The following is a 72,089-nucleotide window of genomic DNA, read 5'->3' as shown; positions in this document are numbered from 1 at the left end:
AATTATCTTCATGCCGGCCAACTTGACCTATCGAGGCTAAATTTTGGAGAGATTGTTTTGTTGCCCAAGACAAAGGAGGCTGTACGGATCCAACAATACAGACCGATATGCCTCCTTAATGTCAGCTTCAAAATATTCACCAAAGTAGTGACTAATAGGCTCAATGTGGTTGCTGACCATGTTTTTTGGCCATCCCAAACGGAGTAGTGCAAGGAGGAAATATACTCGACGGAGTAGTTATCCTTCACGAGACCGTTCACGAGATGCACCGGAAGAACATGAGTGGGGTAGTATTGAAAATTGACTTTGAAAAGGCATATGATAAAGTCAAATGGTCATTTCTACAGCAGACCCTGAGAATGAAAGGTTTCTTCGATAAATGGTGTGAGTGGATCCAAAATTTCGTTACTGGAGGCAGTGTGGCTATCAAAGTCAATGATGACGTAGGCCATTACTTCCAGACGAAAAAAGGATTACGTCAATGTGACTCACTGTCTCCAATATTATTTAACATTGTCGCTGACATGCTAGCTACTTTGATTGAACGCGCCAAACAGGATGGTCAAATTGCAGGAGTAGTGCCACATCTTGTTGATGGAGGACTCTCTATCTTGCAATATGCTGATGATACGATTCTTTTTATGGAATATGACCTTGATAAGGCGAGAAATCTGAAACTTCTACTTTCAGGTTTTGAGCAAATGTCAGGCTTGAAAATCAACTTCCATAAAAGTGAATTGTTCTGTTTTGGAGAAGCCAAGGAGACGGCTGCACAATATGCTGACTTGTTTGGATGTGCACAAGGCCAATTCCCAATTAAATATTTGGGAAACCGATTCATTATCGGTGTCTCACTAATGCGGAGTGGAAACATGTTGAAGAACGATTGGAGAAACGGTTGAGCAGTTGGAAAGGAAAATTGCTCTCCGTTGGAGGACGACTAGTTTTGATCAATTCTGTTCTCACCAACATGGTTCTCTACATGATCTCATTTTTCCAACTACCCAAAGGGGTTCTGCAAAGACTGGATTACTTCAGATCCCGATTTTTTTGGCAAGGAGACTGTGAAAAGAAAAAGTATAGACTAACAAAATGGAGCATCATTTGCCGACCGAAAGACCAAGGAGGCTTAGGTGTTCAGGACCTCCAGGTCAAGAATGATGCCTTACTCAGTAAATGGTTGTTCAAGCTTCTTACTGAGGATGGTGTTTGGCAAACTATGCTACGCAACAAGTATTTAGGCCAAAAGGCGTTATCCCAGGCTTATTGGAAGCCCGGGGACTCGCATTTTTGGGCTGGTCTGATGGCAGTAAAGAAACATCTTTTCCGTTTCGGATCCTTCGCGATAAAGGACGGCTCGGAGATACGCTTCTGGGAGGACAAGTGGCTAGGAAATACCACTCTCCGAGAACAGTACCCAGCCTTGTACCGCATTGTACGCGATAAGAACGATACTCTTGCGCATGTGATGACCACTTCTCCGCCAGATATATCATTTCAGAGGGATTTGGTTGGGACCCGTCTTGTGTCATGGCAACATCTTCTATCCCATTTGGATTCGATTAACTTGACACAAGGCCGGGATGTCTTTCGCTGGAATCTTACTACATCTGGGTCCTTCACAGTTGACTCTATGTATCGTGTACTATCACACACAGAGATTCCAGTGGCCAATAATAAACAAATCTGGAAATCGAAGATGCCACTAAAAGTTAAGATTTTCATGTGGTATCTTCGGAGAGGAGTTGTGCTAACTAAAGACAACCTCGCTCGACGCAACTGGAAAGGAAGCAAAAAATGTAGTTTTTGTACTCATGACGAGACAATCAAACATCTCTTCTTTCAATGCAAGTTATTTGCGCGTTCTACATGGTCAGTTATCCAAATAGCGTCAAATTTGTATCCACCAACAAGTGTTACCAATATATATGGTCACTGGCTTGATGGAATACCAAATACTTTTAGTACGCTAATATGGATGAGAGCGTCTGCCTTACTATGGTCGCTTTGGCTATGTAGAAATGATTGTGTTTTTAATGACAAAATCTCTTCTCCTATGCAGGTTATTTACCGTTGTACACACTGGCTTCATATGTGGTCTACTCTGCACCGAACGGAGTACCAATTGCTGTTCAAGGCGGTGTGTATGCGGTTGGAGCGGGTGGCCAGGGAGGTTTTTACCCAACATGGGTGGCAGCATAATTTCCTAATCGATCCACCTTCTCCGTCGATATAGGCATAGTTTCGGCCCCATATGGCTTTACTGTTGCCACTTTGTCGTTTTTTTTTGTCAGACTGTTTGTTTCATGGCTGTGTGCATCTTAGCTATGCAGAGGCCGGGTGTCGCTTTTTATGTTTTGTATCCGCTCGATGCTACATTTTGAGTTAATAAAAGCGCCCTTTATCGAAAAAACTTGATGTCTTCATTTGTCGAATCCTAATACAAATAGGTGAATATGATATATTTCTTATTAACGGTTTTCCCTTTGATGTTATATTGTATTGTATTATAATATGATATTAGAATCTCCTCCCAACCTTAATTGCCACTTCCAGCTCGTCAAGCGCATCGTGCGCTACCTACGCGGCTCCACGCGACTCGGGCTGCAGATTCACTGCTCTGTTGCGTCGAAGCTCATCGCCTACTCTGACAGTGACTAGGCTGATGCCCTGACACACGCCAGTCAATGTTTGGGTACTGCATCTTCCTCACACCCCAACCTTCTCACATGGTCCTCGAAGTGGTAGAAAACCGTGTCTCGATCGAGCACCGAACCTGAGTACCGTGTGGTGGCCAACGTCGTCAGCTCGAGGCTGGATCAGTGGAGTAGATGGGTGGAAATCGGTGGATCACTGGATGCTACTAGGTATTTTGACGGGATGGTGGGTTTCGGGTTCAGGTACCGCTGAAACAGTGTCGGACCCGCGAAACATGTCGGGTTTTATAATTTTCCCAGTAGCAGCCCCGCTGGGTTAGAAACACGCCCATCCACACCCCCTAATATGCTTTTAAAACATGAGGACGAGGGTTTCGGGGCCCCATTGCCATCTTGAGCTGTCACCGAGTCCGCGGTTCTGACACCTCGTCGACGAGCTTCACCAACTTCCTACGTGTGCTACGGTGATCTACTGCGACAATGTTAGCGCCATGTACATGTCCAGCAATCCGGTGCCCCAACAGCGGACGAAAGACGAGGAGATCGATATCTTCACTTCATCCTGGAGCGCGCTGCTCTTGGCAAAGTCAATGTCCAACGCATCCCCACCACCTCCCAGTTTGCTGACATCTTAACGAAGGCCTTCCAACATCTGTGTTTGGCGTGTTCCGATGCAGCGCCAACGTTTGGGAACCCCACGTTTTGGGTGGGGGAGTGGGTGTTGGAACACGTCATCACTACCGGCTCCCGGTAGCTAACAGCCACAGCCGATTCCGCGGACGCCCTCAACAGCGTGTGCACATCATGTGCCCTTCACGAATGCACGACATGCTCATTGTAGCTAACCACCTCTCCACTCCCTTGCATCTCCCTCCGTCATGTAATTGTATAAATACCCAAAGAGGAAATCAATACAAGTTGTGTGCATGAATTGTGCTGCTTAACTAGTACCCGACGACATACTTCGTTGCCGCAGCTTCGCCTTCTGATGCCTCCTTCCTAAAAATATTGTAGATCTTTTCGCTTCCGCAAAGCCTCACAATCAACTTTTCCAAAATCACTATTGAACTCCACTCCCCGCAACACATCACATATGCCATAGCAAATATTTTGGGTTGTGCAATGTCGTTCTTCCCCCAACCTTATCTTGGTCCCCCGCTCACACCTCTCCGACCACCACCTAATACCTTTCTACCCATCTTAGAGCGCTGCAAAAAATACCTCTCTAGTTGGCGGGCTAGATTAATAACTCAAGGGGATCGTTTAGTTCTCATTACAGCGGTCATAGATTCAATCCTAACCTACTACATTTCGGTCTTCCTCATCCCCAAAAAAGTTCTCAAAATAATAGATGCAATTAGACGTGCCTTCTTTTCCTCGGTAGAAGACACCTGTTCTGGTGCACAATGCCGCATCACTTGGAACAACATTTGTACACCCAAAAAATAAGGTGGCTTAGGCATTTAAAACTTGCATGTTCAGAACTCTTGCTTACTTATGAAGTTCGTTGTCAAATCACCTCTCCCTAAATATGCTCCCTGGCTAGAATGGTTAAGCTTGCAGCACCCCAACGCTTTTCTTAACCTTGCCTCCAATACATCCTACCTATGCAAAACAATAAACCACCATATGCCTAAATTACAATGTATAGCCTTTGTGCTTACCAGCAATGGAACCTCAACCTACTTTTGATATGATACTTGGCTCACCCCAAAACCACTAGCTACAACATTCCCCAACCTCTTCTCCCACTCAGAGGTGCCCATAATTAGGGTTGCAAATATTGGGCATTTTGGTTTGGAGGCTAACCCGCGAAATTGTTTAACCTTTTACGCTTCGCAGGAGTTGGTTTTGCTTTTGGCTGTGCTGCAGGATTCTTTGCCGTCTTAGATAAGGGTCAGCGCTTTCTCATTGGGGCCTTGCGTTCTCCACTAGGAGTGCCTATGATGTACTCATCCGGACAACCGACGACGACTGGAATGCACCACTTATTTGGCACTCCAAGGTACCTAACAAGATCAAGATCTTTGCTTGGCCGCACCGCGACAGGCTCCACACATGCGCCAACCTCGTCCACAAGCACATCATCTCCGGCGCTGCCTGCCCGCGGTGTCTGGCGCCCTTCGAACACGCCCCCCACCTCTTCATCGTCTGTCCCATCGCCGCCTGCATTTGGCAATGTGTGGGCATCAGACCAATTTCGGACTCCATCGACGATCTCTGGGATGCCTTGCCTCATCCACATGCGCCTGCCGGCGCCTAGTCTTTCGTATTTCTCACAATCTTATGGAAAAGTTGGGAAGCTCGTAACGATAAAGCCTTTAGGGCCATAGATAGGCACTCCACTATCTCCTCTACACTAATCATCTCCAATCTAGACCTGTGGTCAGATAGGCTCTCCAGGACATGTGACAAGGAAGCCATCTCCTCGTGACAGTTCTTCCTCTCTGCACGTTGTAATGTAGTCCTGTAATTCTGTAACACAACTTGTTGTGACACGTTTGAGTAATATATTCAGGAGCCCCTTTGCATGTAGCAAGGAGACTATCAAATGCAGTATCAGTAGTCGACATTTACGTACTTATGCATATATGGGTAGTGCATCCCTGGAACAAGAAGAACTCAAAATAAGTCATATATCCTGAGGAAAAATCCGTAGATAAAATCACCAGTATGTCAAAAAGGAAAGGCAATAGCTTTGTTCGCCTCTGCCTCCGAATGCACGAACGGGTGATTCCATCTCCACCTGTTCCCGAACAACCACATGGCAATGCAAGAACCAAGTACAGGTGTGGTACTAATGGGAGCAATAATTAATAGTGCTAGAGTATACAGTAAATTTTCGCTGAGACATCGCGTGTGAATCATGATGCCATTCTTTCACACAGTAGAAAACTAGAAATGCCTTTTGGCCAGGGGAAGCAGGGCAAAAAACTCCTGACATCTGCTGTATTGGAATGTCCAAGGAAGTACAATTTAGACAAGGCCACTATTTTTCTTGGATTCTCTGGCTAGCTGGCTTTTACACGTCATTTGAGTATCCCTAAAGGAGGTTGTAGGCACCAAGTTGGTCATGTAACATTAAGATGACGCGGAAGAGTAATTTCCTATGCCTTCCAAGCCTATCTAGCTAACAAAGATCTGGTGCAGTCCTGACTCCGTCATTGTTGCATGAATGTCCACCGTCTCTAGAGAAATCAGAACTAAGCGGGTTTGACATCACGGATTGCATGTATAGTTGGTTTTAAATAGCGGATTGGGGTCCGCATAGCGGAATGCGGATAGCGGGTGATATTGCGGGCACTATGTCCGTGTAGCGGCATATTTCTAGATCATTAACAAAATGTAATGACATTTAGTTTGAGCAATAGCGGATGCTATCTTCGCTATTTGAAACTAACCTCATCTCTACGCAATAGCGAACTAATAGTTGGACGTTGTAAGTGTGAAGGCACCTCGTCTCTTGCCATTTTATCAGCCAGTGTGTACATGGTTATTCAATAGTGCTCTTGGTTGTTCATTCTTTGTCGTTTTATGCATTACTCTAAACTATCTTTCACGTGTAGTAGTTGGAATAATTATTACGATAATACCAGAATTTGGTGGGGTGTTTCTGGTGGTTGCCATTATTTATTTGAGCTATAACATATCGGATGTGTACCTTTTACCAATATTTTAAAAATTAGAGAGAAAAAATGATAAACAACGTACTCAATGAATGCGCAAAGGAAGAGTTCGAGGGTGCTTGAATACATTTTAGTCCCATGACTAAAAGTAGTGGAACTAAAACTTGCTAGCCTCATCCATGCTTGGATCCAAATACTAAAAAGACTAAAATCAAGTTATTGAGCATTTATTATCCTCCAAACCCTCCAATACAGAACTCGCATGTGTTAAAGGAGAGGAATTAAATGAGGAGAGAGAAGGCTAATACATATTTTAGTAGGTTTCCTATGACTAAAAAATTTTAGCCTCAAGACTAGTCCTAGCCTTTCTTTAGTCAGGGGTGCTTGGAACTTTAGCCTCTAAAAGAGACTATTTTTAGTCAGACTAAAAATAGTCCCTTGGATCCAAGCACCCTCTTCCTCAACAAGTAGCTAAGAGCATCTCCACTCGCCCCCAACAACCCTCCTCCCCCGGGCCCTTTTTTATCGCCGACGCTAAAAATACAGCCCAATCGGCCCCAGAAGCCCATTTCTCGTCGGTTAGACCTGAATTTGGCGCCAGCGGCCCCTGGGCGAACCCGGCGCGCTGTGGGGCCGCCGAATCAGCGATCGGTCTCGTCTCGTCTTCCTCATTGCCTCGGTTTCCCGTAGGGAATCAATGCCATGGCTACCGCCGGTCAGCTTTACATTGATTCCTCACGGGCGGCGCAGTGCGTCGACGCGCCTCCTCCCGCCACGTATACACACGCTTGCCGCCCCCCGGCCACTATAAAATCCGCCCCCTTCCTCGCCGGTGGACGCACTCGCCCGCATCCTCTCTCTCACCGCCGACGCCCCCCATCGCATCTCCCTCTCTCACCGCGTGTAGGCCCTGCCGATAGGAGAGTAGTTCCCAAGCGACGGAGCGGCGACCAACGGCTTCGGCCGACGCCACCTGCACGAGTGGGAAGCCCATCTCCTCCACCAGGCGAACTATCCAGCGCCACTTGACATGCGCGTGTCGGGGCGGTGGAGGTGTCCCCATACCCCTGCAGACGATCGAGGCCGGCCCCTTCCACGCCGAGATCGAGCGTGTTTGGGCCTCTCTGACGGAGGAGGAGCGGGACATCTCAGAGTACGCCGCCGATGCCCACGCGCATTGTGCAGCGTACTTTCAGCGCCGCCACGAGGAGCAGCTCACCTCCACCAACCACGTGCCGGTGATAAGGGGCCACAACAAGAGCGACGGCCGCCACCTGTGGTGGGGCGCCCCCGGCCGCACGCTCCACGCCATCCTTGAGTACCTCGAGGGCGGCAACTATCTGCCGCTTGAGTACCCGGCAGCCCCGGCCCCCCGCCAGAGTGGCGGCCCGTGGCTGCCGAGGCGCATGGCGGGAGGGTCCTCCTCCTCCTCCTCGTCCTCCTGTTCCTCCGGGTCGACGACGCTCGTCAGCGTCAAGGCTGAGCCCGTGGAGACGCCGCTCTGCCGGCGCACTCGCGGCGCCGCCCTCGTCATCAACGAGGGCGGGCATGCCTCCTCTGCTCGTACCTCCCGCCTCGTGAAGCCGAAGACGGAGCCGGGGCTCACTGCCGTGAAGAGCAAGCACGATGACATGGCCGCCGCCGACGAGGCCGCTATCAAGTGGACGCGTGAAGACTAGGCCCGGTTGGAGATGGAGCGCCAACGCTGCTTCCTAGAGGAGATCGCCGGTCGGCACCGTGGCCGCGACGAGGGAGGCGTCATCATCCTCGAGGACAGCGACAACGAGGCGTCGCCGGCAGCCAAACCAGTCCGCTAGGGCGACCCTGGGCAGGGGTCTAGTAGGGACGGCCGCGATGTGAAGAAGGAGAAGGAGGATGACGACGATGGCGACTACGGCGCCTTCAGCAAGCTCTTCGGCCTGTGGGCGCGCGCGGGCGGCGGTGGCTTGGCAACAATACTTTTTCTTCTTCTTTTTTTTCCTTTTAGGTTATGTTTTCAATATGTAAAAAGACGATGGAATGCCTAAATATAGCCGAATCTGTGTCATGTTTGCCCGAAATTTGCCTGACTATGTTTTTAAAAACCTTTAGAAAATGTCACCTGGGGGCGGCGGCTGGAAACCCGATCGCCCCACAGTCAAATTATCGCCGGTTCGCCCCCAGGGCGGTGCTATTTCCAGCCCCTGGGAAGCCGAACGGCTAGAGATGCTCTAAAGGCGACCGACTGTCAAGTTCATTTTCACATGTTTCCAGAACAAGAAGAATTTCAAGTAAAAGGATGATCCTGAGGAGAATTCCGTAGACGGAATCATCGCCACCCGCTGCCTTTGTGTGTTGAGAAATAAAACATGTGATCAATTGTGGGAGGGATGCCTCCCAGAAGGTGTTTGTTGGGGGAAGAGGTGTCTCCCCAACACACCCCTTCACCATGTATATAAGTGGATCTCCCATGTTGTAATGAAACTAGTGGATCATTTGGACTCTTTGTTTGTCTCTTTAATTTTGCTCTACAATACGTTATCAGCACTTATCTCTGCCAAAAGCAATTAGACCACGGAACGAGAAATAGATAGGCAGTCCCAAGAAGGAGGGCTGCGTGCAAGGCATCGCCGGCATGGAACGAAAACATGGAAGGAAGAGGAGATGCCTCTCGACGGCGGCCTCCACAACGAATGCTCCGACCATGCCATCCGGCTGCGCAGCGACATGTAGTCCCACGGCGGCTGTACACGACTGCGGGTTGCACCTGGTCCTGATGCCGCGTCAGCAACGCGGGCTGCAGCATGCATGATTGACGCGGTTTTCCAGAGAACAAGCAAACCAGGCCAGAAGAATTGCCCCTGCATCGGCACTTGGGACACGGCATGCACATCTCGTCCATGCCCGGGAAGGAAAATCAATTGACATAGATCAATTGGCATGCACATGCATGCACTCATTCAATTTTTAGTGCATTGTATTGATTACTAGAGATTGGGTTTAGATTGATGAACTAACCGTTGCACTTTGATGCCTGTTCTAATCATAATTCCAGAACTGCCAGCGATGGCGTTCCTCACGCAAAGACGAAGCAGACAGGCGTCCACGAACTGAAGCCTCAACGGCACTAACGGAGGCCATCAGCGGTGGCAGCCACGACCGGAACTTCGCGGACCTTCAACCGGTGGAAGCCGTGGCGGCAAAAGCGTGCGGTGCCACTGCTGTGGCGACGGCCAACTCGGCACGGGTGCTCGTGCCCGACGGCCGCCATGGACGTGCGCGGCAATCGGGGCAGCGGCAGCCAAGAATGGTGGCTCAAGGCAAGGCCTACGGCCGGAGCCAAGCCCGGCGGCTCCGTACAGCGGCGCGGCCTCTTCTTCAAGAGGCGGGCGGCGAGGCAACGGAGCACGGAAGCAGGCGGCCATCCCGTGCGGCGACGCACAACCATCAAGGCTTGGTGGTGGGGCGCCCTAGGCTAGCGACGGCGGTCGAACATGACCTCCCCCCAGGCGTGGCGGCCTCCTAAAGGCCGGCGGCACGGCTAGCCTATCCCGACGGGAGAAGGATGGAAATCCTATCATTTGGTGATTTTGCAAATCAGCCAAGGATTCTTTGATAATCCTGAAAAGTCTTTTTTTTAGCATCAGTACAGACACAAGCGCTCATATACACGCGCATACACTCATCCCTATAAACGCACACACGCACACTCTACCCCTATGAGCACCTCAATGCGAGCACCAGGATTTGAACCATGTTGGGTTGGGGATACCACTGTCCACCTAACCATCTCAACCACAGGTTGGTTCGCAATCCTGAAAAGTCCTTGTTCTGGTTAGCCCTTGGGGCTTACGGAAACTTACAATAGAGCAATATGATGCTCGTTGGACTTTGCAGTTTAGCCATGGGCTGACTGTTTTCGGCACTTTAACCATAGGGTTATTGTTGCTTGCGTTTTATGCCCTAGGCTTCAGAGCAAATATACGTGCCAGACCAACAGGTCTAGTTGAATTGCATAATATAATTGATTATGCATCATTTTACATCATGTAAAATGATCATATGAGGCCCCAAGTCCTTATATATGTTGCACAAGTATGTCTATACTTCTGCATTTATTACATGAGTAATATTGTTGCAAAGCAATATGTTGATTCCATTATTGGAATAGAATATGGAACTTGCTTGCACATTTGGGAAACATAAGGTAGTAAAGTGTATGACGCTGCCTGACTATGTCAAATTTACATTTGTAACGAGGAATCGACAAATGGTATCTCCTGCTTAATTGCAGATTATCCATGTTATTGTGAGGTCTATATTATATCGTTCCGACATAATGACTATCTTCAATTTTTCACACAACTTATGGATTGCATTATGACAACGATTAGTTTCGTTCACAACTGTGAGGTCTACATCACTATGTGATGATTACCTTCAATGTGTTTTTAATTAACACAAGGTTGTGAGAAGCTCCATAAGAGTGAGGTCTACACTACTTAGTAGTGATTATCTCCATGTGTTCAAAGCAAAAAAAATGAAGGCACAAAACTTATGACATAGCCATTATAAGGCCTACACCAGTAGTGCCTATCTTCAAGATGTTTTTCCAAATACTTGTCAATTTCATAGCATTTGTCATTGGTTGTGACTATGGTGTCACATACTCCATCAGGAGATAAATCCAAGGCAATGGTAACTATGCTGCATGTTATGCTATGAAGAGAATTATGCCAAATACTTGCATATTTTGGTGATTACCTTCCATGCATACACAACTTATGAGACGCCATCATAGATATGAATTAAGTTTCATGCACAGCTGAGAGGTTCACGTCATTTTATGGTGATTACCTTCATATGTTATAAATAACATAAGGTTGTGGAGGCTATGATTAATGGGAATTGTCCATAAGACTGAGGCACCACTAGGTGGTCGACTACCTCTATGTGTTTTAAGGAAATTAAAGGTTTGTCCCTTTTGAGGTGACTACCTTTACTTGGAAGATCCAAACCACACTACGGTGTTCTTCTGGAAGGCTTGCCCTATGGGTCACTTAAAATCACCATCACCATGATTATGCTTAGCCATAGCATTTTCATCCTACTTAATTTACTAAAGGTAAATTAATGCATGAGAATTTCATGCAACATATGGCTGACCTTTTTATAAAGGAAATGTGATGAGATGACATTTGGTGGCAGTAACTATTTAACATGGGTCATGGACATTAAAGATTTTGTCGACCTGGAGCCTTGTTTCCACATAAACTCCACCTGCATAAAATGTCATGGCTATTTATAAATAGCTAAGAATATGCATATTTGCATTTATGTGTCATCGCAATGGCTCGGTTCTCAAACTGAGCATGTAATGGATGATGAATATCCATTTTCCCTTTGAGCCTTCATTGGGGCGAGATATATTGTTATAAGCATCACATGAATGATTATTCATTCGTTGTCAGGACTTCGAGTCCATTGAGCCTTATAATTCTGTTGTCTATAAATCAACACTACGTTGAGATTATGTGATAAGGCGGCTTCAGATACATATCTGACTATAAGTTCTTACTGCACTTTACGTTCTCCTAGGATGGTAAACAGAAATATCATCTTTGTTTCAGGTTGCAATTCCTGAAACTCATGCTAGTACTCTTAGTACTAAGCAATAGTGGTTAGAGAACCATGAGGAGTTGAATGTAAAGTGAAGAAAAAAATGACAAGGAGAAATTGAGTGTATATCTCAAAAGGCAATGGGTCATTTAATTTAAATGATCATAAAGAAAACTTTCAAGTTTGTCAGAATGGTGGTTTTACGAAATGTCGTACTAATGATTACCAATTGGTCAAGTATTGGGTTGAATCATACCACCGTCTCACTGGAGGCAAATGTATTTAATGGGATAAGTTTGAAGTTCCACTTCAAAAGGAAACAACCAGAAAATATTCTGGCATGGTAAAGGAGAATGAACTCCTCTATATTGATGATATGCTTGTGGAATGATATTCCAAAGATAATTTGGAGATCTCGTGTAGTCTCCTAGTTATCCCTAAATATCATTAGCCTATAATTTTACTACTACATGTAATATAAATTGTAACGTCTTGTCCCTAGAACATGATAATTGAGGAAATTGAGTGTATGAGTCAGTTCATACTCAATCTTGTTGCATACATAATAATGTTTCCTCCTTTATCATCATGGTATTGGACGATTAGAGACATTATTGACAATTCTGTTGGCCACAACTTGACAAGTTGCAATATTCCCAACAATCATCAGATTATTTTGTGCACTACATGTGACATTGGGGAATTAATTTTAAGGCACTTTCACCTTAAAATTTGAAATGAGCCAGCCAATACTCTTGATTGCATTCAAGAATATGTTTGGATTATTCAACCATTATCTGGGTTATGTTGGTACTTTATGAAGGAAATATGCCTAGAGGCAATAATAAAGTTATTATTTATTTCCTTATATCATGATAAAAGTTTATTATTCATGCTAGAATTGTATTAACCGGAAACATAATACATGTGTGAATACATAGACAAACAGAGTGTCACTAGTATGCCTCTACTTGACTAGCTCGTTAATCAAAGATGGTTATGTTTCCTAACCATGGACAAAGAGTTGTTATTTGATTAACGGGATCACATCGTTAGTTGAATGATCTGATTGACATGACCCATTCCATTAGCTTAGCACCCGATCGTTTAGTATGTTGCTATTGCTTTCTTCATGACTTATACATGTTCCTATGACTATGAGATTATGCAACTCCCGTTTGCCAGAGGAACACTTTGTGTGCTACCAAACGTCACAACGTAACTGGGTGATTATAAAGGAGCTCTACAGGTGTCTCCAAAGGTACATGTTGAGTTGGCGTATTTCGAGATTAGGATTTGTCACTCCGATTGTCGGAGAGGTATCTCTGGGCCCTCTCGGTAATGCACATCACTTAAGCCTTGCAAGCATTGCAACTAATGAGTTAGTTGCGGGATGATGTATTACATAACGAGTAAAGAGACTTGCCGGTAACGAGATTAAACTAGGTATAGGATACCGACGATCGAATCTCGGGCAAGTAACATACCGATGACAAAGGGAACAACGTATGTTGTTATGCGGTCTGACCGATAAAAGATCTTCGTAGAATATGTAGGAGCCAATATGAGCATCCAGGTTCCGCTATTGGTTATTGACCGGAGACGTGTCTCGGTCATGCCTACATTGTTCTCGAACCCGTAGGGTACGCACGCTTAAGGTTACGATGACAGTTATATTATGAGTTTATGCATTTTGATGTACCGAAGGTTGTTCGGAGTCCCGGATGTGATCACGGACATGACGAGGAGTCTTGAAATGGTCGAGACATAAAGATTGATATATTGGACGGCTATATTCGGACACCGGAAGTGTTCTGGGTGATTTCGGAGAAAACGGAGAGCCGGAGGGTTACCGGAACCCCCCCCCCCCCGGGAGAAGTAATGGGCCATATGGGCCTTAGTGGAGAGAGAGAGGGGCAGCCAAAGGTGGGCTGCGCGCCTCCTCCCCCCTGGTCCGAATTGGACTAGGAGGGGGGGGGCGGCGCCCCCCTTTCCTTCTCCCTCCCCACTTCTTTCCCCTCCTAGTAGGAGTCCTACTCCTACTAGGAGGAGGACTCCTCCTTGGCGCGCCATAGGGGCCGGCCGGCCTTCTCCCACTTGCTCCTTTATATACGGGGGCAGGGGGCACCCCTAGACACAAGCTGATCCACGTGATCATATTCTTAGCCGTGTGCGGTGCCCCCTTCCACCATAGTCCTCTATAATATTGTAGCGATGCTTAGGCGAAGCCCTGCAACAGTAGTACATCAAGATCGTCACCACACCGTCGTGCTGACGGAACTCTTCCCCGACACTTTGCTGGATCGGGGTCCGGGGATCGTCATCGAGCTGAACGTGTGCTAGAACTCGGAGGTGCCGTAGTTTCGGTGCTTGATCGGTCGGGCCGTGAAGACGTACGACTACATCAACCAAGTTAACACTTCCGTTGTCGATCTACAAGGGTACGTAGATCACACTCTCCCCCTCTCGTTGCTATGCATCACCATGATCTTGCGTGTGCGTAGGAAATTTTTTGAAATTACTACGAAACCCAACAGTGGCATCCGAGCCTAGGTTTTATATGTTGATGTTATATGCACGAGTAGAACACAAGTGAGTTGTGGGCGATATAAGTCATACTGCTTACCAGCATGTCATACTTTGGTTCGACGGTATTGTTGGACGAAGCGGCCCGGACCGACATTACGCGTACGCTTACGCAAGACCGGTTTCCCCGACGTGCTTTGCACATAGGTGGCTTGCGGGTGACAGTTTCTCCAACTTTAGTTGAACCGAGTGTGGCTACGCCCGGTCCTTGCGAAGGTTAAAACAACACCAACTTGACAAACTATCATTGTGGTTTTGATGCGTAGGTAAGATTGGTTCTTGCTTAAGCCCGTAGCAGCCACGTAAAACATGCAACAACAAAGTAGAGGACGCCTAACTTGTTTTTGCAGGGCATGTTGTGATGTGATATGGTCAAGACATGATGCTAAATTTTATTGTATGAGATGATCATGTTTTGTAACCGAGTTATCGGCAACTGGCAGGAGCCATATGGTTGTCGCTTTATTGTATGCAATGCAATCGCGCTGTAATGCTTTACTTCATCACTAAGCGGTAGCGATAGTCGTGGAAGCATAAGATTGGCGAGATGACAACGATGCTACGATGGAGATCAAGGTGTCGCGCCGGTGATGATGGTGATCATGACGGTGCTTCGGAGATGGAGATCACAAGCACAAGATGATGATGGCCATATCATATCACTTATATTGATTGCATGTGATGTTTATCTTTTATGCATCTTATCTTGCTTTGATTGACGGTAGCATTATAAGATGATCTCTCACTAATTATCAAGAAGTGTTCTCCCTGAGTATGCACCATTGCGAAAGTTCTTCGTGCTGAGACACCATGTGATGATCGGGTGTGATAGGCTCTACGTTCAAATACAACGGGTGCAAAATAGTTGCACACGCGGAAAACTTAGGTTATACTTGACGAGCCAAGCATATACAGATATGTCCTCGGAACACGGAGACCGAAAGGTCGAGCGTGAATCATATAGTAGATATGATCAACATAGTGATGTTCACCAATGAAACTACTCCATCTCACATGATGATCGGACATGGTTTACTTGATTTGGATCACGTAATCACTTAGAGGATTAGAGGGATGTCTATCTAAGTGTGAGTTCTTTAAGTAATATGATTAATTGAACCTAAATTTATCATGAACTTAGTACCTGATAGTATCTTGCTTGTTTTATGTATGATTGTAGATAAATGGCCCATGCTGTTGTTCCGTTGAATTTTAATGCGTTCCTTGAGAAAGCAAAGTTGAAAGATGATGGTAGCAATTACACGGACTGGGTGCGTAACTTGAGGATTATCCTGATTGCCGCATAGAAGAATTACGTCCTGAAAGCACCGCTGGGTGTCAGGCCTGCTGCTGGAGCAACACCAGATGTTGTGAACGTCTGGCAGAGCAAAGCTGATGACTACTCGATAGTTCAGTGTGCCATGCTTTATGGCTTAGAACCGGGACTTCAACGACGTTTTGAACATCATGGAGTATATGAGATGTTCCAGGAGTTGAAGTTAATATTTCAAGCAAATGCCCGGATTGAGAGATATGAAGTCTCCAATAAGTTCTATAGCTGCAAGATGGAGGAGGACAGTTCTGTCAGTGAGCATATACTCAAAATGTCTGGGTATAATAATCACTTGATTCAAATGGGAGTTAATCTTCCAGATGATTGCGTCATTGACAGAATTCTTCAATCACTGCCACCAAGCTACAAGTGCTTCGTGATGAACTATAATATGCAAGGGATGAATAAGACTATTCCCGAGCTCTTCGCAATGCTGAAAGCTGCGGAGGTAGAAATCAAAAAGGAGCATCAAGTGTTGATGGTCAACAAGACCACTAGTTTCAAGAAAAAAGGGCAAAGGAAAGAAGAAGGGGAACTTTAAGAAGAACAGCAAGCAAGTTGCTGCTCAAGAGAAGAAACCCAAGTCTGGATCTAAGCCTGAAACTGAGTGCTTCTACTGCAAGCAGACTGGTCACTGGAAGCGGAACTGCCCCAAGTATTTGGCGGATAAGAAGGATGGCAAGGTGAACAAAGGTATATGTGATATACATGTTATTGATGTGTACCTTACTAATGCTCGCAGTAGCACCTGGGTATTTGATACTGGTTCTGTTGCTAATATTTGCAACTCGAAACAGGGACTACGGATTAAGCGAAGATTGGCTAAGGACGAGGTGACGATGCGCGTGGGAAACGGTTCCAAAGTCGATGTGATCGCGGTCGGCACGCTACCTCTACATCTACCTTTGGGATTAACATTAGACCTAAATAATTGTTATTTGGTGCCAGCGTTAAGCATGAACATTATATCTGGATCTTGTTTGATGCGAGACGGTTATTCATTTAAATCAGAGAATAATGGTTGTTCTATTTATATGAGTAATATCTTTTATGGTCATGCACCCTTGAAGAGTGGTCTATTCTTATTGAATCTCGATAGTAGTAACACACATATTCATAATGTTGAAGCCAAAAGATGCAGAGTTGATAATGATAGTGCAACTTATTTGTGGCACTGCCGTTTAGGTCATATCGGTGTAAAGCGCATGAAGAAACTCCATACTGATGGACTTTTGGAACCACTTGATTATGAATCACTTGGTACTTGCGAACCGTGCCTCATGGGCAAGATGACTAAAACGCCGTTCTCCGGTACTATGGAGAGAGCAACAGATTTGTTGGAAATCATACATACAGATGTATGTGGTCCGATGAATATTGAGGCTCGTGGCGGATATCGTTATTTTCTCACCTTCACAGATGACTTAAGCAGATATGGGTATATCTACTTAATGAAACATAAGTCTGAAACGTTTGAAAAGTTCAAAGAATTTCAGAGTGAAGTTGAAAATCATCATAACAAGAAAATAAAGTTTCTACGGAGGAGAACATTTGAGTTACGAGTTTGGTGTACATTTGAAACAATGCGGAATAGTTTCGCAACTCACGCCACCCGGAACACCACAGCGTAATGGTGTGTCCGAACGTTGTAATCGTACTTTACTAGATATGGTGCGATCTATGATGTCTCTTACTGATTTACCGCTATCATTTTGGGGTTATGCTTTGGAGACGGCCGCATTCACGTTAAATAGGGCACCATCAAAATCCGTTGAGACGACGCCTTATGAACTATGGTTTGGCAAGAAACCAAAGTTGTCGTTTCTGAAAATTTGGGGTTGCGATGCTTATGTGAAAAAGCTTCAACCTGATAAGCTCGAACCCAAATCAGAGAAATGTGTCTTCATAGGATATCCAAAGGAGACTATTGGATACAGCTTCTATCACAGATCCGAAGGCAAGACTTTTGTTGCTAAGTTCGGAAACTTTCTGGAGAAGGAGTTTCTCTCGAAAGAAGTGAGTGGGAGGAAAGTAGAACTTGACAAGGTAACTGTACCTGCTCCCTTATTGGAAGGTAGTGCATCACAGAAAACTGTTTCTGTGACACCTACACCAATTAGTGAGGAAGCTAATGATAATGATCATGAAACTTCAGAACAAGATACTACTGAACCTCGTAGATCAACCAGAGTGAGATCCGCGCCAGAGTGGTACGGTAATCCAGTTCTGGAAGTCATGCTACTAGATCATGATGAACCTATGAACTATGAAGAAGCGATGGTGAGCCCAGATTCCGCAAAATGGCTTGAAGCCATGAAATCTGAGAAGGGATCCATGTATGAGAACAAAGTATGGACTTTGGTTGACTTGCCCAATGATCGGCAAGCAATTGAGAATAAATGGATCTTCAAGAAGAAGACTGACACCGACGGTAATATTACTGTCTACAAAGCTCGACTTGTCGCAAAAGGGTTTCGGCAAGTTCAAGGGGTTGACTACGATGAGACCTTCTCACCCGTAGCGATGCTTAAGTCTGTCCGAATCATGTTAGCAATTGCCGCATTTTATGATTATGAAATTTGGCAGATGGATGTCAAAACTGCATTCCTGAATGGATTTCTGGAGGAAGAGTTGTATATGATGCAACCGGAAGGTTTTGTCGATCCAAAGGGAGTTAACAAAGTGTGCAAGCTCCAGCGATCCATTTATGGACTGGTGCAAGCCTCTCGGAGTTGGAATAAACGCTTTGATAGTGTGATCAAAGCATTTGGTTTTATACAGACTTTTGGAGAAGCCTGTATTTACAAGAAAGTGAGTGGGAGCTCTGTAGCATTTCTGATATTATATGTGGATGACATATTACTGATTGGAAATGATATAGAATTTCTGGATAGCATAAAGGGATACTTGAATAAGAGTTTTTCAATGAAAGACCTCGGTGAAGCTGCTTACATATTAGGCATAAAGATCTATAGAGATAGATCAAGACGTTTAATTGGACTTTCACAAAGCACATACCTTGACAAGATTTTGAAGAAGTTCAAAATGGATCAAGCAAAGAAAGGGTTCTTGCCTGTGTTACAAGGTGTGAAGTTGAGTCAGACTCAATGCCCGACCACTGCAGAAGATAGAGAGAAAATGAAAGATGTTCCCTATGCTTCAGCCATAGGCTCTATCATGTATGCAATGCTGTGTACCAGACCTGATGTGTGCCTTGCTATAAGTCTAGCAGGGAGGTACCAAAGTAATCCAGGAGTGGATCACTGGACAGCGGTCAAGAACATCCTGAAGTACCTGAAAAGGACTAAGGATATGTTTCTCGTATATGGAGGTGACAAAGAGCTCATCGTAAACGGTTACGTTGATGCAAGCTTTGACACTGATCCGGACGATTCTAAATCGCAAACCGGATACGTGTTTACATTAAACGGTGGAGCTGTCAGTTGGTGCAGTTCTAAACAGAGCGTCGTGGCGGGATCTACGTGTGAAGCGGAATACATAGCTGCTTCGGAAGCAGCGAATGAAGGAGTCTGGATGAAGGAGTTCATATCCGATCTAGGTGTCATACCTAGTGCATCGGGTCCAATGAAAATCTTTTGTGACAATACTGGTGCAATTGCCTTGGCGAAGGAATCCAGATTTCACAAGAGAACCAAGCACATCAAGAGACGCTTCAATTCCATCCGGGATCTAGTCCAGGTGGGAGACATAGAGATTTGCAAGATACATACGGATCTGAATGTTGCAGACCCGTTGACTAAGCCTCTTCCACGAGCAAAACATGATCAGCACCAAGGCTCCATGGGTGTTAGAATCATTACTGTGTAATCTAGATTATTGACTCTAGTGCAAGTGGGAGACTGAAGGAAATATGCCCTAGAGGCAATAATAAAGTTATTATTTATTTCCTTATATCATGATAAAAGTTTATTATTCATGCTAGAATTGTATTAACCGGAAACATAATACATGTGTGAATACATAGACAAACAGAGTGTCACTAGTATGCCTCTACTTGACTAGCTCGTTAATCAAAGATGGTTATGTTTCCTAACCATGGACAAAGAGTTGTTATTTGATTAATGGGATCACATCATTAGTTGAATGATCTGATTGACATGACCCATTCCATTAGCTTAGCACCCGATCGTTTAGTATGTTGCTATTGCTTTCTTCATGACTTATACATGTTCCTATGACTATGAGATTATGCAACTCCCGTTTGCCAGAGGAACACTTTATGTGCTACCAAATGTCACAACGTAACTGGGTGATTATAAAGGAGCTCTACAGGTGTCTCCAAAGGTACATGTTGAGTTGGCGTATTTCGAGATTAGGATTTGTTACTCCGATTGTCGGAGAGGTATCACTGGGCCCTCTCGGTAATGCACATCACTTAAGCCTTGCAAGCATTGCAACTAATGAGTTAGTTGCGGGATGATGTATTACAGAACGAGTAAAGAGACTTGCCGGTAACGAGATTGAACTAGGTATAGGATACCGACGATCGAATCTCGGGCAAGTAACATACCGATGACAAAGGGAACAACGTATGTTGTTATGCGGTCTGACCGATAAAAGATCTTCGTAGAATATGTAGGAGACAATATGAGCATCTAGGTTCCTCTATTGGTTATTGACCGGAGACGTGTCTCGGTCATGTCTACATTGTTCTCGAACCCGTAGGGTCCGCACGCTTAAGGTTACGATGACAATTATATTATGAGTTTATGCATTTGATGTACCGAAGGTTGTTCGGAGTCCCGGATGTGATCACGGACATGACGAGGAGTCTCGAAATGGTCGAGACATAAAGATTTATATATTGGACGGCTATATTCGGACACTGGAAGTGTTCCGGGTGATTTCGGAGAAAACCGGAGAGCCGGAGGGTTACCGGAACCCCCCGGGAGAAGTAATGGGCCATATGGGCCTTAGTGGAGAGAGAGAGGGGCAGCCAAAGGTGGGCCGCGCGCCTCCTCCCCCCTGGTCCGAATTGGACTAGGAGAGGGGGGGGGCCCTTTCCTTCTTCCTCCCCACTTCTTTCCCCCTCCTAGTAGGAGTCCTACTCCTACTAGGAGGAGGACTCCTCCTTGGCGCGCCATAGGGGCCGGCCGGCCTCCTCCCCCTTGCTCCTTTATATACGGGGGCAGGGGGCACCCCTAGACACAAGTTGATCCACGTGATCATATTCTTAGCCGTGTGCGGTGCCCCCTTCCACCATAGTCCTCGATAATATTGTAGCGGTGCTTAGGCGAAGCCCTGCGACAGTAGTACATCAAGATCGTCACCACGCCGTCGTGCTGACGGAACTCTTCCCCGACACTTTGCTGGATCGGAGTCCCGGGATCGTCGTCGAGTTGAACATGTGCTAGAACTCGGAGGTGCCGTAGTTTCGGTGCTTGATCGGTCGGGCCGTGAAGACGTATGACTACATCAACCAAGTTAACGCTTCCGTTGTCGATCTACAAGGGTACGTAGATCACACTCTCCCCCTCTCGTTGCTATGCATCACCATGATCTTGCGTGTGCGTAGGAATTTTTTTGAAATTACTACGAAACCCAACACTTTATGGTGTTCATAGACGCATCTAGAAGATTGTCTTAGATGTGTATTCACACAAAACCATGTGTTTACTGAATGAATTGCTCAAATTGACGAACTTAGAGCAAATTATCCTAACGTGGGATAATTCCATTGGAATGTAAATACCGTTGAAGTTCATTCACGAGCATTCAATGGTTATATTCAGTATATAGTACATAACCAGAATGGTTTGGCTTGATCTCTTATGAAAGAGATTCATTGTTGCATAATTGTGATTTACCAACATTTTTTTGATGGTAACATGCGGTCTCACACTCCGCAACTTTGGTCTAAATAAGATCAAATCATATTGCACCCCCTTGCAGTTTGTACGTGTAAATAAGTGAAGTATTTCCCATCTGCGGTAATTCGGTTGCATACCGGTGTCACCACCCCAGCGTATATCATGGGCCTTCACATATGGTTGGGATCTATGTGAGGAATAATTATGGTTTGATCGTTAATCCGTCGAATACCTTAACCCTATGAAGGGAGTTATTTGCAGCCCATACGCTGATTGCTTTTGCAATAAGAATATTTTCTGGCATTAAGGAGAGATATGTACCACAAAGAATGCCAGGAAATGGATAATAAATGTAATAGAAATTTTGTCCACGTACTTAAGAATCTGAACTTGAGGTTCAGGTTATGTGAAATTTGCAGCATATTGCAAATAATCTGCCAAGTATATTTACTGATGACAAAAGTGTCATTATGGTCAATTACCAGAATGAGTGGAGGTACCTAATGAACCACTCATATCCCTAGATGAGAGCAAGAGGGGGAGAATTCTGGTTTCATGAGATTAAGTTCTCATATGTTTCAGTGGAAACATAGGAGATTGACCCCTCGATCAGTAAATATGATTCAACCTTGGGTTGAATGACACCTGAGGGATGCGCGACATCCAAAGTCCATCACATATGTGCACACATTTTTATGTGTTGGGACATCAAAATACCTTGACTCTGTTGTTGTGGAAAATCACAAGGATTTAAGAGGCATAACAAGAATTCCACAATGATATTGATTCATGAGAATCGTATATGCGAAAGTCTACATATGTCAACATAAAAATTTTCTCGATAATTGATAGAATTCTTTTGGGCCCTGAACCAAATCCATGGAGAGTGTTGTTGCACTTATATTGGTTCAAATGAAAGGAAGCAATTAAGGAAGAGTAGCACTCGCTCATCAAAAGAGAGGTATTTACCATTGTAAAACTCGCTACTCATAAGTATCTTCTAGAGGGAAGAGAAGTGAATTTTTGTTTGGAAACGGAAATAAATGAGGTGGTGATAAAGCGAGGCTTGTAGCACAAGGGTTTTTCGCAGAGACCCAACATCGGTTACGATGTAGCATACCTTCTTGGTATGAGTGGAATTATGTTTCGATACTGAATGTTAATGGCAGTACAGATCCATATGGTTCACGCATTTAATGTCTACATACTCCCATGGTCAGTTAGTTTGGATGTATATATTGAAGTCATTGAATGACTTAATACTCTGAATCCAAAGGTAAATCGCAACATGCATGTGTGGAACTTCTGAGGTCATTCTATGACTTGAACTAGTCGGAGAATTGTGTGGTGCAACCGACTAAGTGAGTTATTACTTGACAAGGATTACTCTCATACTAATATTTGTTGACGTGTATTCATGGAGAAATCCTGGATTGGATTTTACATCACCTTAATTTGTGGCATCGATGATCTTATCGTCAAAGTCTATATAAGACATGAAATACACACAATCATGATTAAGACGGATTATTGGGTTAAACCAAATTATGCTAAGTTTGTGACTTGAGCATATCCCCCTAAGATATCAGTCTTCATATATCCAAAAGTATTAGAGAAGTTCAATATGGATATATTATATCAAAGACACGTATGGTCATATTATACCTAATATGGGATACAAAATCCTTGAGACATAGGGGAGATGGTGAAGTGATAGTGGGGCATGAATTGCCATATCTAAATACCATCGACACACTCACATATCTTGCAAAATATGTCAGGCCTGACACTATAGTTTTTGACAATTTATTGGGAGTGCAATCCCCCGAAAGGTATAAGGTTTGTGTAAGGAATATCCTCAGATATATCTAGGGCACAAAGGATCTTGATCAATTTCATCCGGAAAATCAAGATGGGACCTGATAACCCACAAGTATAGGAGATCGCAACAGCTTTCGAGGGTAGAGTATTCAACCCAAATTTATTGATTCGACACAAGGGGAGCCAAAGAATATTCTGAAGTATTAGCAGATGAGTTGTCAATTCAACCACACCTGGAAACTTAGTATCTGCAGCAAAGTGTTTAGTAGCAAAGTAATATGATAGTAGTGGTAGCAGCAACAAAAGTAAAGACAGCAAAAGTAATGTTTTTGGTATTTTGTAGTGATTGTAACAGTAGCAGCGGGAAAGTAAATAAGCGTAAACCAGTATATGGAAAACTCGTAGGCACCGGATCAGTGATGGATAATTATGCCGGATGCGGTTCATCATGTAACAGTCATAACATAGGGTGACACAGAACTAGCTCCAATTCATCAATGTAATGTAGGCATGTATTCCGTATATAGTCATACGTGCTTATGGAAAAGAACTTGCATGACATCTTTTGTCCTACCCTCCCGTGGCAGCGGGGTCCTATTGGAAACTAAGGGATATTAAGGCCTCCTTTTAATAGAGAACCAGAACAAAGCATTAGCACATAGTGAATACATGAACTCCTCAAACTATGGTCATCACCGGGAGTGGTCCCGATTATTGTCACTTCGGGGTTGCCGGATCATAACACATAGTAGGTGACTATAGACTTGCAAGATAGGATCAAGAACTCACATATATTCATGAAAACATAATAGGTTCGGATCTGAAATCATGGCACTCGGGCCCTAATGACAAGCATTAAGCATAGCAAAGTCATAGCAACATCAATCTCAGAACATAATGGATACTAGGGATCAAACCCTAACAAAACTAACTCGATTACATGATAAATCTCATCCAACCCATCACCGTCCAGCAAGCCTATGATGGAATTACTCACGCACGGCGGTGAGCATCATGGAATTGGTGATGGAGGATGGTTGATGATGATGACGGCGATGAATCCCCCTCTTCGGAGCCCCGAACGGACTCCAAATCAGCCATCCCGAGAGGTTTTAGGGCTTGGCGGCGGTCCGTATCGTAAAACGTGATGATTTCTTCTCTTTGATTTTTTTCTCATCGAAACTCAATATATGGGGGTGGAGTTGGAGTCGGAGAGGCAACAGGGGGCCCACGAGGTAGGGGGGTCGCCCTAGGGGGGCGCCCCCCACCCTCATGAGAAGGGTGTGGCCCCCCTGGTCTTCATCTTTGGCGAGGATTTTTATTGTTTTTTCTAAGATGTTCCGTGGAGTTTCAGGTCATTCCGAGAATATTTGTTTTCTGCACATAAAACAACACCATGGTAATTCTGCTGAAAACAACGTCAGTCCGGATTAGTTCCATTCAAATCATACAAGTTAGAGTCCAAAACAAGGGCAAAAGTGTTTGGAAAAGTAGATACGACGGAGACGTATCAGGACCATGGTTTGATATATTGATAGTGGCTAATTATCTGATCCCACAATGCCATATCAAAGACTAGGTTTGCTGGAAGAGTATTTTGAAGCAAGTCTTCAGAATAGACTCTAAACGAGTCCTTTCAGTAATCATTATGTTTTATTTGAAGCATCACAAAATATGGATGACTTCATAGAATGATTGACCACATGTGAAATCATGTGGGGATTATCATTATCTACCAAGATAATGTCACTTGTATTGCTTATGTGTTATATTTATCCTTGTGAATTATAGAAATGTAAGAGGATAATATGAAAACAGATTATTGTGATGTTCACAATGTCTGTATCAATGTTTATATTCCAGAACTAGATTCATGGAATTGGTATGAGATATTCTTGAGGTTTGCAAAGTTCAGGGGGAGTAAAATCCCAAGTTATAACCCGTTTGGTGATCCTCAAATCACTCATATTATACTCTTTTTCCCTTTATGAGTTTTCCATGATGGTTTCTCATATAAGGTTTTTAACGAGACAATATAAATACAAGTGTGGATATATGCCATATTGGTTTCTCCTTATATTTTTCCCACTGGGTTTTAAAGGAGTTTTCGATGGCATATTATTATAAGGTTTCTCCTCATTTTTCCCCACAGGGTTTTAGGAGAAGTTTTCAGTTTGCAATATACAACTGACAAATTGATCAAGGGGGAGTGTTGAGAAATAAAATATGTGATCAATTGTGGGAGGGATGCCTCCCAGGAGGTGTCTGTTGGGGGAAGAGGTGTCTCCCCAACCAGGGCCGGTCCTGAGATTTCGGGGGCCCGGGGCGAAACTACAATCCCAGGCCCTTCGGGGCCCTTAATATAAATGTCTAATTGATAATCATCATACGTGGGTATAATTTGTATCAAAGAGAATAATTAAGTGTGTCCTAAATGATTGTGCATATCACATAATGTATTACATATTACCTTCAAAATTTTCTCCTAGCATTATGAGATGCAAAATCGCTAATAATAGTATCAATATCAATTTCGTCAAGCAATTTTTTTCTCAATGCATAAAGTTGTATGGCCATTTAACATCTCTTGCGACATTGTAGATCTCCGGTAGTTCTTCAACAATCTCAACTTTGAATAAATTTCTTTCAGCTGATGCCACAGTAACAAGCAGAGTAAAGAAAATCCGATATGCAATACAAAATAAATATGGGCTCATGATCACTCACAGTGCTATCATCCATGTTGACGTCAGCATTGCCTTTTATAGGAGTATGACCATCATCTTCCTAATTGCCATTAGTTTGGTCACCCGCAAGAACTATCGTCAACTCGTCTGGATTTCTTGGAGTACTTGTATCGCTCTTATAGTATTTAAAAAGAGATCCTCTCAATTCTTCTATCTCCTCATCTGCGTCCTTCTTCCTTTCTTTATACCCGAACTCGACATGACCCCTGCTGAAACTAGAAGGAACAAATTAAGCTAATTAAAATATTAGATTTAGTATAGAAGATCATCCAATGTATTGACAATCTGCTAGTACCTTCTCCCTGTAATTCAATCTGACTACATGCGCGCAATGCTTCGAGCGCCCTAACAACAATTCCCTGTTAACCTGATTGATCGATTGACAAGTTGGGAATCAGGATTAGAAAGAAAATAAACAGGAAGAAGAACATGCGAGGGAAGAGGGTGCGATGAGATGTACCTGCCGCAGTCGCCGCGTCGTTCCTGAGGAAGCAGAGTCGAAGAGGATTAGACGAACAGAAACAGTGAAACAGCCAAAAGGGCAGGGAACAACCGATCCGAAGTTACAGGAAATAGTGATTAGTGAATCCGAAGTTACAGGAAATAGTGATTAGTGAATCGAAGATTCCTTTTCCTCTCCAGTCTCCACGTACATGCAAACATGGGCCAGGCCCACCATATACTTTTTAGTTTCCTAGACTAGCGTACCAGAGGCTGAGCGAGGCGCTGAGATTGGCTTCAATTGTGTTTTTCCCTCGAAGACTTGTATGCATGTACGTACTAGCGTACATATACCTGAGATGGGGCCCCTGACTTTCGGGGGCCCGGGGCGGCCGCCCCGTTCACCCTGCCCCAGGACCGGCCCTGTCCCCAACACACCCCTTCATCATGTATATAAGTGGATCTCCTGCGTTGTAATGAAACTAGTGGATCATTTGAACTCTTTGTTTGTCTCTTTAATTTTGCTCTACAATAGTGTGGAACCGCTACATCTTACAATCTCTAGATCTAGAACCGTTTCACTTTTGTGGATCTTTTGATGTTCTTTTACAGCCTAAAACTGGTTAATCACGTGCTGCCACGTGCTATTTATTTGGGATATGAAGGGGTACGAGATCTGGGGATACATCTGGCGCTAACCGCCTCCTAATTGTGGACATGGCCGTTCATTGATAGGTTTTATTTTTTATTTTTAAAACGTGATCTCTTGGATCTTTCCTGATATGGTGCATGCCATTGGGATTTCTATGTGTTGGCCTGTGACGGGCACGTCGCCGATTTTTTTTACAGAGATTGCCAGGTACGTGGATGTAGAATTTTATGGTGGCGCCGCTGTCTTCGTGAATTCTGGACGCCGCTCTTACAGATCGTTCTGGTCGTCTCCCGCTGTTTCTTTCCACGCCTCTGGTCCTTATAAATACGAGATTCTCCCCATTGTTTTCCTTCGTGCTTCAGGCTGTGGTCTTCACCCAGTACCGGTTCTTGGATTAATGGCTCGCGGGAGTTCTGGCCGAAGCGGCCTTCGCCGTCCGGGGCGTCCTCCTGGAATCCGTGGGGCTGTTGTTGGTCGTAGACGAGATGGTGGCGCACCCATGGCGGATGGTGCTATTGGTAGCTAGCTACCCGATGATCAGTTAGAGCAACTCTAACTGGCCGACCCAAACGAATGGCGATTTTGTCTGCTTTTTGTCCGTTTGGGTCGGCCGCCTACCCGGCATCTGCCCTGTTACTGATATGGGTCGGCAACGCGTTCAACGCGCCGACCCATATGTGCAGGTGTGGCCTGCTGGCAATCCAATTTTACATTGATTTGCATTCAAACATATTGTGAAATGAAAATGTTAAAACAAATCAAATAGTCTAGCCGTCCAAATAAATACTATAGTTTTACAAACCAAATACAAATAAAAATGTTTCACGTAGTTTTGCAAACGAATAAAAGAAGATACAATCTATTGGTTGCCAACATGAGTCCACATATGCTCAACCAAATCATTTTGCAGTTGCACGTGAGTTTCCCAATCACGCGTGTCTTCATGAAACTGAGTGAACTGCTCAAATGTTGCCGCTACTCCATGCTCAGGCACAACATTCTCACCCTGAAACTGAAAGCCTTGATCGTGCAGACATTCCGGGCGCTCGTCTTCTACGATCATATTGTGCATGATCACACAAGCAGTCATCACCTCCCATAGTTTCTGCGTGCTTCAAGTATTAGCAGGATACCGAACGATGCCCCATCAAGATTGCAAAACACCAAAGGCACGCTCGACATCCTTCCTAGCACTCTCTTGCTCTTGGGCAAATCTTTTTCTTTTCGCTCCGACAGGGTTGGGTATTGTTTTGACAATAGTGGTCCACTGAGGATAGATATCGCCACCCAAATAGTACCATTTATCGTAGTTGTGGCCGTTGACAGTAAAGTTCACCGGTGGGTTGTTGCCTTCGGCAAGCCTAGCAAACACCGGCGAGCGCTGAAGCACGTTGATATCATTGTGTGATCCAGCCATGCTAATGAAAGAGTGCCAGATCCAGAGATCTTGAGACGCCACAGCCTCTAGTATGACAGTGCAACCCCTGACATGTCCCTTATACTACCCTTACCAAGCAGAAGGGCAGTTCTTCCACACCCAGTGCATGAAGTCTATGCTGCCAAGTGATATGACCGTGTGTAATTTATTTATGATGGTCGCTGCTAACAAAACAAAGTCTACACCTATGGTCGAATATGCTACTGGTATTGTTCAAGATAAAGCTCTAATTGTTGTTGATCATGAAACTACACGTGGGCTGACTAGGGGAGCAAGCATGGAGTTGATACGATGGACTAGTATGAAGCAAAGTGATGCATGCGTTCTTGCATGGAAGGTCTTTTCTTGGAGTTGCAAAAAAGGAAAGAGATCATGTATGTTTGGTAACTACAAATACAAGGTACGGCGATGTATATTATATTTGTTCCTGCCATGCAAGAAAGCTTACAAGATAGATACGGGCAGGAGACTTAATGCATGGAGTTGTTAATCTCTACAGGATGTAGGATGGGGCGCACCAGAAAGAAAGATGGCGTACAGGGTTAAACTAGCTAGAAAATCCAATCTGAGATGTAAAAAGATTGGACTCTTATATTTTATACTAGTTTATTTTCTTTCCAAAGTTGAGTGCGTGCGTGAGGGGTTTAGGCCAGGTTCAAGTCAGTTATTTAAAGCCATTGTGCATGGATGTAAAAGGGAGGTTATTGTTTTATGAAATAGACACGATGCATTTTCAAGGGTAGACACCCGTATCAAGTTTTAGAGGAATCTTTAGAAAACCTCTGTGTTGCGATTTCTGTGAGGAAATTGTTTTTGCGCATGAGTACCATCATCGAGATTGGTTTTCTCGTGCTGAGCCGCAAGGTTCAAACCCTCTATTTCGTGTACATCGCGTGCGCGGGAGAGAGGCTACTGCTGCTGAAGGTGGAGTGTCGTGAAAGTTCGGGACGCAACAACGGATCGGATCTCGCCAACGGGGTTCAGTCCTTATCAGGTGGTAATCAGAGCATCAGGTTGTTCACGACACTATGGAGAAGATGGTGAGGGCATCGTCATTCAGTAAGTTAAGCTATGTATTTCAGTTGGAGGAGGAAGGCCGTTGGACCGGGCTTTTTCACACGCGTGTGGTGGTGAGAGAGAGATCATGTGCTATGACGATCGATCACATGAATTTGATAAACGCTGCAAGCATCGAGATGGTGGAGAAGCTGAATCTACCAATGACACCACGTCCACAACCATACTTGTTTCATTGGGGTCAAGAAGAGCTCACTGTCACGTAGCAAACCAAGGTACCGTTTTTGTTGGGAAATTATTTTTGTGAGATTTTGTGCGATGTGATTCCAGCACCGATGGTTTCGTGTCACTTGTTGTTGGGCAAGCCATGGTACAAAGAGCACGATGTTGTGTATGATGGTCAAACACACAGATATACCATTAAGAAGGGTAAGAAGTGCATGCTCGTGCCCATGGGTGAGGAGCGTTATATTGCTTGGAGGAAAGAACATCAGGAAAAGATTAAAGAGGAGGGAGAAGCAACGAAGAAGAAGGTTCAAGATGGTAAAATTTCTACAATCATGATGCAGTCTATAGATATGAATTTTGCTGAACAAATCGACTCGAAACCGAGGACGGTTTCGTTGCAAGGGGGAGAGGATGATATGACCGTGTGTAATTTATTTATGATGGTCGCTGCTAACAAAACAAAGTCTACACCTATGGTCGAATATGCTACTGGTATTGTTTAAGATAAAGCTCTAATTGTTGTTGATCATGAAACTACACGTGGGCTGACTAGGGGAGCAAGCATGGAGTTGATACGATGGACTAGTATGAAGCAAAGTGATGCATGCGTTCTTGCATGGAAGGTCTTTTCTTGGAGTTGCAAAAAAGGAAAGAGATCATGTATGTTTGGTAACTACAAATACAAGGTACGGCGATGTATATTATATTTGTTCCTGCCATGCAAGAAGGCTTACAAGATAGATACGGGCAGGAGACTTAATGCATGGAGTTGTTTATCTCTACAGGATGTAGGATGGGGCCCACCAGAAAGAAAGATGGCATACAGGGTTAAACTAGCTAGAAAATCCAATCTGAGATGTAAAAAGATTGGACTCTTATATTTTATACTAGTTTATTTTCTTTCCAAAGTTGAGTGCGTGCGTGAGGGGTTTAGGCCAGGTTCAAGTCAGTTATTTAAAGCCATTGTGCATGGATGTAAAAGGGAGGTTATTGTTTTATGAAGTAGACACGATGTATTTTCAAGGGTAGACACCCGTATCAAGTTTTAGAGGGATCTTTAGAAAACCTCTGTGTTGCGATTTCTGTGAGGAAATTGTTTTTGCGCGTGAGTACCATCGTCGAGATTGGTTTTCTCGTGCTGAGCCGCAATGTTCAAACCCTCTATTTCATGTACATCGCGTGCGCGGGAGAGAGGCTACTGCTGCTGAATGTGGAGTGTCGTGAAAGTTCGGGACGCAACAATGGATCGGATCTCGCCAACGGGGTTCAGTCCTTATCAGGTGGTAATCAGAGCATCAGGTTGTTCACGACACTATGGAGAAGATGGTGAGGGCATCGTCATTCAGTAAGTTAAGCTATGTATTTCAGTTGGAGGAGGAAGGCCGTTGGACCGGGCTTTTTCACACGCGTGTGGTGGTGAGAGAGAGAGATCATGTGCCATGACGATCGATCACATGAATTTGATCAACGCTGCAAGCATCGAGATGGTGGAGAAGCTGTATCTACCAATGACACCACGTCCACAACCATACTTGTTTCATTGGGGTCAAGAAGAGCTCACTGTCACGCAGCAAACCAAGGTACCGTTTTTTTTGGGAAATTATTTTTGTCAGATTTTGTGCGATGTGATTCCGGCACCGATGGTTTCGTGTCACTTGTTGTTGGGCAAGCCATGGTACAAAGAGCACGATGTTGTGTATGATGGTCAAACACACAGATATACCATTAAGAAGGGTAAGAAGTGCATGCTCGTGCCCATGGGTGAGGAGCGTTATATTGCTTGGAGGAAAGAACATCGGGAAAAGATTAAAGAGGAGGGAGAAGCAACGAAGAAGAAAGTTCCAGATGGTAAAATTTCTACAATCATGATGCAGTCTATAGATATGAATTTTGCTGAACAAATCGACTCAAAACAGAGGACGGTTTCGTTGCAAGGGGGAGAGGATGATATGACCGTGTGTAATTTATTTATGATGGTCGCTGCTAACAAAACAAAGTCTACACCTATGGTCGAATATGCTACTGGTATTGTTCAAGATAAAGCTCTAATTGTTGTTGATCATGAAACTACACGTGGGCTGACTAGGGGAGCAAGCATGGAGTTGATACGATGGACTAGTATGAAGCAAAGTGATGCATGCGTTCTTGCATGGAAGCTCTTTTCTTGGAGTTGCAAAAAAGGAAAGAGATCATGTATGTTTCGTAACTACAAATACAAGGCACGTCGATGTATATTATATTTGTTCCTGCCATGCAAGAAGGCTTACAAGATAGATACGGGCAGGAGACTTAATGCATGGAGTTGTTTATCTCTACATGATGTAGGATGGGGTCCACCAGAAAGAAAGATGGCGTACAGGGTTAAACTAGCTAGAAAATCCAATCTGAGATGTAAAAAGATTGGACTCTTATATTTTATACTAGTTTATTTTCTTTCCAAAGTTGAGTGCGTGCGTGAGGGGTTTAGGCCAGGTTCAAGTCAGTTATTTAAAGCCATTGTGCATGGATGTAAAAGGGAGGTTATTGTTTTATGAAATAGACACGATGTATTTTCAAGGGTAGACACCCGTATCAAGTTTTAGAGGGATCTTTAGAAAACCTCTGCGTTGCGATTTCTGTGAGGAAATTGTTTTTGCGCGTGAGTACCATCGTCGAGATTGGTTTTCTCGTGCTGACCTGATAAGGACCGAACCCTGTTGGCGAGATCCGATCCGTTGTTGTGTCCCAAACTTTCACGACACTCCACCTTCAGCAGCAGTAGCCTCTCTCCCGTGCATGCGATGTACACGAAATAGAGGGTTTGAACCTTGCGGCTCAACACGATAAAACCAATCTCGACGATGGTACTCACGCGCAAAAATAATTTCCTCACAGAAATCACAACGCAGAGGTTTTCTAAAGATCCCTCTAAAACTTGATACGGGTGTCTACCCTTGAAAATACATCGTGTCTATTTCATAAAACAATAAACTCCCTTTTACATCCATGCACAATGGCTTTAAATAACTGACTTGAACCTGGCCTAAACCCCTCACGCACGCACTCAACTTTGGAAAGAAAATAAACTAGTATAAAATATAAGAGTCCAATATTTTTACATCTCAGATTGGATTTTCTAGCTAGTTTAACCCTGTACGCCATCTTTCTTTCTGGTGGGCCCCATCCTACATCCTGTAGAGATAAACAACTCCATGCATTAAGTCTCCTGCCCGTATCTATCTTGTAAGCCTTCTTGCATGGCAGGAATAAATATAATATACATCGCCGTGCCTTGTATTTGTAGTTACCAAACATACATGATCTCTTTCCTTTTTTGCAACTCCAAGAAAAGACCTTCCATGCAAGAACGCATGCATCACTTTGCTTCATACTAGTCCATCGTATCAACTCCATGCTTGCTCCCCTAGTCAGCCCACGTGTAGTTTCATGATCAACAATAATTAGAGCTTTATCTTGAACAATACCAGTAGCATATTCGACCATAGGTGTAGACTTTGTTTTGTTAGCAGCGACCATCATAAATAAATTACACACGGTCATATCATCCTCTCCCCCTTGCAACGAAACCGTCCTCGGTTTCGAGTCGATTTGTTCAGCAAAATTCTTATCTATAGACTGCATCATGATTGTAGAAATTTTACCATCTGGAACCTTCTTCTTCGTTGCTTCTCCCTCCTCTTTAATCTTTTCCTGATGTTCTTTCCTCCAAGCAATATAACGCTCCTCACCCATGGGCACGAGCATGCACTTCTTACCCTTCTTAATGGTATATCTGTCTGTTTGACCATCATACACAACATCGTGCTCTTTGTACCATGGCTTGCCCAACAACAAGTGACACGAAACCATCGGTGCCGGAATCACATCGCACAAAATCTCACAAAAATAATTTCCCAACAAAAACGGTACCTTGGTTTGCTGCGTGACAGTGAGCTCTTCTTGACCCCAATGAAATAAGTATGGTTGTGGACGTGGTGTCATTGGTAGATACAGCTTCTCCACCATCTCGATGCTTGCAGCGTTGATCAAGTTCATGTGATCGATCATCATGGCACATGATCTCTCTCTCACCACCACGCGCATGTGAAAAAGCCCGGTCCAACGGCCTTCCTCCTCCAACTGAAATCCATAGCTTAACTTACTGAATGACGATGCCCTCACCATCTTCTCCATAGTGTCGTGAACAACCTGATGCTCTGATTACCACCTGATAAGGACCGAACCCCGTTGGCGAAATCCGATCCGTTGTTGCGTCCCGAACTTTCACGACACTCCACCTTCAGCAGCAGTAGCCTCTCTCCCGCGCACGCGATGTACACGAAATAGAGGGTTTGAACCTTGCGGCTCAGCACGAGAAAACCAATCTCGATGATGGTACTCACACGCAAAAACAATTTCCTCACAGAAATCGCAACGCAGAGATTTTCTAAAGATCCCTCTAAAACTTGATACGGGTGTCTACCCTTGAAAATACATCGTATCTATTTCATAAAACAATAACCTCCCTTTTACATCCATGCACAATGGCTTTAAATAACTGACTTGAACCTGGCCTAAACCCCTCACGCACGCACTCAACTTTGGAAAGAAAATAAACTAGTATAAAATATAAGAGTCCAATCTTTTTACATCTCAGATTGGATTTTCTAGCTAGTTTAACCCTGTACGCCATCTTTCTTTCTGGTGGGCCCCATCCTACATCCTGTAGAGATAAAGAACTCCATGCATTAAGTCTCCTGCTCGTATCTATCTTCTAAGCCTTCTTGCATGGCAGGAACAAATATAATATACATCGCCGTGCCTTGTATTTGTAGTTACCAAACATACATGATCTCTTTCCCTTTTTGCAACTCCAAGAAAAGACCTTCCATGCAAGAACGCATGCATCACTTTGCTTCATACTAGTCCATCGTATCAACTCCATGCTTGCTCCCCTAGTCAGCCCACGTGTAGGTTCATGATCAACAACAATTAGAGCTTTATCTTGAACAATACCAGTAGCATATTCGACCATAGGTGTAGACTTTGTTTTGTTAGCAGCGACCATCATAAATAAATTACACACAGTCATATCATGTTTGCAATATTGTCTATGGAGGCGAGCATCAACATGTTGAGCAAGAACTTATTGATGGAGGAGGAGGGCATCGGCGAGGCCGTTCTTTTTCACACTCGTTGCGTCGTGAAGGAGCGGTGTGTCAATTTGACGATTGATGAAGGTTCTGCGGTCAACATGGTGAGCATTGAGGTGGTGAAAAAATTGGGGCTGAATATGGCGCCCCTTGAAAGACCGTACACGCTGAAGTGGTTCAAAGGTGAAATAAAAATTACATATAGGATTTTGCTAATTTTTGATCTGGGGAAATATTGTTGTGCGGAATTTTTTCATGTTTGTCCAGTGCCCATGGTGTCGTGCCGTATGCCACTTGGAAACCCATGGTGCACGCGTGTCGGGGCTGTTCGGAATGTCAATAAAAATAGTTTCTCTTTATCATGGAAGGGCCTAAGAATTTGTTTTATTCCTATGCCAGTGGATGTGTTCACAGCAGATTGGAAAAATCGTTTGGTGAAAAGAAGAGAACAAGAAGAAGAAACAAAGGAAGAAGTTGATGCACCAAAAGAGGGATTGAATCTGTTGTTGGAGAAGGTCAAAGAAAATTGTGGTACAAAGGGACAGCGGTGGAGTGTTTTCAAAACACAGTGCATGATCAAGGGCCATCCATGCAAGATGATAATTGACGGTGGTAGCTTTACCAATGCCATTAGCAAGGATGTCGTGCAGGCTTTGCGTTTGTCCATGTGGCGGCACCCCCAGCCACACCATGTGAGCTGGTTATATAACTCTGGAAAATTAAAGATTACACATAAGGTACGTGTACCTTTTGCAGTTGGAGCTTATATTGACAAGGTAGACTGTGACGTTATACCAATGGATGCGTGCCAGTTACTATTGGGAAGGCCGTGGCAGTTCGATCATGATGCAACGCATGCCGGAAAATCCAACATTTATACATTCATGCATGATGGAAAGAAACACATATTGAAACCGATGATGGACAGTGCAATTATTGTAGACATGCGGGTTCCAGAAAAGGAGGTGTCTTTGAAAGTTATCTCAAAACCGAGGACGGTTTTGTTTGAAGGAAGGGAGGATGATACGAACACGACAACATCTAGTACATCAAAAAGTGTGGCTGCTATTGAAGTTAAACAAATCGAGTCGAGCGAGAAGAGCTTATTCGAGAATGTTGGAGGAACTACCAGACGTTCAAATATATTGCACCGTGGTAGAGATGGCAAGAAATGTGAGCTATGTGGACCTGGCTTTTGTGCCATTAATTGTAGAGACGCAATATACAGGAGGGTCAAAATTACACATCAGCCAAGATTGAAGCAAGGAGTAAATTGCAGCCAACCCATACATGTGAGCGTATGCATGCACACAGGCCTGGAGCCAATTAAACCAAGAGATAAAATATTGTACAGTTTGAATCAGCTTGTCAAGGGACACAATCAAGAGCCTAAGCCAGAAGAGATTACGCCCACCTTTCGTACACCTTCACGATGGGTTAAAATTGGGAACATGAAGCTGCACGTTGGGTCCTAATTGCATGGAGATCAGTTTTGGAGTTTTATTTCCAGTATGTGATATAAGAAAAACGTCCGAGTTATGGGCGGCCATATCTTGTGTATTATCTGTGATTTTCTCATCGTGAAAATTTACTAGCGACGGAGGATTGATCATCACATCGACGCCTACGTGCTGATCCGAAGGGGTCATTATTTTTGTTTGTGTATTTTCGTACACAAGTGAAAATTATCTTGAAGGTTGCGAGGAGGAACAAGTGGGCGAATTGTTGATCAAGCATCGCCGTGAAAGATCGGGTCAAATCATCGGCGCGGCCGAGGTCGTGCCTTCATCACCAAGCATCCCCGGGAAGCCCCTGCTGGCATTCATCGCCAGCAAACGGGCTGTATCTTCAGCTGTCTGCTCTCTCAAGTACTCAGGGTCAAACACAGCAATCACAGTCTTGCAGAACTTATACAGGGACTCTAGGCATGTAGACTCGCTCATACGGACGTACTCGTCAATGAGATCACCGGGCATTCCGTATGCAACCATTCGGATGGCGGCAGTGCATTTCTGATAAGAGGAGAAACCAATCTTGCCGACGGCATCCTCTTTGCACTCGAAGTAGTCATCATAGCCGACCACTCCCTCTCTAATACGGTTGAAAACATGCCTATTCATACGGAACCGGCAGCGGAATTTGTGATATTTGAACAACGGATTTCTTGTATCAAAGTAGTCCTTCCAGAGAAGGAAATGCCCGCTCTCTCGGTTGTGATTCAACGCCGGAAGGTGGCCCGGAATGGAGCCACGAAACGACGACCGCTGGCTGTTGAGGTGGTGATGGACCAATACGACAGCCAATATCTCCTCCTCCTCCTCGGATGACGAATTGTCGGAGTCGCAAAGGAAATTGTGGAAAAAGAACTCGTCGACAGAGTCCATCTCGTACCTTGGCAAACTATCGAACAACTTACGGGCATCGACGAAGAAGACGGTCGCTGAGGGAGTCGCGGCGCCCACAGACCAGCTAGCTGCCCTGCCGGCGTGCGACGAGTGTGACGGCGTGCGACGAGCATGCCGGTCGGATGTGGCAGGGGTGGCGAGGCGGCTTCTTGATCGCGGGCGGCTGTGCGGTGGGGGAAGCGGCGGTGGGAAGCAGTTTACTCCCCGGCGGCGGAGGGCGACGGGGGGGGGGGGAGTGGGCGGCGTTGCTGGGCGGATGTGGAGGCGGCGGCAGCTGGAAGAGTCGCCGGAAAAAATGGGCGGCGGCCCTTGCGACGGAGAAGGCGGGAGGGTTGCTTTGTTGGCCGCAGGATGAGACGGGACGTCAATGTGCCACAGACCAACGGACCGGGGACAGAAGTAGGCAAGCATGCATGCGTCCGTCACGTGTCCACGCCGACACAAATCAGGTTTAAAAATGGGCCAGGAATGGATCGCCCACGGACGAAAAACGGACGCGCGTCTGTTTAGGTCGACACGTTGGGCCGCTTTTTCTGTCCGCGCCGACCCAAGCGGATGGCCGCGGATGAAATGGATCGCCCCATTGAAGTTGCTCTTAGTTCATGGTGGTTGTCATCCCGCTGGCTCCGGCCTTCGCCGTCCGGGGCGTCCTCCTGGAATCCGTGGGGCTGTCGTTGGTCGTAGACGAGATCGTGGTGCACCGATGGCGGATGGTGCTATTGGTAGCCGGCTACCCGATGATCAGTTAGTGCATGGTGGTCGTCATCCCGCTGGCTCCGCACCTGCTGGTAGGCTTGGCTTAACCGGTGGTCTTTTGTTAATTCTCCTGCGTATTCAATGTATAATTAGGTGTTTGTCTGGTCGTTTTCTGCAGGGGCTAGAGCTCAGGGTCCATCCACCAGTGAATTGCCCCGTCGGCGTCGAGAGATTCGTTTAGGAAAGCGTCCTGTTAATTTTGTTGCCGGTAAGCAGGGGCGGAGCCAACGTTGTACCGTTGGGTTCAGATGAACCCAGCGAAATTTGCCAGCTACGTGCATGTTATGCACGACATACTAGGCTGACCCCAATAAAAAATTAAGCTTGACCCTATCAAACTGCTAACGCCACATGAATAGACAAGTAAAAAGGCCCAAACGCCCACTGTCAGGCATGTTTGTTACTAGATCAATACCTGTATGTACGATGAAAGACCTAAAAAAACCGTATGTACGATGAACACACAAATGGCAGCCGCACACCTCATCGATTTCCCAACTCTCCTCGCCTCTCTCTCTCTCCCGTCTCGCCCAGGTTTCTGTTAGCCCTAGCCCGTTGCTTCGTCCTCACCTCCTCAGACGCCGACGCCTGACGGAATCGATAGCGACAAGCACGGAAGCGCTCAACTGCAGCTTAATTCGAGCCCTGAAGGCAGTCAGATTACCTCTTTCCTCTTTACGTTCTACCCAATCTAAATCTAATAGCCTAGTACAGGAAACATTTGCCCTAATTTTCTAATTCTTATTTTCGTGTACTTTGTCTGATGTAGGCTATGGAAAGATATTTTTCAAAGAATAGAAGTCGATCACCTGATCCAGAATTCCAGATAATGATGTGGGGACATCAAGGTCACCCGTTAGATGTAAGAAAAGTGCATCAAATGTTGCTGTCAGTAGTCTCCCGAAGCCTTCTATCAAGAAAGAGATTAATTCATATGAATTTCCCTAAGATCCGGCTGATCAGAGGTTAATGGCGTAGACAAATAAACATGTTACTTTTCCTTTGGTCTATCATCTTCTAAAGCTGCTATTGATATTACCAGTTGCCACATCATCCGTGGAGATGCTTTTCAGCTATGAGTATTGTCAAGAAAAAGTTGCGCAACAAAATTGGTGATCAGTTCACGAGTGATTGTCTAATTTGCTATGTGGAGAAAGTGATGTTTTCTCCCATTAGTAATGATGATGTGTTTGATCTTTTTAAGGCCATGAAAAATAGAAAAGGGACGCTCTGAAATGTAAGTGACTTTACATGATTCTTTCACATGATGTCACTTTTATTTTAAACTTGCCAGACTAACCTATTAGTTTCTTCAATGTTTTCAGAAAGATGAGAAGCTGGATCTGAAATATGAATTTTATTTGGTACTACTCTATTTATAATATGTACAAGCGATTTTATAATTTCAACCGATTGGTAATTTATGCGCTCTTCAATTTTAAAGTAACAAATATGTGTGATAAGTCGTATCATTTTCCTATTCATTGTGCTTTCTTTGACTGATATAATCTCGTTGCGATATGTCACAAAGTAGGACTTGGTTTATACGGAATTTTGACAGCTAGTTAGTGAATGAACCCATTGGCGAAAATTCCTGGCTCCCCTCCTGCCGGTAAGTACATGCAGCCTCTGTTTTAAAAAATGCTTTCGTGATCGCGTGCATGCAGCTGCGGGTTGACGTGATTCCAGTGGCTTGCAGTATATTTCTTGTAATAAAAAATGTTTGGTGGGTGCTTTGTCGACGGATTAGCAGTACATGCGAGCTGGCTTTCTTGTGATCAAGCAGTGCGTGTACGCAATTGTGTAGGCTGATGTGACAACGTGCATGTGTCTGCTTTCTTTACAATTTATTATTTCGTGCTATCTGCTTGCAAGTAAGTTATTGGTCGATTGTTTTAATATACGCTCTCATTTATTTATAAATAATGTTTGCGCGTAGGTCATTCTTCGTCTTAATCTGGTGCTCAGGACGCTGCGCAATTTGCTTTTGATCCTATTGTTGGTAGTCCCACCTTGTTTCCTGGTATTATTTTATCCAAGTTATACTTGGTTGTTCATGCTGGAGGTTAGGTTTTGCTTGATTCATGATTTATATGTTTTTTAGGAGGCTCTTCGTATGTGTCTGCTGGTCCGGCTACTCAGCAGCTGGCTCTACCTTGCGTTGATGATCCAGGTCTGTTGTTTTTTTGTTTTACACATTGTTTATTTGATCTTTTGAATTTATTTCATATTTTGTTTTTTCACCTTTTTGTAGGAACGGCCGCTGGTGATATGAGACAGAGTCTCTTCGAAGGTTCGAGCCTTGGACTTGGCCAATTTCGTGCTCCGTCCATAGTTAATCGACCACGCGTGGTTCCACTGCGCAAGTTAGGTTCGTCCTATCGGCCTACTCCATTGGTTAAGTCTGCGTTGTTGATATTTTCTGTGTTTTATGTTTTTTTTAGCCCTGACCGTAGAACAATCGTTCTACGGTATTTTCATTAATAAAAAGTGTAAACTTTACAAGTTATAATACAAGAATGGAACAAGGGACAAATGTCCCCAGCCAATCCCTGCTCTAGGAATCATAGGTAGACCCATTAAAGATATAAATCTGTCCATGCTTTAACCTTGATTGCTTTGTCTTCTGTGGCTCGAAGTTGCACAGCCCAAAGTCCTTCTGACAGCTGAAATTTCCATGAATCAATCGCCGGTGGAGCAGACCGGAAGATTTTGTCATTTCTGACTGACCAAATACTCCAGCAACTCATAATGATAATATCCAGTGCCAAATCTTTAGGAAGCCGAGTAGAAATTAGAACAATCTCATCAAAAGTGGAGATACCTATGGTTCTCCCCGGTGCTATGAAATCCCAGCAAGACAAAGCAAATGGGCAATTCCAAAATAAGTGAAGTAGAGTTTCTTCCACATTGTCAGAGCAGAGAGCACAGGTTGAGTCTGGGAGGTGCATATTGCGTCGAAGTAGCATATTCCTTGTGTTAATTCGGTCATGTAGGAGAAGCCATCCAAAAATCTTGTGCCTCAGTCTGCAATTAGTACTCCATTGATTCTGTGTTTTATGTGTGTTCTATAGTTAAAATTTTGTTCGCTATCTTTTGTTGGTTCAAGTATTGGCTACTCCCGTTATGGAACATGCTGATATATTGCGTAATCGACGCAAGCGGAGGTTGATATGGAGTTACCGGTCGGGAAGGAAGAAAGGTTTGTTATGTATTTTTTTTTGTGCTGTTTTATCACGTGTTCAATGCCTTCCTTATTTATTGGTTACATGTTAATTATCATTGTAGTTCGGGGGATGGAACCTCCTTTACCAAAGGAGCATATTCTTTTGCTTAAAGGTATATTTGTTTAATATATGTGGTTTGATGATTTTTTTTGTATTTAGTTTGCACTTATACTTTTCTCTCCATTTTTGTTGAAATTTTAAAATTCATCATGTGAGTTATTGCAGCTACATCTAGAGGTTGTTCCTATTATGGTGGGCCGGAATTTAGTTGCCAGAGGTGTGGGGCTTTATACTGGTTTCGTGAAGGATCCAGGTACCATGCAGACGCGAATGCTCGCCAGCCTATTTATATAGGTTGTTGTCGTGGTGGCAAAGTTTCGTTGCCTAAGTTTGCTGATTGGCCATCTCCATTGGATGGCTTAATGCGATTTGATGGAGATGGAATTTCCAGTCGGTTTATGCGGTTGATTAGACAGTATAATTCTATGTTTTGTTTCATTGGGTGCTCAGATTGATCACAATATCAATATTGGTGGTGCTCCTTATGTGTTCAAAATGAATGGAGTGGTGTACCATCATATTGGTTCACTTCTACCCATTGGAGGCTCTTCTCCAAAATTTGCGCAGTTATATATGGTGGACTCTGCTGATGAGGTCAGGAGCAGAATTAATGTATTTGGTAGAGAGGGAAATGGTTCTCTTGAGCCTGATCTTGAAATTGTGACGGCCCTCATTCAAATGTTGAACATGCATCACCGTTTGGTCCATAAATTTAGAATTGCTCGGCAAAGTTTGTGCAGTCCTGATGTGTCCAAGGTGTCTATACATTTTTTGGGTGATGATGGCGGTCCTCATGGTACACATTTTTCTGGACCTACTGCTTCATAGGTTGCTGCACTTATAGTGGGTGACTTGACTCCTGAATGTAGGAAGTTTGATGTTGTTGCCGAAACACATTCTGGTCGATTGAAGCATATATCTTCTCTCAATTGTAATCTCATGGCCTTCCAATACCATATTCTCTTTCCATGTGGGGATAAGAGTTATATCATCTAGGGATCAAATATGTTGATACTAATGTTCATCGTGCCACAGTGGGTGCAAGTGTTCCAACTATTGATCAGTTGGATGATTATGATGATGATGACGACAATGGTAATACTACGGTTTCCCAAGATGTTAGAGCTTCCCGTGGAGAAGTTACTATGTTGGAGTACTAAAATTACAATTTTCATTATCGTGAGGGTGAGGTGAACCCATATACAAGTTGCGGTGGTCTAAGCCAACAAGTGGTTGTTAATGCATACTCGTGCGTGGAATCTGATCGTTTGGAGTATCATTTCCGGAAGCAAGATAAACTTCGTTTGGAGTATCATTTCCGGAAGGAAGATAAACTTCGTTCAGAGACTTATCAGGGTATATCTGATGCAATGGGTGAAGGTAATTCTACAGGAAAGAATATTGGTGTTCACTTCATATTGCATGGCAGTTTCACTGGTGGGCGACATTACATGTTGCTAAATTATCATGATGGAATGGCCATATGTTGTGAGTATGGTGCTCCCGATCTATTTGTTACGTTCACATGCAATCCTAAGTGGCAGGAGATTGCCGATGCTCTTGCTGCTGAGCCTGGACAGAGTGCTGCTGATCGACCAGACATTACTACTCGAGTTTTTAATATGAAGTTTGATGAATTTTTGGATGGCGTGAAAGATGGTTCTTCATTTGGTCCTATTCAAGCATGTACATTTTGGTGGTATTTTGTATTGATCATAAATTATTGTCTACATATTGTTGCATGTTAGATGTTAACATGATGGGTCACCTTTTTTTTGCAGATTTGTATGTTGTGGAGTTTCAGAAAAGGGGTCTTCCGCACACACATACATTGGTATGGTTGAAGGCTGATACTAAAGATCATTGGCCATCATTTATAGATGGCCTTATATGTGTGGAATTACCAGATCCTTTCGCTACTAGGAAAAGGGCTACTAGTAGCGTGGGTTTTTTGGCTATCAGTAGCACTGGTGCCCGCGCTACTGCTACGACGCTACAGCTAAATTTTAGTAGTAGCGCATTTTTTACCCCGCGCTACAGCTACTCCTAACTACTAGTAGCGTGTCATTCTTCCCCCACGCTACTACTATTCTAAGTACTAATAGCGTGCCATTCTTCCCCCATGCTACTACTATTCTAAGTACTAGTAGCATGCCATTCTTCCCCACGCTACTGCTAAGTAATTAGAATTTTTTTTAAAATTACATGCAATATTCATGGATGGAAAACAAGACACATCCAAGGCAAAATAAAAGAAGGTCACAGAACCATCTTAGCACTTGCAACATTCATGGATACAACATTGAACATCTCAACTCCAAGAGATCACGAGATACCATTTATACATCAGACGCACACAACCGTCACCGAAAGGTAGGTACCTTCCCTAACGTTCCACCACCAACCTAACATGACCACTTCTCTAGATGTATCTACCAAGGAGTCAAGGTCCTTCACCTTGGCAACCTCGGGACGGTGGCGTCGAGGTCCTCCACCTCGGCAACCTCGAGACGGTGGCGTCGAGGTCCTCCACCTCGACGACCTCCAGACGGTGATGTCAAGGTCCTCCACCTCGGCGACCTCCGGCATCGCAATCACCTGGACAATCATCTGTATGACGCGGTCGCCGGGCTTCACAGCAAAGTCCGCCTCCGAGTTGTTGAAGAGCACGACACCCATCGGGTCGCGGTAGTCTGCGTCGATCACCTCTGCGCCCACGTCGGGAAAGTGAAAACATGTTAGTTCGCATTCTTGTGAGTAGGGTATTTTCTTCATTTATCAGTCTCTTTTAGTCTATTATGAATCTTCAAAACGGAAAGACACCTACTAAATGCATACCCTAGCTATACGTGTGCATGCTATCTTGTCGTTTTGGTGCATACAAGAAATTTATACTTGTGTATTTGAGCTATATATGCTTGCAATATTTGTCAGTTAACATTCTGTTCAACATTTATTGTTGCATGGATAGGGAAATAGACAACCAAGGACTTCAGAAAATTGATTCCCACTGCTTTTGAAAACAGGGAATAGGAGAAGTCTATTTTGAATTTTGATATTCCATGCCAACTTCAAGTATATATGCTACTATGTAATCTTTGAACGTGGATCAAAATGAGATTTCAGGCTTTGTCAACCTTACCATGATCAGTACTAAATTCTCTAGGCTGCTCAACCTTTCCTTGTAGAGAGCATTTCTTTCACCTAGTATCTCGTCGTTAAGTTTGGGAAGAAACCTGCATACCTTCAGATGGTCATCCATATCCTGAAGAAAAGACAATATACATTTTCAGTGACTCACAATATATCATCGAATACTGCTCTGGTTTACTCTCAGAATAATTGCTACAAGACTCTCTACATACATACAGGCAAAGCAATTTTCACCAAGAATCAGCTAGCAGTCTAATATAATCCCCTTTCCAATTACTCGAGGAACTGATGAATAGACAAGTTAATTAGCTGGTACAAAAATTAAACCTTTTGAGATGGACGGATGCCCTCTTCACTCAGATCTAAAGATGATGGATGGATGCACCCAACAGCTTTGTCGCGGACGGCGACGGAGGAGAAGATCTTTGCATATACCTTCAAACTCTGTCGCTATCTTTTACCTGTAAATGAAAACATACCTTACTTATCAGAGAAGCAAATGTGAAATTGTTCAGATTAGATGTATTCAACAGAGACACTTCAATCACAGAGCTCAATATCTACTAGCTTAAATTCAAATGCTTTATTCAAGATTGAGATATCATACTGGACTCTGGCTGCACACTAACTACTCTGTGAGGTTTCCATCTAAGAAACTATCTAGAGAGATAGTAAACGACTAGTCAGAATACATAAACAACAAACTTCTGAAAGGAAGAGACGACGCCGCGCGAAGGGCCCAAGCAGCAGTCGGTCAGCAACACGAAATCTAACTTATCTAGGCATACATTCATAATTCAGCATCGAACTGGAAACTAGTGACAGTTTGTTTCTGGTGTCATCCGTTGCTTCAGCATCGCTACAAACTTTAGTAGTGCCTCCTACTCCTAACGTGGGATAAATTTTTCATCCGTCAGTTGTTACTGACTCAGCAAAAAACATACAGGAAAGACTAGGGGATCACAACCAAGCCCTGTCTGGATCAATTATGCACCATATAATCCAGGTTCTATAATATAAGAGCATTTTCAGCCGCGCCCCCAACAGGCCCTCCCCAGACGTTTTTGCCGCGCCGGCGCCGAAAAAACGGCCCAGTCGCGCCCCTAGAAGCCCGTTTTTCGCCGGCTCGGGCCGAAACTGGTGCCGGCGGACCCAGGCCGAACCCGCCACCCTGGGGGGCGCCTGGGGCGCTGGCACAAGCGAAAAGGACGCGTGGGTTCGCCCTGTCGGCGAGTCGAGCGCCTCTTCCCGCCGTTTCTTCCCGCTTTTCCCCCACTTCCCTCCCATTCTCTTCCTTCCTCCCGCCAATCTCCCTCCCGCTCGCCTCCCAGCCGGCCACCATGCCACCGAAGAAGTACGTCGCCCCCCGCGCGGCGGCAACTGCGACCGCCTCCGTCGCCCAGCCGAAGCAGAGGAAGCCGAGGGCGCCGCCGACCAAGCCACCGGGCATGTCAAACGCCGAGTGGAGGGCGGAAGTTCAGCGACGGGAGGCTGTCACCGCCGACCGGCGGAACAGGGCCATCGCCAAGAAGGCCCACGACAACGCGGCCCGCGCGGCTGCGGCTGCCTCATCGGCGGACCAAGCCGAGGCAGAGGCGACTCGCGCGGGAATGATGAATCCACCCGGAAGCCATGCCCAGTACGCTCCCTGGGGCCAGCAAGGCATCGGCTCTCCGCGGCCATGGGGATCACCCTCGCTGGGCTACGCCGACGGGGACGCGCACAGTGGGTTCAACCCAAACGTCATCTTCCCCCATGGATATCTGGCCGAGCACACGCCCTCTCCCGCCTTCGCCGGCATGCAGTACCCTCCATACAACTAGTCGCCGTCCGCCTACGCTTCCTCCCCGACGCCCCCGCTACGCCGTGGCCCGCTGCCCTTCTTGCACCTCGGCGACACCGATGAGACCGAGGCCAACATGGACGACATTATCGCGGCAGGTTCGGCCGCGGCCGCCTCGTCTCCCGGGTTCGTCACCCACGACGAGGTGGTGGATCTCAGTGGCGGCATGGAAGGCAAGCTCGGCTACGTCTACGGCGAGGACGAGCAGGAGGAGGAGGACGACGACGAGGAGGAGGAGGAGGAGGAGGAGGAGGAGGAGGAGCCGACACCTGTTCCGGCGAAGGGGCGCAAGAAGAAGAAGCGGGCGGCCAGGTCAGGTGAGCCACGCATCAAGTGGGCGTCCAAGGAGGAGGAATGCCTCGCCAAAGCATGGAAAGTCGTTTGCCTCGACCCGACGACCGGCACGAACCAGAGCATCGAGACGTACTGGGACCGCATCAAGGCCGAGTTCGACGAGCGCAAGCTCGTCGACCCCTACTTCAAAGGCGTCTACATGTAGTGCGGCTCCAAGGCGATGGCGAGCCATTGGGGGCGTATCCAGGGGCGTGCAATAAATGGCATGGGGTCGTCGAGGAGGTCGCGGCTCGACCCGGAGAGCGGCGCCAGCGTTGAGGATCAGGTATGCCACGCCGGTCTCCCGCCTCTCTTCGTCGTGTACGCCCGCCAACAGTTTGTTCCTCCGCGCAGTTGCTACGCATGTTCGCCCTGTACCGGCAGAGCAACAGCGACGCTGAATTCAAGTACCTCCACGTTTACAAGCACATTGACAAGTGCGAGAAGTGGGCGGAAGTCCGGCACACCCTCGACAAGGCCAAGGAGACCTACAAGCCGGACGCGCCGACTCCTGGCGCATCGGAAGGGCGGCCGGACGGCAACAAAGTTGCCAAGAAGGGGAAATACACCGACGGGGCCACCGCTCAAGTGCAGGAGTCCATCAAGCACTGCCTCGCCGACGCGCAAGCCCGAGCCATCCTTCGTGAAGAGAAGACCGAGGTGCGGTGGTCGGCGTTGATGTCGAGCAGCGTCGTCAAGCTCGACCAGCTCCGGACGAACGTCGCCGCGAAGAAGAGAAACACCGACCTGGCTTTCCTGTTGGGCGGGGTGGACATGCTCCAGAGCACCGACGAGGCGGTCAAGGCGTGGTACTTGGCGAAGCGCGGCCTCATCCCGAACCAGTTTCCCTCGACAAGGCCGCCGACACCGACGCACACGCCGCCGCCGCCGCCAAGCCCGTGTGATGACGCCTCCGCTATTGGAAATATGCCCTAGAGGCAATAATAAAATGGTTATTATTATATTTCTTTGTTCATGATAATTGTCTATTGTTCATGCTATAATTGTGTTATCCGGAAATCGTAATACATGTGTGAATACATAGACCACAACACGTCCCTAGTGAGCCTCTAGTTGACTAGCTCGTTGATCAAAGGATAGTCATGGTTTCCTGACTATGGACATTACATGCCATTGATAACGGGATCACATCATTAGGAGAATGATGTGATGGACAAGACCAAATCCTAAGCTTAGCTCAAAGATCATGTAGTTCGTTTGCTGTAGCTTTTCCGAATGTCAAGTATCATTTCCTTAGACCATGAGATTGTGCAACTCCCGGATACCATAGGAGTACCTTGGGTGTGCCAAACGTCACAACATAACTGGGTGACTATAAAGGTACATTACAGGTATCTCCGAAAGTGTCTGTTGGGTTGGCACGAATCGAGACTGGGATTTGTCACTCCGTATGACGGAGAGGTATCTCTGGGCCCACTCGGTAATGCATCATCATAATGAGCTCAATGTGATCAAGTGGTTGATCGCGGGATCATGCATTATGGTACGAGTAAAGTGACTTGCTGGTAACAAGATTGAACAAGGTATTGGGATACCGACGATCGAGTCTCGGGCAAGTAACGTACCGATTGACAAAGGGAATTGAATACGGGATTGATTAAGTCCTCGACATCGTGGTTCATCCGATAAGATCATCGAGGAGCATGTTGGAGCCAACATGGGTATCCAGATCCCGCTGTTGGTTATTGACCGGAGAGGCGTCTCGGTCATGTCTGCGTGTCTCCCGAACCCGTAGGGTCTACACACTTAAGGTTCGGTGATGCTAGGGTTGTAGAGATATTAGTATGCAGTAACCCGAAAGTTGTTCGGAGTCCCGGATGAGATCCCGGACGTCACGAGGAGTTCCGGAATGGTCCGGAGGTAAAGATTTATATATAGGAAGTCCATTTTCGGTCAGCGGGAAGGTTTCGGGGGTTACCGGTATTGTACCGGGACCACCGGAAGGGTCCCGGGGGTCCACCGGATGGGGCCACTTATCCCGGAGGGCCCCATGGGCTGAAGTGGCGTGGGAACCAGCCCCTGATGGGCTGGTGCGCCCCACCCAAGGGCCCAAGGCGCCTAGGGTTGGAAACCCTAGGGGGCCGTTGCCCCCCGAGGGGGCATGCGACCCCTGGTTGGAAACCCTAAGGGGGTCGTTGCCCCCAGTCCCCCCTCTTTTAGATGGGATCTCCAAGGGGGCATGTGCCCTCCTAGCCCCTATATATAGTGGAAGGGAGGGAGGGCAGCCGCACCTTGCTCTTGGCGCCTTCCTCTCCCTCCGTAACACCTCTCCTCCCCGCTTGTGCTTGGCGAAGCCCTGCCGGGATCCTGCTGCATCCACCACCACGCCGTCGTGCTGCTGGATCTTCATCAACCTCTCCTTCCCCCTTTCTGGATCAAGAAGGAGGAGACGTCTTCCCAACCGTACGTGTCACTAGTAGAAAACAGGGCTATGGTCCAGGCCGGCTCATCCCATTAGTCCCGGTTCAGTCTAGAACCGGGACCAATGTGGGCATTGGTCCCGGTTCGTGAGTCCAGGGGGCCGGCCGGGCCACGTGGGCCATTGGTCCCGGTTCATCTGGACCTTTTGGCCCCGATTGGTGGGACAAACCGGGACCAATGGGCCTCGCTCCTGGCCCACCACCATTGGTCCCAGTTGGTGGCTTGAACCGGGACCAAAGGCTTCCCTTTAGTCCCGGTTCATGTCATCAACCGGGACCAATGAGGTGCCTATATATACCCCCTCGCGCAAGAGCAGAGCACAGTGCTCTGTTTTTTCTGGCCGAGGGGGAGAGGGCTTTGTGGTGCTCTAGCTCACCTCCTATGCACATGAGGTGTTCGATGGAATGCCCGAGACACACTACTTAAGCTTTCTCCTCTCGATGATGATGAACTTCTATTAATTTGGACACTTAATTATATATAATGCACGCAGATGAACCGGCAATGGATGTACGGTGACAGACACACCCGCGAGTACATTAAGGGCGTGCATGAGTTTCTCGATGCGGCTGAGGCAAACAAGCAGAATGGTTTTATGTGTTGTCCATGCACTGAATGTGGGAATACGAGGTCTTACTCTAACCGGAAAATCCTTCACTCCCACCTGCTTTACAAGGGTTTCATGCCACACTATAATGTTTGGACGAGGCACGGAGAAATAGGGGTTATGATGGAAGACGGCGAAGAAGAAGAGTACGATGACAACTATGTGCCCCCTGAATACGGTGATGCTGCAACGGGGGGAGCTGGTGAAGATCAAGAGGAACCAGACGATGTGCCCAATGATGCTGCCACGGGTGAAGCTGCTGAAGATCAAGAGGAACCAGACGATGTGCCCGATGATGATGATCTCCGCCGGGTCATTGTCGATGCAAGGACGCAATGCATTAGTCAAAAGGAGAAGCTGAAGTTCGATCGCATGTTAGAGGATCACAAAAAAGGGTTATACTCCAATTGCGAAGATGGCAACACAAAGCTCGGTACCGTACTGGAATTGCTGCAGTGGAAGGCAGAGAATGCTGTGGCTGACAAAGGATTTGAAAAGCTACTGAAAATATTGAAGAAGAAGCTTCCAAAGGATAACGAATTGCCCGACAGTACATACACAGCAAAGAAGGTCATATGCCCTCTAGGATTGGAGGTGGAGAAGATACATGCATGCCCTAATGACTGCATCCTCTATCGCGGTGCATACAAGGATCTGAACGCATGCCCGGTATGCGGTGCGTTGCGGTATAAGATCAGACGAGATGACCCTGGTGATGTTGACGGCGAGCCCCTCAGGAAGAGGGTTCCTGCGAAGGTGATGTGGTATGCTCCTACAATACCACGGTTGAAACGTCTGTTCAGAAACGAAGAGCATGCCAAGTTGATGCGATGGCACAGTGAGAACCGAAAGAAAGATGGGAAGTTGAGAGCACCTGCTAACGGGTCGCAGTGGAGAAATATCGAGAGAAAGTACTGGGATGAGTTTGCAAAGGACCCAAGGAATGTATGGTTTGCTTTAAGCACGGATGGCATTAATCCTTTCGGGGAGCAGAGCAGCAATCACAGCACCTGGCCCGTGACTATATGTATGTATAACCTTCCTCCTTGGAAGTGCATGAAGCGGAAGTTCATTATGATGCCAGTTCTCATCCAAGGCCCTAAGCAACCCGGCAACGAAATTGATATGTACCTAAGGCCATTAGTTGAAGAACTTTTACAGCTGTGGAATGGAAACGGTGTACGTACGTGGGATGAGCACAGACAGGAGGAATTTAACCTTAAGGCGTTGCTGTTCGTGACCATCAACTATTGGCCCGCTCTCAGTAACCTTTCAGGACAGACAAACAAAGGATACCACGCATGCAGGCACTGTTTAGATGACACTGAAAGTATATACCTGGACAAATGCAGGAAGAATCTGTACCTGGGCCATCATCGATTTCTTCCGACCAACCATCAACGTCGAAAGAAAGGCAAGCATTTCAAAGGCGAGGCAGATCACCGGAAGAAGCCCATCATGCGCACCGGTGATCACGTGCTTGCTATGGTCAATGATTTACACTACGTAATCTTTGGAAAGGGTCCCAGTGGACTAGCTGTTCCGAATGACGCTGAGGGACACGCACCCATGTGGAAGAAGAAATCTATATTTTGGGACCTACCCTACTGGAAAGACCTAGTGGTCCGCTCCTCAATCGACGTGATGCACGTGACGAAGAACCTTTGCGTGAACCTGCTAGGCTTCTTGGGCGTGTATGGGAAGACAAAAGATACACCTGAGGCACGAGAGGACCTGCAACATTTGCACGAAAAAGACGGCATGCCTCCAAAGCAGTATAAAGGTCCTGCCAGCTACGCTCTTACAAAAGAAGAGAAAGAAATCTTCTTTGAATGCCTGCTCAGTATGAAGGTCACGACTGGCTTCTCGTCGAATATAAAGGGAATAATAAATATGCCAGAGAAAAAGTTTCAGAACCTAAAGTCTCATGACTGCCACGTGATTATGACGCAACTGCTTCCGGTTGCATTGAGGGGGCTTCTACCGGAAAACGTCCGATTAGCCATTGTGAAGCTATGTGCATTCCTCAATGCAATCTCTCAGAAGGTGATCGATCCAGAAATCATACCAAGGCTAAGGAGTGATGTGGTGCAATGTCTTGTCAGTTTCGAGCTGGTGTTCCCACCATCCTTCTTCAATATCATGACGCACGTCCTAGTTCATCTAGTCGACGAGATTGTCATCCTGGGGCCCGTATTTCTACACAATATGTTCCCCTTTGAGAGGTTCATGGGAGTCCTAAAGAAATATGTCCGTAACCGCGCTAGGCCAGAAGGAAGCATCTCCATGGGCCATCAAACAGAGGATGTTATCGGGTTTTGTGTTGACTTCATTCCTGGCCTTAACAAGATAGGTCTCCCTAAATCGCGGTATGAGGGGAGACTGACTGGAAAAGGCACTCTTGGAAGAGACTCAATAATATGCAGGGACGGATATTCTTGGTCTCAAGCACACTACACAGTTCTACAGAACTCTACCTTGGTGACCCCGTATGTCGATGAACACAAGAACAGTCTGCGCTCCAAACACCCGGAGCAGTGCGACGACTGGATTACATGTGAACACATCAGGACTTTCAGCAGTTGGTTGGAAACACGTCTCAGAGGTGACAACACTGTTTGTGATGAGTTGTACTTGTTGTCAAGGGGACCATCTTTGACTGTATTGACTTACAAAGGATACGAGATAAATGGGAATACATTTTACACGATCGCCCAAGATCAAAAGAGCACCAACCAAAACAGCGGTGTCCGCTTTGATGCAGCAACCGAGAGCGGAAAGGACACATATTATGGTTACATAGTGGACATATGGGAACTTGACTACGGACCTGATTTTAAGGTCCCTTTGTTTAAGTGCAAATGGGTCAATCTGTTAGGCGGCGGGGTACAGGTAGACCCACAGTACGGAATGACAACAGTGGATCTGAAAAATCTTGGGTACACTGACGAACCGTTCGTCCTAGCCAATGATGTGGCACAGGTTATCTATGTGAAGGACATGTCTACCAAACCGAGAAAAAGAAAAGATAAGGAAGCGAATACATCATACGATGAGCCAAAGCGCCACATAGTTCTTTCAGGAAAAAGGGACATCCTGGGAGTGGACGGCAAGACAGACATGTCTGAAGATTATGAAAAGTTTCATGAAATTCCTCCCTTCAATGTCAAGGCTGACCCAAGCATCCTGATAAACAATGAAGATTATCCATGGTTACGGCGCAATAAGCAAATGACACAAGCGAAGAAAAAGTGAAGACTTTCTCCCGCAACTATTATGATGATACCATGCCAAATTTGTAACAGACGAACATGCTACTATTGTCCGTTTTGTACATGCACATGCTATGTGGGTGAAATTATGATACCATCCCAACTTTCAACTTTTTCAGAGTTCATTTGAAATGCTTTCATGTCTTATGGTTCGAAACTTTGATACTTCGAAAGTGATTGTCCATTTTGTACACGAAGTGCATCAAGTTTTTGTCGTAACCCTCTCTACTTTTTGGAACATGCTATGTGGGTGAAATGATGATACCATGCCAACTTTCAACCTTTTCAGAGTTCATTTTGAAATGCTTTCCAATTTCAGAGTCATTTAGCTCAAATAATGAATTAATAGCAAATAGAATGAACTACAAAACTTTTATGAAAATAAAAACAATCAATTAAAATATTATGTTATGATCAACTAAAATAAAACTATAATATTCTTCAATAGCAAAAAGAATATAATTTTTGTGACCTAAAATCAAACTATAAGTATTTAATTGTAAGTATAAATAAAAAATAAATAGCAAAGAAGAAAAAAAATTCTATTCTTATAGTAAAGTTATTCATAAACTAGTGATTCACACAAATTTTTAAAAATTCAAATTTAAACTATTCAAAATTTAAAACTAATGGCACTAACAGAAAGTTTATAATTTTTGTGACCTAAAAGCAAAAAGAAATCACTAAAAAACTGTAAGTATTTAGTTGTAAGTAGAAATGAAAAATAAATAGAAAAAAAATTCTATTTTTATAGTAAAGTTATTCATAAACTAGTGATTCACACAAATTTTTAAAAATTCAGATTTAAACTATTCAAAATTTAAAACTAATGGCACTAATAGAAAGTTTATAATTTTTGTGACCTAAAAGCAAAAAGAAATCACTAAAAAACTGTAAGTATTTAGTTGTAAGTAGAAATAAAAAAATAAAAAACCAAAAAAATGTAGAAATAAAAAAGAAAAAACCAAAAAAAATGCCTCCTACTGGGCCACCACGGCCTGAATACGACTAGAAACCCTACATGGGCCAGGATTCAGGCCCGCAGAAGGCCCAATAGGCCCACAGGCAGTAGCAAGTTTAGGCCCGAAAGCCTGCATTATAGAGGAGCTCGAATGGGGGGGCACACCAACGCTTAGAAACCAGTGCCGGCGCCCTTCAGCTAGCGATGTGGGACTAAACTTTTGGGCGCGGGGCAGCACAACGCCATTGGTCCCGGTTGGTGGCACCAACCGGGACCAATGGCCTTCGCTTCCCGCCCTTTCGGCTGCTGAAAATTGGCCTTTGATCCCGGTTCGTCTCATCAGCCGGGACTAAAGGGAGCATTAGTCCCGGGTCGTAGCACGAACCGGGACCATTGCTTTGGCTATATAAGCCAACACTTGTGAAATTTTGGCCAACCGCCTCCCATTCGCCCCGACGCCCCCAGGCCGTTCGTCATCGTCGTCGCCGCCCCGAGCCCGTCGTCGCCCCGCGCCCGCCGCCGTCGCCCCACCCCGCCCCGGCCCGCCGTCGCCCCGCCCCGCCCCGGCGCCGCCCCGAGCCCGTACAGCGTCGCCCCGCGCTGTCACCCTGAGCCCGTCGTCGCCCCGCGCCCGCCGCCGTCACCCCGCCCCGTCGCCGCCCCGAGCCCGCCGCTGTCGCCCCGCCCCATCGCTGCCCCGATCCCGTCGCCGCCCCGAGCCCGTGGCCGCCCCGCCCCGTCGTCGCCCCGCGCCGGCGCCGGCCCTTTAGGTTGATGATGTTGATGATATGATGATATGATGATGTTTTTTTCTGTTGATGATATGATGATGTTTTTTTTCTGTTGATGATATGATGATGTTTTTTTTCATATATGCATTTTTTCATATATGTATTAATTTTTTAAGTTGTTAGTAGATATCGATTTTAGGTTAGTGCATTTTATCACTGATTTTAGGTTAGTTGAGCCTCTTTAGTGCATTTTATGTTTGTTGCATTTTAGGTTAGTGCATTTTATGTTAGTGGAGAGGAAAAAGTAAAATAAGGAAAAGGAAAATAAGTAGAGAAAGAAGGATAAGAAGAAGGAGAAGACGAGGAGAGGAAGAAAAGGAAGAGGAGAAGAATAAAGGAATAGAGGAGAAGAAGAAAAAATAGAATTTTTTTTCTATTTTTTCTTCTTCTCCTCTATTCCTTTCTTCTTCTCCTCTTTTTTTTCTTCTTTTTTTTCTTCGATCTTCTCCCCCTCCCGATAGGAAAGTTTTATATAGAAAGTTACAATTTTAGAAAAGTTTTATATATGCAAAAATTACAATTTTAGAAAAAGAAGGATAGGAAAGAAGAAAATAAGAAGAGGAAAGAAAGAAGAAGAGGAGAGGAAAAGAAGAGGTGAAATAAATAAGAAGAAGAAAAAAGAAGAAAAAGAAGAGGAGAAGGAAGAAAGGAATAGTGGAGAAGAAGAGAAAATAGAATATTTCTTCTTATTTATTTTTCCTCTTCGAGGGGTCGAGGGTCGGGAAATAGGGTAGAGGGTCGAGGGTTCTAGTAGGGTCGTCTAGGGGTCGAGGGGTCGAGGATCGCCGAGGGGTGGAGAGAGGTTTCCTAGTGTCAAAGTATTGAAGAAATCCATGCCTTCATCATTAGCCGGAAGTAACCAGGGAATGTTGGTACGAAGTTCTGCAAAGTTGTTCTGGAATGGAGTCCCGGATAGAATAATCCGCCTTTTGGTACGAATTCAGCAAAGGCCTTCCAAATAGCGATATTCTGAAGGCTCTTGCTGAACTTTGTACCAAAAAGCGAATTATCCTATCTGGGACTCCGTTCTAGAACAACTTTGAAGAGCTTCGTACCATCATGCACATGTTACTTTTGCCTAATGATGAAGACATAGTTTTGTTGAATCCTTTGACACTAGGCAACCTCCCGACCCCTCGGTGATCCTCTCGAACATGAGGGGAAGAAGAGGGTCTTCTAGGGGTCGAGGGTTCCAGGGTCGTCTAGGGTTCGAGGGGTCGAGGATCGCCGAGGGGTCGAGAGAGGTTTCCTAGTGTCAAAGTATTGAAGAAATCCATACCTTCATCATTAGCCGGAAGTAACCAGGGCATGTTGGTACGAAGTTCTGCAAAGTTGTTCTGGAATGGAGTCCCGGATAGAATAATCCGTCTTTTGGTACGAATTCAGCAAAGGCCTTCCAAATAGCGATATTCGGAAGGCTCTTGCTGAACTTAGTACCAAAAAGCGAATTATCCTATCTGGGACTCCGTTCCAGAACAACTTTGAAGAGCTTCGTACCATCATGCACATGTTACTTTCACCTAATGATGAAGACATGATTTTGTTGAATCCTTTGACACTAGGCAACCTCCCGACCCCTTGGCGATCCTCTCCAACATGAGAGGAAGAAGAGGGTCGTCTAGGGGTCGAGGGTTCGAGGGTTCTTCTCCTCTATTCTTTCTTCTCCTCTCTTTTTTCTTCTTCTTCCTCTTTTTTTATCGGGAACGAGGGTCGTCGAGGGACATAGATGTAGTGTCATCGTTGTCGATATATACCCCCTCCCGATAGCTTACTATGATTAGGTAGCTAGTTCTACGTTTGGCACTAATATATCCATCTGTCATGTTTGAATAATAATTGCCATGTTGTAAATATTTGTAGAAACTATGGACGCCGCCCTAGACGAAGCAACAAAAGAAGCGTTGTTGAGGGACATAATCGCAGAAGGAAGTGATGCCATCTCGTTGTTTCTGAACGAAACCGATGGTCTGGAAGGAGAGGGTGAACAAGCTGGCTACGGTGACCTAATGCCGGTGCAAGAAGAAGAACATGAGGACAGCTCCGGTGACCGAACCGAGTCCGGCCAGGTATATATATTAGTTAAGCCTATGCTGACTAGCTGATTGATGCATTCATTGTTTTGGTATGTACACATATTAATTAAGTCTTTGTTCTTTTTTCTAGCCCTCCGGATCGAGCACAACTTCGGTAAAGAGACGAGGCCCGAAGAAAAAGTTGAGCTCGGATGAAAAGTTTGAGATCATAGCAATCGCGCCCGACGGCCAACCTATTGAACCCCTCCGGACAAAGAGCGCATTTGTTGCTCAGTGCGGGGTTCTGGTTAGGGACAAGATCCCGATAAGCATCCAGCAATGGTTTAAGCCGGCTACAGAAGACCCTGAGGTCTCTTATGTCAATGATATGCAGAAAAATGATCTTTGGACTAAGCTGAAGTCAAATTTCACCCTACCGCCTGAGGATAATCCAGAGAACCCAGTTAAAGAGAAATTAATCAAGTCTTTTGCTCTGAAGAGGATGGCAGAACTATTCAGGAGGTGGAAGAAAGAGCTGAATAAGTTTGTCGAAAATAATGAGACACCAGAATTCAAGGGCAGATATGAGAAGATCAGAGATCACTGGCCCGCATTTGTGGCCCACAAGACATAGGAAAAGAGTCAGAAGATGTCGGCGACAAACAAGCAAAATGCTGCGAAGAAGAAGCTTCACCATCGCACGGGGTCAGGTGGCTACCTCGTAGCCCGGCCTAAGTGGTCCAAGACTGAGAATGATCTGGTTCATAAAGGGATCGAACCAGAGACAATTAACTGGCCAGACCGTTGCCGGACTTGGTTCTTCGGGGCTGGCGGAACCCTGGACCCTGTAACAGGGAAGTGCATTTGGACGAACGATCAAATGGACATACCAGTCAGTAAGCTTAAGCAGTATATCGAAGCAGCGCAGGAAGGGACGTTCTTTCCAGACAGAGAGAACGACGAGCTCACAATGGCCCTCGGGAATCCTGAGCACCCTGGACGGACACGAGGCACGCCAGGCTCCATTCCGTGGAAGGTTGGGTTTCCGGACGCAGGCGGTTACAAATCCCATGAGAGGAGGAAAAAAGTGCAGCAGACCCAAATGCAGGCGCTGCAAGCAAGGGTAGACGCGATAGAGGAACGAGAAGCAAATCGCAGCAAACGTACTGCCGAAGCCTCCCCCGAAGCTACCCCGCCATCTCAGCGCAGAAGCAGCGTGGCTTCCACCGAGCTGCTTCAGCCGGAGCATGCCTTGACGGCTCCTGCCAGCTATCCCGTGGATGCTATAACGGAGTCTCAAAATTGCCACCTTATGACGCAATGGATGAATTTGAAGGTCAAGGCGGCTGTTGGCTCTGTTTATCCTACTGAACCCGGCGCAACTTTTCACTGCCGGCCGATTCCAGAAGGATATGCTAGGGTGATGGTGGATGAGATAACGGAGGGATTTGAGGACCTCCAGCTTGACCACCCTACCGGTGAAGGGGAGACTCGGCTGGGGTCTGCTCTGAAGACTCCATGCCTATGGCGGAAGGAGCTCATCAACCTTCCGAACTGGACGCCACCGCCTCCTCCTCCTCCTCCGGCGAGTCAGGGCACTCCGCCTCCACCGCCTCCTCCTCCGGCGAGTGACGATCAGGGCCCTCGGCCGGCTCCTTCTCCGGCGCGTGGCGGCACTCCGCCTCCTTCTCCGCCTGCGCCGACGCGCCCGAGCAGCCAGCCTCCTCCTTCTCCGCCTCGTCAGCAAGGGCGGAAGAGACCTGCCGCCGCTCCAGCTGCTCCGGCGCGTCGTAGTCCTTCTCCTCCGCCTCTTAAGCAAGTAAAGAAGACAACCGCTATGTCTGCTCGGTCGGCGTCTAGCAGTACAACCAGAGGCGGGAGGACATACAGATTCGGTCCTTCTCTGAAGACTCCAGAGAAGTTACCATATGAGAGGACCCTGGAGGAGAACACCGAGATCGCGCGAGAAGAAGTGAGGAACTTCTTTGAAGGGGTGAAAGCAAAGAAACATCCACCTCCGGAGGAGAAGGTAGATCGGGTGAAAGTGAAGCGCACTCTGGCTGCCCTGACAAAACCACCGAAGTCTGATCCGCCGAAAGGAAACTATGACCGCATTATTGGAAAGGAATTTGCCGAAGTGGAGTGGCCGGGAAGTACTGTCAGTGATCAAAGGCTGAAAGAACGACGAGCTGGGAAACAAATTGCCCAGCTCGGCGAACAAGCGAAGCAACCGTGCCCCCCGCTCAAGGTGCCTAGCCACAACGTCGCTAATGATCCGAGGATGGTGCCCGGTTATAGCAATCTTGCAGATTACCTGCCCGACGAAGTACATTATGAACCCATGGACGTGCAGATACAAAGATACGAGTACGGGAAGCCTCTCGTCAAAGATGAAAGATCTCTATCAACGATGATGCGAAGATTGCATGATTGGTACTTGAAAATCTGCAGAGACTCTGGGGGAGGAGTACTTTGTATGTGAAAGTTAAAAAGGAGCATGACCTCGTTGGAATTGATCTGTTGCCTGTTCCATTTGAGGAGTTCTATCAGTTTTTCAATCAATTGGCCCTCGATAAAACAACGGTCGCCTGCTACTGTCTGTAAGTAGTACTACTTCTGTCATTAAGTTTCTCTATATAGCTTAGCTCTTTCATTGCATGTATTTATAATCATCCTCACTATATTATGCAGATTGAAGATCGCCGAATTGAAGAAAAGACAAGTCGGTGATATTGGGTTCATTAACACATATCTCATAGATGCAACTGAGGTTAAACTTCATGCCGCAGCTACCGAGGCCAACTTGCTACGATCGTTCGTAATAAATCAAAACAAAGATATAATACTCTTTCCTTACAACTTCAGGTGAGTGTTACTGTCTTGTGCGTATTCGGTTTCCCTTATATATTAGTCAAGGTTATAGTAATGTAATTGATGAGTTATGCATGTGTGTGCAGTTTCCACTATATTCTCCTAGAGATTAAGCTTGAGCAGGGAGTAGTAACCGTCTTAGACTCTAAACGAAAAGATCCCCAGGACTATGCAGACATGACTCAAATACTCCAGAAGTAAGTTAAATCGATCATTATCCACCATATCAGCAACTTTGTTCATTTCCTGATATCAAGTAATTGTTTTCTTTGTCCGGCAGGGTTTGGAGAAAATTCACCAAAACAGTTCCGGGACTGCCGAAGGAGCTGGAATTTAGACACCCGAAAGTAAGTACTATAGTAGCATGTTCCGCGCATCTCCTAGTGATTCAAGCGCTAGTTTCATCAATACCATTTAGCATTCTTGCTTATCAGTTTGATTGACCTCTATTTCTTGTAAAGTGGTTGTGGCAGGAACAAGGGAATGATTTCTGTGGATACTACATCTGCGAGTCCATCCGCCACACGACCTGTGAGCGGGGCGGGTACTCTAACGAACAATATGAAGTACGTAAATAACAACATTCACAATTTTATTTTATTACCATCATTTGTGTTGAGTTTCATTCATTCATATATATATGTATTGACCCCCTTCTTCAAATTAGATGTTTCGGAAGCGGGATGAACTCCTAGCACCAGCTCGCATGCGAGCAATTCAAGAGGAATTGGCGGCATTCTTTCTTGACCACGTGATCCCTGAAGACGGAGAATTCTATGTGGCCCCTGAGTCCGTATGATTATATTTGTAAGAGATAATTATTGTATATATGTAGCCGGTAGTGTCAGATAGATATACGAGAACTTGTTGTTCGACCAATCTCTCGGAGAAGGAGAGGTGGTCGATATCACTTCTCTCTGTATGCATATATGTTCATGACGATCTTCTGTTTCCTTCGTTTGCTTACTAGCTAGCCAGCGTGTCTAGTCCTCTCTATACGTATGTATAGTACGTAGCGTCGACCAAGCACGAATATAAGAGAGGACACTTCTCTCTATTAATTATAGCTAGCTAACACAATATATGAAACACCTAAATTAACCCCCCAAAACCCCCAACCCCCCCCCTTTCAAAAAAAACAAAAACCCCAGCCACAGAAATGCTGACGCGTGGATGCCTATTGGTCCCGGTTGTGCCACCAACCGGGACCAAAGGGTCTCCTGTCTGGGCTCTGCGCACTGCCCACGTGGAGGGCCTTTAGTCCCGGTTCTGGATTGAACCGGGACTAAAGGGGGGAGGTATTTGTACCGACACTTTAGTCCCGGTTCCGGAACCGGGACTAAAGGCCCTTACGAACCGGGACTATAGGCCCTTTTTCTACCAGTGTGTGTTGAACGCGGAGGTGCTGTCCGTTCGGCACTTGGTCATTGGTGATTTGGATCACGGCGAGTACGACTCCATCATCCCCGTTCACTTGAACGCTTCCGCTCGCGATCTACAAGGGTATGTAGATGCACTCCTATTCCCCTCGTTGCTAGAATACTCCATAGATTGATCTTGGTGATGCGCAGAAATTTTTTTAATTTCTGCTACGATCCCCAACAGTGGTATCAGAGCCAAGTTTATGCAGTTACTATGCACGAGTAGAACACAAAGTAGTTGTGGGCGTCGATATTGTCAATTTGCTTGCCGTTACTAGTCTTATCTTGATTCGGCGGCATCGTGGGATGAAGCGGCCCGGACCAACCTTACACGTACGCTTACGTGAGACCGGTTCCACCAACTGACATGCACTAGTTGCATAAGGTGGTTGGCGGGTGGCTGTCTCTCCCACTTTAGTCGGATCGGATTCGATGAACAGGGTCCTTATGAAGGGTAAATAGAAATTGGCAATTCACGTTGTGGTTTTGGCGTAGGTAAGAAACGTTCTTGTTAGAAACCTATAGCAGCCACGTAAAAACTTGCAACAACAATTAGAGGACGTCTAACTTGTTTTTGCAGCAAGTGTTTTGTGATGTGATATGGCCAAAGGTTGTGATGAATGATGAATGATATATGTGATGTATGAGATTGATCATGTTCTTGTAATAGGAATCATGACTTGCATGTCGATGAGTATGACAACCGGCAGGAGCCATAGGAGTTGTCTTTATTTATTTATGACCTGCGTGTCAACATAAACGTCATATAATTACTTTACTTTATTGCTAAAGCGTTAGCCATAGTAGTAGAAGTAATAGATGACGAGACAACTTCAAGAAGACACGATGATGGAGATCATGATGATGGAGATCATGGTGTCATGCCGGTGACAACGATGATCATGGAGCCCCGAAGATGGAGATCAAAGGAGCAAATGATATTGGCCATGTCATGTCACTATTTGATTGCATGTGATGTTTATCATGTTTTACATCTTATTTGCTTAGAACGACGGTAGCTTAAATAAGATGATCCCTCGTAATAATTTCAAGAAAGTGTTCCCCCTAACTGTGCACCGTTGTGAAGGTTTGTTGTTTCGAAGCACCACGTGATGATCGGGTGTGATAGATTCTAACGTTCGAATATAACGGGTGTAAGACAGATTTACACACGCAATACACTTAGGTTGACTTGACGAGCCTAGCATGTACAGACATGGTCTCGGAACACAGAAGACCGAAAGGTCGAGCATGAGTCGTATAGAAGGTACGATCAACATGAAGATGTTCGCCGATGTTGACTAGTTCGTCTCACGTGATGATCGGACACGGTCTAGTTAACTCAGATCATGCTATACTTAGATGACTGGAGGGATGTCTATCTGAGTGGGAGTTCATTTAATAATTTGATTAGATGAACTTAATTATCATGAACTTAGTCTAAAATCCTTACAATATGTCTTGTAGATCAAATGGCCCGCGTTGTCCTCAACTTCAACGCGTTCCTAGAGAAAACCAAGCTGAAAGACGATGGCAGCAACTATACGGACTGGGTCCGGAACCTGAGGATCATCCTCATAGCTGCCAAGAAAGATTATGTCCTAGAAGCACCGCTAGGTAACACACCCGTCCCACAGAACCAAGACGTTATGAACGCTTGGCAGACACGTGCTCATGATTACTCCCTCGTTCAGTGCGGCATGCTTTACAGCTTAGAACCGGGGCTCCAAAAGTGTTTTGAGAGACACGGAGCATATGAGATGTTCGAAGAGCTGAAAATGGTTTTTCAAGCTCATGCCCGGGTCGAGAGATATGAAGTCTCCGACAAGTTCTTCAGCCGTAAGATGGAGGAAAATAATTCTGTCAGCGAGCACATACTCAAAATGTCTGGGTTGCATAACCGCTTGACTCAGCTGAGAGTTAATCTCCCGGATGACGCGGTCATTGACAGAATCCTTCAGTCGCTTCCACCGAGCTACAAGAGCTTTGTGATGAACTTCAATATGCAGGGGATGGAAAAGACCATTCCGGAAGTATTTGCAATGCTGAAATCAGCAGAGGTAGAAGTCAAAAGGGAACATCAAGTGTTGATGGTGAATAAAACCACTAAGTTCAAGAAAGGCAAGGGTAAGAAGAACTTCAAGAAGGACGGCAAGGGAGTTGCCGCGCCCGGTAAGCAAGCTGCCAGGAAGAAGCCAAAGAATGGACCCCAAGCCCGAGACTGAGTGTTTTTATTGCAAGGGAAGTGGTCACTGGAAGCGGAACTGCCCCAAATACTTAGCGAAGAAGAAGGCCGGCATCACGAAAGGTATATGTGATATACATGTAATTGATGTGTACCTTACCAGTACTCGTAGTAGCTCCTGGGTAGTTGATACCGGTGCGGTTGCTCACATTTATAACTCAAAGCAGGAGCTGCAGAATAAGCGGAGACTAGCGAAGGACGAGGTGACGATGCGCGTCAGGAATGGTTCCAAGGTTGATGTGATCGCCGTCGGCACGCTACCTCTACATTTACCTACGGGATTAGTTTTAAACCTCAATAATTGTTATTTAGTGCCAGCTTGGAGCATGAACATTGTATCAGGATCTCGTTTAATTCGAGATGGCTACTCATTTAAATCCGAGAACAATGGTTGTTGTATTTATATGAGAGATATGTTTTATGGTCATGCTCCGATGGTGAATGGTTTATTCTTAATGAATCTCGAGCGTAATGCTACACATATTCATAGTGTGAATACCAAAAGATGTAAGGTTGATGATGATAGTCCCACATACTTGTGGCACTGCCGCCTTGGTCACATAGGTGTCAAACGCATGAAGAAGCTCCATGCAGATGGACTTTTAGAGTCTCTTGATTACGAATCATTTGACACGTGCGAACCATGCCTCATGGGTAAAATGACCAAGACTCCGTTCTCAGGAACAATGGAGCGAGCAACCAACTTATTGGAAATCATACATATTGATGTGTGCGGTCCAATGAGTGATCGTTATGTTCTCACCCTCACTGATGACTTGAGTAGATATGGGTATGTCTACTTAATGAAACACAAGTCTGAGACCTTTGAAAAGTTCAAGGAATTTCAGAGTGAGGTTGAGAATCAACGTGACAGGAAAATCAAGTTCTTGCAATCAGATCGTGGGGGAGAATACTTGAGTCACGAATTTGGCACACACTTAAGAAAATGTGGAATAGTTTCACAACTAACGCCACCTGGAACACCTCAGCGTAATGGTGTGTCCGAACGTCGTAATCGCACTCTATTAGATATGGTGCGATCTATGATGTCTCTTACCGATTTACCGCTATCATTTTGGGGCTATGCTTTAGAGACTGCCTCATTCAATTTAAATAGGGCTCCGTCGAAATCCTTTGAGTCGACACCGTATGAATTATGGTTTGGGAAGAAACCTAGGCTGTCATTTCTAAAAGTTTGGGGATGCGATGCTTATGTCAAGAAACTTCAACCTGAAAAGCTCGAACCCAAGTCGAAAAAATGCGTCTTCATAGGATACCCTAAGGAAACCATTGGGTATACCTTCTACCTCAAATCCGAAGGCAAGATCTTCATTGCCAAGAATGGATCCTTTCTAGAGAAGGAGTTTCTCTCGAAAGAAGTAAGTGGGAGGAAAGTAAAGCTTGATGAAGTACTGCCTCTTGAAGCAGAGAGTAGCGCAGCTCAGGAAAATGTTCTTGTGGTGCCTGCACCGATTAGAGAGAAATTTAATGATGATGATCAAGATACTTCGGATCAAACTCCTACTGAACTTCGTAGGTCCATAAGGACACGTTCCGCACCAGAGTGGTACGGCAACCCTGTCTTGGAAATCATGTTATTAGACAACGGTGAACCTTCGAACTATGAAGAAGTGATGACGGGCCCGGATTCCGACAAATGGTTGGAAGCCATGAAATCCGAGATAGGATCCATGTATGAAAACAAAGTATGGACTTTGACTGACTTGCCCGAAGATCGGCGAGCCATAGAAAATAAATGGATCTTTAAGAAGAAGACAGACGCAGATGGTAATGTGACCATCTATAAGGCTCGACTTGTCGCTAAGGGTTATCGACAAGTTCAAGGGGTTGACTACGATGAGACTTTCTCACCCGTAGCGAAGCTGAAGTCCGTCCGAATCATGTTAGCAATTGCCGCATTCTATGATTATGAGATATGGCAAATGGACGTCAAAACGGCATTCCTTAACGGCTTTCTTAAGGAAGAATTGTATATGATGCAGCCGGAAGGTTTTGTCGATCCTAAGAATTCTAACAAGGTGTGGAAGCTCCAACGCTCAATCTATGGGCTGGTGCAAGCATCTCGGAGTTGGAACATTCGCTTTGATGAGATGATCAAAGCGTTTGGGTTTATGCAGAATTATGGAAAATCCTGCATTTACAAGAAAGTGAGTGGGAGCTCTGTAGCATTTCTCATATTGTATATGAATGACATACTGTTGATGGGAAATGATATAGAATTCTTGGAAAGCATAAAGGCCTACTTGAACAGGTGTTTTTCAATGAAGAACCTTGGAGAAGCTGCTTATATATTAGGCATCAAGACTATAGAGATAGATCGAGACGCCTCATTGGTCTTTCACAGAGTACGTACCTTGACAAGATATTGAAGAAGTTCAAAATGGATCAGTCAAAGAAGGGGTTCTTGCCTGTATTGCAAGGTACGAGATTGAGCACGGTAGAAGATAGAGAAAAGATGAGTGTCGTCCCCTATGCCTCGGCCATAGGGTCTATTATGTATGCCATGCTGTGTACCAGACCTGATGTAAACCTTGCCGTAAGTCTGGTAGGAAGGTACCAAAGTAATCCCGACATGGAACACTGGACAGCGGTCAAGAATATCCTGAAGTACCTAAAGAGGACTAAGGATATATTTCTCGTTTATGGAGGTGACGAAGAGCTCGTCGTAAAGGGTTACGTCGATGCTAGCTTCGACACAGATCTGGATGACTCTAAGTCACAAACCGGATACGTGTATATTTTGAATGGTGGGGCACTAAGCTGGTGCAGTTGCAAGCAAAGCATTGTGGCGGGATCTACATGTGAAGCGGAGTACATGGCAGCCTCGGAGGCAGCACAAGAAGCAGTCTGGGTGAAGGAGTTCATTACCGACCTAGGAGTCATACCCAATGCGTCGGGCCCGATGACTCTCTTCTGTAACAACACTAGAGCTATTGCCCTTGCCAAGGAGCCCAGGTTTCACAGGAAGACCAGGCATATCAAGCGTCGCTTCAACTCCATTCGTGAAAGTGTTCAAAATGGAGACATAGAAATTTGTAAAGTACATACGGACCTGAATGTAGCAGATCCGTTGACTAAACCTCTCCCTAGAGAAAAACATGATCAACACCAGAACTGCATGGGTGTTCGATTCATCACAATGTAACTAGAATATTGACTCTAGTGCAAGTCGGAGACTGTTGGAAATATGCCCTAGAGGCAATAATAAAATGGTTATTATTATATTTCTTTGTTCATGATAATTGTCTATTGTTCATGCTATAATTGTGTTATCCGGAAATCATAATACATGTGTGAATACATAGACCACAACACGTCCCTAGTGAGCCTCTAGTTGACTAGCTCGTTGATCAAAGGATAGTCATGGTTTCCTGACTATGGACATTAGATGCCATTGATAATGGGATCACATCATTAGGAGAATGATGTGATGGACAAGACCCAATCCTAAGCTTAGCTCAAAGATCGTGTAGTTCATTTGCTGTAGCTTTTCTGAATGTCAAGTATCATTTTCTTAGACCATGAGATTGTGCAACTCCCGGATACCATAGGAGTACCTTGGATGTGCGAAACGTCACAACGTAACTGGGTGACTATGAAGGTACATTACAGGTATCTCCGAAAGTGTCTGTTGGGTTGGCACGAATCGAGACTGGGATTTGTCACTCCGTATGACGGAGAGGTATCTCTGGGCCCACTCGGTAATGCATCATCATAATGAGCTCAATGTGATCAAGTGGTTGATCGCGAGATCATGCATTACGGTACGAGTAAAGTGACTTGCCGGTAACGAGATTGAACAAGGTATTGGGATACCGACGATCGAGTCTCGGGCAAGTAACGTACCGTTGACAAAGGGAATTGAATACGAGATTGATTAAGTCCTCAACATCGTGGTTCATCCGATGAGATCATCGAGGAGCATGTGGGAGCCAACATGGGTATCCAGATCCCGCTGTTGGTTATTGACCGGAGAGGCATCTCGGTCATGTCTGCGTGTCTCCCGAACCCGTAGGGTCTACACACTTAAGGTTCGGTGACGCTAGGGTTGTAGAGATATTAGTATGCAGTAACCCAAAAGTTGTTCGGAGTGCCGGATGAGATCCCGGACGTCACGAGGAGTTCCGGAATGGTCCGGAGGTAAAGATTTATATATAGGAAGTCCAGTTTCGGCCAGCGGGAAGGTTTCGGGGTTACCGGTATTGTACCGGGACCACCGGAAGGGTCCCGGGGGTCCACCGGATGGGGCCACCTATCCTGGAGGGCCCCATGGGCTGAAGTGGCGTGGGAACCAGCCCCTGATGGGCTGGTGCGCCCCACCCAAGGGCCCAAGGTGCCTAGGGTTGGAAACCCTAGGGGGTCGTTGCCCCCCGAGGGGGCATGCGCCCCCCTGGTTGGAAACCCTAAGGGAGCCATTGTCCCCAGGGCCCCCCCCCTTTAGATGGGATCTCCAAGGGGGCATGCGCCCCCCCAAGCCCCTATATATAGTGGAAGGGAGGGAGGGCAGCCGCACCTTGCTCTTGGCGCCTCCCTCTCCCTCCGTAACACCTCTCCTCCCCGCTTGTGCTTGGCGAAGCCCTGCCGAGATCCTGCTGCATCCACCACCACGCCGTCGTGCTGCTGGATCTTCATCAACCTCTCCTTCCCCCTTGCTGGATCAAGAAGGAGGAGACGTCTTCCCAACCATACGTGTGTTGAACGCGGAGGTGCTGTCTGTTCAGCACTTGGTTATCGGTGATTTGGATCACGGCGAGTACGACTCCATCATCCCCGTTCACTTGAACGCTTCCGCTCGCGATCTACAAGGGTATGTAGATGCACTCCTATTCCCCTCGTTGCTAGAATACTCCATAGATTGATCTTGGTGATGCGTAGAATTTTTTTTAATTTCTGCTACGATCCCCAACATCCACGACGCCCAGCACCACCGAAGCCGCACCGACAGCGCCCAGCGCAGAAGCAGCTCCGACACCGCCAAGCCCGCGCACGCCAACTCCGCCGACGCCTGGGGCAGAGCCCGCCGAGTGATGCGTTGCGCACCGAACTTCTGCCGCTCTATTTTTTTGTACGCCGAACTGTAGCTTGCGATCGCCCGACTTGTGGCGTCTTTTGTGAGCGGGAACGACCAAGTTCGAATTTTTTGCGTCCTGGGGGCGGCGCCTGGGGGCGTGACTGGGAGCTAGGTTGCCCCCAGGGGCCGAACTAGCGCCGGTTCGCCCCCAGACCGTTCTTTTTTAGCGCCCTGGGGGGCCGAACGGCTGGAGATGCTCTAACACTCCCTACAATCCAGGTTCCTCCGTGTAATAATATCTTGGGAGTTGGAATCAAATCTTAGTTACATATAGGAGTTATAGGTAGTACATACACGAACACCAAGATGGCGAGACTACATGATAGGATCAAAACGTAACAACACAAATGCTGCCCAGCTGCTTATGCTCTCAGGTTGGCCAACAATACAACCTCTGGCCAACTTTGGTGTTTATTATGATGTGAAATATTTAATTAGGCCAATTACCAGAGTCTGCCAAAGAAGAAAGTATATACCTTCAATGTACATTAAACTATTGAGATACTTCAACAAAAAATTGTATTAACGATTTAAAGTGGTTTACTAGGATGTGCAATTTAAATTGATTTGATGATGACTGATATAGGTTTTAAAGGTTGAAAATCCAAACTCACCATATCTGATGTTGCCGCTGCCTTTGGAACTAGTGAATTACCGAGCACGTCCCTAATATACTGATCCTGCACACAATAATAATAGCTTTCGTAAAAAAAATCCAGACTCTGAAACAGGAACCTTTATCTGAAACAATTCGACAGACCTGTGACTGCAAAATTTCTTAAAGTGTATTGCTGCTGTTGTCTACAGACTCGTAGTAAACATCAATTAAGTCTGTAGGTTCAAGCTGAGCAGTCTTCCGTAATTTCTGGATTCTGTTTACAACCTGAAAATGGTTGCTCATGAATTAGGAGACCAGATTGTTGAATGTTCATCAAAACGAAACTAGTGAATTTCCAGCATGATGTGTGCCAGACAAAATTAGTGTATTTTCAGGCATCAAGAATATGAACCTATGCGTCAGCAGACAGCAAACATCTTTGTAAATTACAATAGGCCAAAGACCGACACAATTGTGTGAAACACAAACCCAAGAGCACCAATCCTATACAAAGGACAAAAAAATTGTGCTGATGCGGCAGTTGTAGTAGGCAGGGGCGGAGCCAGGAATTTTCGCCAATGGGTTCATTCACTAACTAGCTGTCAAAATTCCGTATGAACCAAGTCCTACTTTGTGACATATCGCAACGAGATTATATCAGTCAAAGAAAGCACAATGAATAGGAAAATGATACGACTTATCACACATATTTGTTACTTTAAAATTGAAGAGCGCATAAATTACCAATCGGTTGAAATTATAAAATCGCTTGTACATATTATAAATAGAGTAGTACCAAATAAAATTCATATTTTAGATCCAGCTTCTCATCTTTCTGAAAACATTGAAGAAACTAATAAGTTAGTCTGGCAAGTTTAAAATAAAAGTGACATCATGTGAAAGAATCATGTAAAGTCACTTACATTTCAGAGCGTCCCTTTTCTATTTTTCATGGCCTTAAAAAGATCAAACACATCATCATTACTAATGGGAGAAGACATCACTTTCTCCACATAGCAAATTAGACAATCACTCGTGAACTGATCACCAATTTTGTTGCGCAACTTTTTCTTGACAATACTCATAGCCGAAAAGCATCTCCACGGATGATGTGGCAACTGGTAATATCAATAGCAGCTTTAGAAGATGATAGACCAAAGGAAAAGTAACATGTTTATTTGTCTACGCCATTAACCTCTGATCAGCCGGATCTTAGGGCAATTCATATGAATTAATCTCTTTCTTGATAGAAGGCTTCGGGAGACTACTGACAGCAACATTTGATGCACTTTTCTTACATCTAACGGGTGACCTTGATGTCCCCACATCATTATCTGGAATTCTGGATCAGGTGATCGACTTCTATTCTTTGAAAAATATCTTTCCATAGCCTACATCAGACAAAGTACACGAAAATAAGAATTAGAAAATTAGGGAAAAAGTTTCCTGTACTAGGCTATTAGATTTAGATTGGGTAGAACGTAAAGAGGAAAGAGGTAATCTGACTGCCTTCAAGGCTCGAATTAAGCTGCAGTTGAGCGCTTCCGTGCTTGTCGCTATCAATTCCGTCAGGCGTCGGCGTCGGCGTCTGAGGAGGTGAGGACGAAGCAACGGGCTAGGGCTAACAGAAACCTGGGCGAGACGGGAGAGAGAGAGGCGAGGAGAGTTGGGAAATCGATGAGGTGTGCGGCTGCCATTTGTGTGTTCATCGTACATACAGTTTTTTTTAGGATCTTTCATCGTACATACAGGTATTGATCTAGTAACAAACATGCCTGACAGTGGGCTTTTGGGCCTTTTTACTTGTCTATTCATGTGGCGTTAGCAGTTTGATAGGGTCAAGTTTAATTTTTTATTGGGGTCAGCCTAGTATGTCGTGCATAACATGCACGTAGCTGGCAAATTTCGCTGGGTTCATCTGAACCCAACGGTACAACGTTGGCTCCGCCTAGGGCACCCCTGGCCGGGAGCACAGCATGGCGTCCCCCCGCAGCGCGTCGTAGCTGATGTACCTCCGCCCGCCGCCGGTCGCCCACAGCAGCCGCCCGTGCACCACCGGTTCCGCGCCCATCTACGCTGCCTCCACCCCCATGTCTACGTCCATGTCCAGGGTGGCGATGGTGATGGCGCCGTGGCCTCCCCTCCCCTGCACGAGCAGCAGCAGCGGGAGGAGGATTAGCAGCGGCAGCACGGGGGTGGCCGCCCATGCAGGCATTGCCGGAGGAGGAGGGGGAGGGGGATCTGAGATCTCAAAGAGTGGAATAGTTGCTCTGACAGAGGGGATGAGGTTGAGGAAGGGGGGACGGGAGGCCGCCGGTGGAGGGGGTCTCGATCTAGATCTGGCTCCGGGTGGGTGGCGTGGGAGTGGAGTGGATGGTTGGTGGCATAGCAATAGCGCGGTGTGTCCCACCTGCGCTACAACTATTCATCTAGTAGTAGCGCAAGTTTTATACCACATGCTATGACTATTGTCTGTTGAGGAGCCAGGGTGAAAATCATTTAGTAGCAGCGCAGGTTTTTTGTGCCCGCGCTACTACTATGCCACACCAGTAGCGCGGTTTTTTTTCCGCGCTACTACTAAGTAGCAATAGCGCGGGTCAAATATCCGACGCTACTACTAAATGTCTATCTATCTATAAGGATTTTCCTAGTAGTGTTTGGTTGATCCTTTGGGTTATGCTCTTGTGGATGAGTTTATGGTACATGGACCATGCGGAATGTACAATACTAAATGTGCTTGCATGAAGAACAATTGTTGTTCCAAGCGTTTTCCCAGGGCATTTAGTGATGAGACAATGGTTGACCATGTCGGATTTCCTGTCTATCGAAGGCGTGACAATGGACGTTATGTGCTTAGGCAAAAAGATTCTCTTCGTTTGGGAAACCAATGGGT

General features: G+C 45.6%; 1 pseudogene; it reads right to left on the bottom strand.

Moving 5' to 3' along the window:
- Positions 1-43,814: 43,814 nt before the first annotated feature.
- On the bottom strand, positions 43,815-71,411 carry LOC123057242 (uncharacterized; annotated as a pseudogene).
- Between the last annotated feature and the right edge of the window lie 678 nt (positions 71,412-72,089).

This window comes from Triticum aestivum, chromosome 3A (assembly GCF_018294505.1).
Source record: "Triticum aestivum cultivar Chinese Spring chromosome 3A, IWGSC CS RefSeq v2.1, whole genome shotgun sequence".
Lineage (NCBI taxonomy): Eukaryota > Viridiplantae > Streptophyta > Magnoliopsida > Poales > Poaceae > Triticum > Triticum aestivum.
The sequence above is the reverse complement of the archived record's forward strand: the minus strand, read 5'-3'. Positions and strand labels throughout refer to the sequence as shown.